At 42.0% G+C, this 72,089-nt stretch overlaps 1 protein-coding gene across 2 annotated transcripts; it reads right to left on the minus strand.

The window, feature by feature from the left end:
* Nucleotides 1–13,204: 13,204 nt before the first annotated feature.
* Nucleotides 13,205–50,784, minus strand: LOC147610827 (uncharacterized). Of its 2 annotated transcripts, none has more exons than XM_086785439.1 (3): nt 49,552–50,784; nt 14,706–14,839; nt 13,205–14,420 (listed from the first exon to the last, which is right to left on the minus strand). In XM_086785439.1, the coding sequence occupies exons 1-3, from the start codon at nt 50,133–50,135 to the stop codon at nt 13,465–13,467; spliced, it is 1,674 nt and encodes a 557-aa protein (XP_086641565.1). In that variant the 5' UTR covers nt 50,136–50,784; the 3' UTR covers nt 13,205–13,464. The 2 variants fall into 2 exon arrangements, with proteins under 2 accessions (XP_086641565.1, XP_086641564.1); XM_086785438.1 differs by having other exon boundaries at nt 13,205–14,468; nt 49,552–50,782.
* Nucleotides 50,785–72,089: the final 21,305 nt, after the last annotated feature.

Here is a 72,089-nt window from a genome sequence, read left to right on the forward strand (position 1 = left end):
TAGAAGATCAAGATTGTTGTGCAGAGTTTCTAGATTGATGTGCACAGTTTGATTGTTGTGAAAAGTTTTTAGATTACTGCAAAGTGTTGTGCTGAGTACAAATTCATTGCAATTTTGAACAGATTTCAATGTAGATTTTAGTAGAGTTCAAGATTAATGAAGTTTTCAACAAATCTTGAAATAAGTGCACAAACTTTAACTTAATTTCATGTTTCTTAAATATTGTGCAACTAAGGCTTTCTCAACAAGAAACAAATTGAGAGGCAATGATGCATTAAGTAAATCTTAACAACTTTTGACAAAGATTGCATAACAATTACAAAGAAATTGTGAAAGCTTCAAAAGTAGTGAAATACAAAGAACAACAAATGAAATGATGCAGTTCTTGACTAAGAAAGTGTGCAGAAACTACTAAATCTTTTCATATTTGTGCAAAAGCAAGGTCTTATCATAGATTAGTGTTAATATTTTAAAGATTAATACTAAACACACTTCTACAATAAAGATTGATCAAGCTATACTAGTTTTTATACAAAAGTGTACAAGCTTTACAATTGCAAGTGCAAAAATTCAGAAAGTTTGTTGGTTAACACTGTGTTTGCAAAGTATGGCCCCAGTCCACTGGTGTGAGCCGATGTGCCCCATACACCACACAGTTCTCCTAACTTACATACACGGTTTCTTGAGTGTGAAGATCTCTTGTAGATTATTACAAATCTTTCAATCTTTTCCTATTCTTGGTTGATTTTTTGTAAACAACCAGTTCTACAGCAAAGATTGATCAAGCTATACTAATATTGATACAAAAGTGTATAAGCTTTATAATTTCAAGTGCAAAAAATTAGAAAGTTTATTAGTTAACACTGTGTTTACAAGTATAGCCCTACTGGGAATTGAACCCAATCCACTGGTGTGAGCCAATGTGCCCCATACACCACATGGTTCTCCTAACTTGCATACAAGGTTTCTTAAGTGTGAAAATCTCTTGTAGATTATTACAAATCTTTCAGTCTTTTACTATTCTTGGTTAACTTTTTGTAAACAACCAGTTCTGTGAGAAGAAAGGTTATCAAGAAACAGAGCAGAGTGAAATCAGCTTGGTAAAGAAGTGTGCAAAGTTTAAAACTTATGCAGAAGTTCAAACTTATGCAGTTCTTAGTGTAGTTTTGGAGCAGCTTCATTGCCTTGGTGTTGGTTCAAAGCTCAGCATTGCAGTACTTGTTTCAAATCTTCATAAAGACCCTTCCCAAAGTGGAGAGACCTTGGCATGAGAATTGCATTCGAGCGTAGCATCAAAGCAAGCATCCAAGGCAGCAGCATCAAAGCAAGCTTTGCAAATAACGAAGTAGAGGGAGCACCTATCCATGCAAGGCTTAGCCAATCGGGGGACCTAAGCAACACACTGCTTTTGCATCGTCAGTGCATTATACAGTCTTCTCTTCATGTACAGCAAGCGTGGGCGTACGCAAACGGCGTAGTGCTATGTCTTCTCTACAATTTCACATTGAGTAATAGAGCTCTCATCTCTTGAACCAGAGTGATAAGCTTCACTGAGCGAAAACTAGCTCTCAGTCTCGCTAGAGGAGAGAGGAAGGAAGAAGCAGTTTGCCACCATCACCTTCTTCAGGCTCAAGCATGGCTTGTAGAGGTGAATGATGAGCAATAGTGTAAACTTTAGGTTTTACCCACTATCCTTTACACATTTGAGTCATTCACACTAGGACCTTGCCCATTCACATTGCACGCAGCCATTCCATCTTGTGGCCATTCAGATTGCATTCCACTTGAACCAGAGTGATAAGCTTCACTGAGCAAAAACTAGCTCTCGGTCTCGCCAGAGGAGAGAGGAAGGAAGAAGCAGTTTGCCATCATCACCTTCTTCAGGCTCAAGCATGGCTTGTAGAGGTGAATGATGAGCAATAGTGTAAACTTTAGGTTTTACCTACTATCCTTTACACATTTGAGTCATTCACACTAGGACCTTGCCCATTCACATTGCACGCAGCCATTCCATCTTGTGGCCATTCAGATTGCATTCCACTTGAGCCATTTACATTGTAGGCAGCCACTCCATTTTGTGGCCATCGTTCTTACAAAGGGGAGTTTGCATGCATTATGATGGTGTTGTATGTTTGTTGATTTGTTTGGGCTTTTTCTCACATAGTGGGTTATACGTCCTATGCACCTTGAGTTTAGAGGCTTGCTCACACGATTGAGGTTCTTATACACATGTGTATACTTTTGGGAGTTTTGGGGGTTCTTTCACATTGCTCACACATTGGGTGATTTAGTGTTGATTTTAGCACCTTGGGGGGTGTTCACGCACATCGGAGCATTGTGGGTCTTGTTCACACGCATTGGGCTTTATTAGTGAGATTTTTCACACGTGAGAGGTGTGTCACATGCATCGGCGCATCATTTGAGCTTATTCACATGCAGTGTGAGTTATTTGTGCTTTACTATTCCTTGAACTCACGTGCCATAGCACACATTGAGCTTATTCACATGCGGTGTGAGTTATTTGTGCTTTACTATTCCTTGAACTCACGTGCCACAGCACACATTAGGCTTATTCATACACTTTGGGTTTTGTACACTTTGTTCACACACTTGGAGTTGTGTTTTAGCACCTTGGGGGGTGTTCACGCACATTGGAGCATTGTGGGTCTTGTTCACACGCATTGGGCTTTATTAGTGAGATTGTTCACATGTGAGAGGTGTGTCCCATGCATCGGCGCATCATTTGAGCTTATTCACATGCGGTGTGAGTTATTTGTGCTTTACTATTCCTTGAACTCACATGCCACAGCACACATTAGGCTTATTCATACACTTTGGGTTTTGTACACTTTGTTCACACACTTGGAGTTGTGTTAAGTGGTGTTCACACGCAGCTTTGGGTGTTTCTTACTATTTTTATCCTTCTTATGACCGACACACCACTTGGAGTTGTGTTGAGTGGTGTTCACATGTAGCTATGGGTGTTTCTTACTATATATTTGAGCTTATTCACATGCGGTGTGAGTTATTTGTGCTTTACTATTCCTTGTTTACATGCCATAGCGCACTTTGGGCTTATTTGCTCACATGCAGTTATGGGTGTTTCTTACTATTCTTATTCTTCTTATGACCGACATACCACACAACATCTTTGTCATCGATATCACTATGGCAGTATCTCAGATCCTAATTTTAGTAGGGTCGCGCATGCATTATCTTCACAGATTTACGCTCGTTATCACGAATTGACACTTTGTGCTAAAGGAGCACACCTCATTTGAGGCATTTGTACATACCTTCAACACATTGAAGCTTAGACCTCTAGATCCCAACTCATCGATTTTTTGTTATTACGAGGTGGCATATTCATGTCATGGTTGGCTGTTTGAGCTTGAGAGTTTGGTGCCTAGCCATTAGAGGCATTCGTTTGATGAGAAAGAGATTCATGCTGCCAAATGTTCTAGATCATCCGTACACAACTTCTTTGCTACATTGTTTGGCTACTTTGACACGGAGGGTTCGGCAGCATTGTTCACATAGGATGATTCTTTCTTTGGCCACTTATATAAGTGTCCCACACTCTTGAGCCGCCATGATTATGTTCCTGAGGATGCGGTTGACACTCACCGATATGCATATATTCTTAGCATATCCTATGACGTCAACCTCAAGAGATTTACATTTGATCTAGATATTTTCTTAGATCCAGTGTTGTTGGAGATTGATTTATCATGGGATTTAGGTCATATAGGGACACCATTGATGGAGATTGTCTATGCCTTTGGGGATGACCTTAGTGGCCTTGGAGATTCCATTGATAGTAGTGAGTTGGTTGATATACCACTTATCTCTCTTGTGTAGACACCTTGTCAATGCTTTAGTGATGGCGATCTATCTTTTGTCTTAGAGGGACACACACATATAGAGTGTCTTGCATATGGAGATATTGTGCATGGGTCGGATCATACTCATACATACATTGATATGGTGGATCATGCCTTTGACTTTTCGAGTGGTGCTACATGGGACGATGGCATGGATTCACATTTGACTCTACATGAGGCTGACCTTGAGCTATGTTCCATGTTCAGGAAGATTGAGGCATGATGCTGTGAGCACTTTGAGTAATGCATTGAAGAAGAAAGTTAAAGGTGTTGACATAGGAAATGTAGGTTATGAGTCATCTTGTTCAAAAAGTCTTGATGATGAGTAGGGAATTCCAATGTTAAAGACTCTAGGTGTGAAGCAAGAGAAGTATGTACCGCCACATGTAAGAGCTCAAGGAGCTCATAGTGATCCATGGCCATTGAGGAGATCACAAAGAGTAAGATATTCAATACAAAGGTTGACATATAGAGGATATGCTATGCATTATACATATATGAAATCTACGGTGAAACATGTGGAGCCTACTTGTTTTGATGAGTCCATTGGAAAAAAAGTTTGGGACAAAGCTATGGATGAAGAGGTGGATGCATTGGCACATAATGATACATGGGATTTGGTCGAGTTACCAAATGGCAAGAATGTTATTGGTTTTAAATGGGTTAACAAGGTCAAGGAAAGACATGAGTCAAGGCTCGCCAAGGTTATGGACAAACTCATGGACTTGATTATGATGAAACATTTAGTCTAGTGGCTAAGATGAGTACCGTGAGGTCTATGATTTCATTGGCTACATCTAAAGGTTTGAAGTTACACCAAATGGATGTGAAATTCATCCTTGGACGGAGAGTTACAAGAAGAGGGGTTTATGGAGTACCATAGGGATATGTATATCCAAACTTTCCCACACATGTATTGAAGAAGGCATTGTATGGTCTGACGCAAGCACCACGATCCTGGAGTAAGAGGATTAGCAGGTATCTCTGGATTTAAGAAATTCATATTCTTCACTATATTTGAAAAAGACAAAGAATGGTTTAGTGGTGATTGTGATTTATGTGGATGACTTCATAGTTGTCAGTGATTGTGGGAATGATATTACTAAAGTGAAAGCACCATTGGGTAGCCAGTTTGACATGAAAGTCTTGAGAGAATTGAGATTCTTTCTTTGCATAGAGGTGATGTAAGGACACCACATGGCATATGTTGGTGCAAAGGAAATATGCTTTCGATATATTGGCAAAGTATGGCATGTATGGATGTAAGGCTATGATTGACAACACCATTGGAGAAAAGCATTAAGCTAAGGGATGATTTTGGTGAAGCGTTAATAGATGTTACCATATACATGAAGATAGTTAGCAGCTTGATTTACTTGACTTTCACATGATACGCATATTAAGTCTTTGGTATCCAATTTCCTTCTTAGATATGTGATTCATAAGGTGCTCATGTTAAATTTTTTAACCCAAGATGCCTCTTAACATAGCATAAGGTCTCAACAAATAACAAAAGACTTTCGTCCTTGGTTCATCTACAAAAATGTTTGTCTCTTGACAGAAAATCTCAAAACTTAATCATATAAGCATCATGTGTCCATACATAAGTCATCATAATATTTCCAATGCTCGCTTGAGAAACATAAAGAATAAATAGTAACATATGCATCTCTATATTATCAACACATTGGTATATAATGCTTAGTCATCATAATATTTCCAATGCTCGCTTGAGAAACATAAAGAATAAATAGTAACATATGCATCTCTATATTATCAACACATTGGTATATAATGCTTATGTACCAAAACACTTTCCATTGTAACCTTCTTGGTGATATAATATTTGCATGGATTTAAGCATGCATGCCTTAATAAAATTCATAGTTCAAAAACTAGTAATACTTACCATGTGTAAAACCCATTTTTTAAAAAACATGTTAGGCCTTAAATATGTTCGTGCACATGTCCCCATGGGGTTAGGATTCCTAGGTATCCCTGGCGCTATGGACATTTTTAGGCATTAAAAACCACGCAATGCCCACACTAAAAACAAGTTCATGTGTCCAAGTCATGCCCATGCAAACATGTTTTAGCTATTGACTATATAATCTCGCATCCTCCAAGCTTGTACTTCAATAAGTCTAGCTAGAGCAAGGGATCAAGTTAGTGACACAGGTATTACTCAACATTCTTTAGCTTCTCCAAGAAACACCTAGTCAAGGTGCCACTAGATAAGGGTGATACAAGAGAGTTTGATAAGGTATTGGCCTAGATAAGAAACACCTAGTCAAGAGAACTGATAGATAAGGGGTGATACAAGAGAGTTTGATAAGGTATTGGCCGTTTGCTTTAGTGATATTGCCATTTAGTGGATCCATGGTGTCACGAGCGAGAAAGCATAATCTCTATAGAAAACCAAGTGGCCCCACCCCTTGGAGGTCAAGACCATCTCTAGATCATGGACATACTCCGATGAGATAGGGAGATGCACTGACCTAGAACGAGACATTATAACTTTCTACTATAATTATGAAAAAGTAGATGATGCATGATTCCCTCTTCTCTTTGGATCCATCACTATTATTGTGCCCTTCAAGCTTGCATTGTATACATATCCTCTCTTTTTTCAAGGTGTTTTTTTTCTAATTTTTATGTTCCAACTTCTAGCCTATTCATCATCCACGTTTACTATTGCTTGATCTCATAGACCCTTTGGGTCGTTTGTGAACATTAACAATCTCTCTCTCTCTCTCTCTCTCTCTCTCTCTCTCTCTCTCTCAAAGCATTGGTGGGAATTATTTGCTGATTTGGTGTCGGTTCCTTTGCTTGGTGTGAAGGCAATCCTAATCTTATTAGACAATGTTAAGCATTAATTTTAAGAGATTAATATGCTTAATCTCAAGTTTAGCTATTCCCTCTCTTACTGTGTGTAAGAGTGTAAGGGAAACCTCATTTTGTGCCCAGAAAAGAAGCCAATCTCTACAATATTAAGCTGCCTTGTGTCCTAGATACTCTTTGTGAGAGATAGGAGCAGGCTTACAGACTCAAATACAAGCTTGAAGATAGGTGCACGCTTATAAACTCAAATATAATCTTGAAGATGAATAAATGACCTCTACCACAGCTCTGTGTTGGTCTTAAAACAGAGCCATATTAGCTGAGAAAAGAGCATCTCTGAGACCAGCTTAAAGAGGGCCATGAAGGTCAAGAACTCTGTGTGAGCTTTGTGCTATAGAAGACGGCACATTGGGTATGAAAGCGCAGCTACTTTAGCTGCAAATTTTCTCTGTGTGAGCCCCTCAAATTGATCTCTTCATAGCTCAAGAACTCTACTCAACCTATAACCTGAGCTTTGTGCTATAGAAGACTGCACATTGGGTATGAAAGTGCAGCTACTTTAGTTGCGAATTTTCTCTGTGTGAGCCCATCAACTTGATTTCTTCATAGCTTAAGAACTCTACTCAACCAGGTGGAAACCCTTCTGAAACCCTTCTGCAACAAACGGTGCCCTCCCTCAGTCCATGCCGTGCGCTACTCAAAGCATAGGGGTTAGCTCAACATTAGTGCAAAATTCAAGAGGAAACCTTTTTTTAAAAAAAATTTAAATAAGGTTTCCTCTTTTAAACCCTAGTGGCTTTTACCCTTTAACAAAACCTTTGTGGTAAAGGGGTTTATTAAAACCTTGGTATATCATCATTCTATGTGGATTTAACGATACACTTTCATTCTTTTTGAAGCTCTTATGGTACAACGCTCTAGATATATAAAGAGCACATTGCATTTCGCATTTCTCACTGAAAAGGGGTGAAAGTTCATGTGTGTAATGTGTGAATCACGATGCCCAGATCTTTACACACTAAAACCAAAGCTCAACATGCATCAGCAAAAACATCTAAGGAAATTGTGAAGTGTGCATCAAAGCTAGCTTACTACCAGCTCTGCAGGTGGTCAGAGTTCATGTGCACACGTCATTTATTTGGTGGAGGAGTACTTGAGTAGAGTGTCCCTATGTGAAAGACAAGCTCTTCTAGTTATAAAGGTCTTTCCTATTCTCATTGGGTTACATTGTGTGTGTGAAAGACAAGCTCCATTGCACAAGTCCACCAGTTATAAAGGAATTTCCTATTCTCATTGGGTTACACTGTGTGTGTGAAAGACAAGCTCCATTGTACAAGTCCTCTAATTATAAAGGACTTTCCTATTCTCATTGGGTTACAATGTGTGTGTGAAGTTGAGTACCATGGCAAATATGGTGGGAAAAATGTTTGATAAGTCAAACAAGTTTGATGGAACCAAGTACCATACTTGGTGCATCAAGATGCAAATGTGTCTCATAGAAAAAGACGTGGGGCACGGTCAATGGCACTAAAAAGAGGCCAAATAGAGATCCCGATCTTATTACCAAATGGACCAATCTAGACTCCAAGGCCTTATCCCTCATCATTTGTAGGCTAGATGATAGCCAAATTCATCAGGTGAGCGCTCAAAGACTTTAGGCTCAAATCCATTTTTGGGCAAACCAATGCTACTGCCAAGTTCTTCTTAATAAGGAAGAAACTTTGCAAGATGGAAAAGGATGACAAATTAGTATTGCTTCTCATGTCAATGATATTAGATGTATGGTTGATCAACTAAGTGGTGCAGGTGTTACCACCATTTATGAAGAGGAGGCAATCTCTGTGTTGCTTTCTAGCATGCCTCCTTGTTAAAGAGAAATGTGTTTCACTGATAGCAAAGCAAACAAATCATACTCTTACCTCAGTAACTTATGCCCTCATTCTAGAGGAGACTCACATGGAGGGTTCCAAGTCTTCGACCTCTTCAACACAAGTTCTAGTTGAGCATGCCTATGTGGCCACAGTCAAAGATAAAGAGAAAAATACCAAGGCTCCTCGTTCTTGCTACTATTGCAAGAAGAAAGGACACATCATCAAGGACTGCTTCAAGAGGAAGAAGGATGAAGAAGAGAAAGAGAAGGGAAATTAAAAGCAGACAAAGAAGCATGAAGCAAACTTTTGTGATACTTTATTCTAGTATTTGCTATGTATGGCATTTTATAGCTCGTGGGGTATTCTCTATCTTAGTGATGTCTTAGTGATTTTTTCTCTGTGGTATACTTGATCCAAGAACACCCTACATGGTATGGATGCTTGATCAAGGGAGAGTGTTAGAATTTAAGTGATCTAGCATCCATCCTTAGTGTAAACCTTAGTGGTACCTTAGAATGCCTTGTTCTAAGGTTAGAAGGCTCATTTACTAGAGTTAGTGGGTGTAGGTCTAGTAGGTACATTCTCTTGATGTAGGCATCACATTTTAGGTGAGTCACAGGTGAGAAATCTAAGGGAGGTGGAGAGATTCAAGGGCTCTAGGCGCCCCCCTCTCCATGGAGTCTATATAAACAAGGTCTCACACACATCCTCTAGAAGAGTGTGTGGAGAGTGTGATGAGCCTACTTTGTGTACTTGCTTAGTGCATAATATACTAAATGGTCCTTTGTGGAAATACTCTCTCTGCATTTGCATTACTATGTGGTTTGCTTAATTACGCTTATGTTTATGTTTATGTGGTGGCTCTTGAGCACACTTCTTTACTGATTGGTCACACCTTAGCTTAATCTAAGTGACTGCATGTGTTGCTTCATTGGTGTGAGTTAGCTTATGTGTTATAATGATCTTCATTGTTTGATTCACTTAACCATTGCCAAGCTTAAGCTCACACCATGTCTTTAAACACATATTTAGCACTATTTGTTGCTACAAAGTACCTCGATTTGGTGAAGTTTACGGGGTTGAAATATGTGAGCTTTGTGCTACTCAAATTGAAGAATTAGTTGCCCTATTTGTTGGGACTAAAGTATTATTACCAGTACTAGCTTGTTGATTGTTGATGCATTCGTGGCTAAATTTTTTGCTGTAGACAAGTATGGGACAACTTGTATAATTGCATATTTGCATCATGATTCTAACTCTACAAATATCACATCTCTAAACTCAATCACTTCTTTGGATATAGGATTGTAGCATTGGTATAGTAGAGAATAGTTTCTTGCTCTTTTCCTCAGGAACATGAATAAAAGCAATGCATCTAAATACTTGAAATGTGAACTAACTTTTTACCTGTGTAAGCCTTCCTTGGAGCAATATGCCCCAATGACTTAGTTGGTGACCTATTCAAGAGATATATCACTGTGTATACATAGCTTCTCCCCAATAGGTAATGATATTTCATTTAGCATGGTTATAGCATGTTCCACAATTATCTTGATTTTTCTCTTGACAATGCCATTTTGTTGAGATGTCATGGTATTCATAGATTCTCCCCAATAGGTAGTGATTTTTCATTTAGCATGCTCCACAATTATCGTGTTTTTCCTCTCAACAATGCATTTTGTTGAAATGTATACCTACATGCATAATGCCTTGCAATACCATGATAACAGCAAAATTCATCAAATTCATTTAATAAGAACTCTCTGCCTCTATCCATCATGAGCGTTTTGATTTTGCATCAAGTTTGGTTTTCAACCAAAGCTTCAAATTGTATTGAAGAGCTTCAGATTTGTGCGTCAAGAAGAGGATACATGTCTTCAGATTTGTGCGTCAAGAAGAGGATACGTCTTCTTTGTATAATCATCAATGAAAGTTAAGAAATATTCAAGTCCTCCCAATGTTTGTTCCCCACACATCTAAATGCAACAAAGGGTTCTTTGTTTTGCTAAAGCTTCTAGGAAATGGCTTCCTTTGTTGCTTCCCAAGATAACATGCTTCACATAGCTTAGATTGATTAGCATGTATGTATGCTTCTTCATGTTTCACCAAGGTTAGCATATGCAAATGTCCAACCCTTCTATGATGCCACATATCAATATTACTAATAGTGAAGCTTTCCTATAAAAATGTAGATTGTTTAAAGTGAGTAACCAATTTAAACTTTTACCCATATTGATTTTACTATAAATACTTTATTCATGTCTTTCACAAAGCATTCTTGGGAATCCAAAAACACTTGCATATTGATCAACGATTTATCCAATAGAAATCAAATTCTTTGTAATGCTAGAAACATGTAAAACATCACCTGTGTTGTTGTAGACCTTGTTGCAGATTGATTGAAACTTTCCTACAATCAATCTTTCCTAATCCCTTCAATTGGACGTGAAGGGTTGTCATCACCCCTTGAATTTGTTCAAAGTTTTTCCATGTTAGAGAACCATCTATAATCAATTAGCCACTCATTTGCTCAAAGTTTCTCCATGTTAGAGAACCATTTATACCATGGCACATCATGTGGTTGCCACTTTGAGAATCAACTAGCCACTCATGTTAGAGAACCATGTATACCATAAAAGAGAAGATGGGACTAACTTTAGTGAATTGCCTTCTCTTTCTCCATCTCTCATAAACCCAATTGATGAAGAAAAACACCTCAAACCAAAGCACCTTACAAAATAAAGGATTGCTACTCAAAGACTTGAAAAGAATGCTAGTTCTTCTCTATGGAAGATCTTGGGAAGATCAGATACCACGAAAAGGAATAGGAATTATGCAGAAGCTAAGGATCACCAAGCTCATATACAAAGAAGATATGAAGCTTGCACAATGAGGAATTAACAAATAACAATTACACGAGCACAAATGAAAATTGCATGGACACGATGTAAATTGTGAAGAGACTGTGTGAGACAAAGCTTGAATGACGACGTATTAATCAAATGAAACAAATAAGTTAATATGGGCCTGCAGTGGCACTTCAAAATAAAACTAACTGCTAAAAATAAACCTCCAACTCCCTTGCTAATCAAAGGGATTTGTTTAAAAAGCTAAAGCTAAGCTCTCTAATTCCCGAATTTACTACATGATAATTGTTGCAATATCTCACAAACCCTAATGTTGCATTTCATGATACTCGTGCTCTATAAACAGCGTGGTGGATTCCACAATGGTTGGTGAAATAAAAGCTGATTTGTGCCTAAATATCCACACCACCTTGGGTCGTGAGTTGTTGAAGCCTACCATTGAGCTTCACTTCTAACTATCCCATGATAAACTGCATGATCGATAGAGATATGATGAAGGGGTAGAGAACACAGGCTGAGACAAGCTGGAGTTTGACCATAGTAAAAATGGTGTGGAAGTTGATCATCATGTGATGCAAGAGCACCTTCTGTATTGACCATAGTAAAAATGGTGTGGAAGTTGATCCTTGTGTGATGCAAGAGCACCTTCTCTGGTAGAAGCGAGCATAAAGTGTACTCAAGTACCCATCTATAGACCTCTCATATTACGACCAAACATAGGGAAAGCAGAAATTTATTATGATCCAAACACACAATTTACAATTGCACCAAACTTTCTAGGACCCCAAACAAATAACAATGATTAATTCCATTTTCAAAACAAACCACAAAATGTTTCCTTTCATGGGAAGACCTTTAATTATTTTCAAGATGGTCCTTTCATATCCACCAAGCATCAGGCTACCGTTCTCATGTGGTGGCCCAAGCTTCAAGATGGGCCATGTCAACAAAGGTGTTGCGAGAGCGGTTATGATCCGCCATTGACAAGATCTACCTTGATAATATGGAGCCTCTGCAGAACCTTCATGACCAAGTAACCTTTCCACCGCACATTAAAATGAGTTGAAGTGGCAAAAGTGAGTGTCTTTTGTTTCTCCACTCCAAATCAATATAACAATGATTAAATTTATTAATCAAAACAAACCACAATGTTTATTCATGGGGAAGCCTTTAATTACTATCACTACGGCCCTTTCATATCCACCCGAGCACGAGGCCATCTTTCTCATATGGTGGCTCTAGGCTTCAATATGGGCCGTGCTAACACAGTATAAGAGAGTAATATTTTTTAGAGGACCTACCTTGGATATAATATGGAGCCTCTCAAGAACCTTCATGAGCAAGTACGGTTTGCACTGTGCATATGAACGAGGAGAGTAAGGTTTGCACCGTACATGAGAAAGAGGAGCTGTAAGCAGCAACAGCAAGTTGTTCTCTTTCTCCACCCCAGAGCTGTATCTTGCTCATGAGATGACCCAAAATAAATGAAAATGGACAGGTTATTTCAGGTGGCCATTGGGAAATAGTAGCAAGGGCTACACACCGCCAAAAGGAGTAAAAGAGCAACCCCCTTGCAGACAGGGAATCTCCCCCATCCAACCCCCGCCCTCCAATGGACGGGGGATCCATTCTTAGTTACTTCAGGTGGCCATTGGGAAATAACAAGGGCTACACACAGCCAAAACAAGTAAAACAAACAGCCCAAGATTGTGAAAGCAACCATAGCAAGACTTAAAGACTAGAGAAGCCCTTGTCCAGGCACTTGAAACTATTGCAGGTATACAGCATTCAAAATTTTACATCAAAGGTAAATGATCCTTTCAAGTACCGACCTAAAACATAAATTGGAGTACATATTTTCGACATTATCCAAAGACCTAGAACTGGATTCTGCAAGCATCATCCAAGCTTTCAAATAAAATTAAATCCATACCATAAGTAGTTTACCACCTCAAGCACCTAGCTTAAGCCTGAACTGTAATCCTTCAACCCGTAAACCAACTACATCTGCTGTGAGCTAAAGATTGATGAATCATAAGACCTTAGAGCTTGCAGGTCCCCAAAGTGGCTGCTTCCCATGTCGAATGACCCTGATGAAACTAAAGGTTGAGTGCTTTGGCCATGGGGGGCAGATGCCACTTGCATCAAATCAATAGTTGGCTTCACATCCTGTGGCATGTCCCCAACCCGGACTTCTCCTTGAAGCATTGAGTAGAAAGGGAGGCATTCATAGTTTCCAACACCATTCAGGCCGTGTGTGAAGGGTCCTTCGAGATGGTCTTTTTCAATTGTATCAGAGCCACCTGTAGGGTAACCAGGTGTTGCTGAAGACATACTATGTAAACTTGAAGCTGCAGAGAGCAGCTTGTCATTCGCCCATTCAAAGTGATGTTGCTGCCCTACTTGCACTAATGGTTGGGCCATTGGGATATGACTGTTATGCAAGCCATGATCTGACATCATATTTGAATGGGTTGTCATTGAATCCAAAGATTCTGCAACTGAGGCCTGTGTGGAGGACCAAAGTTGCATGGTTGACTGAAGAGAGAGAGCACGCCCAGAGTCCGAGACTCTTGTAAAACCCTGACCAACGGGTATAGCCTCAAGTCCTGAGAGCACTCCTGCCCCTGATGAAGATGTCAAAGACAAGCTTTGACCCAGAGGGCCGACAGATCCCTGAAAGTACTGATGTGTCTTTGGACCAGCCACATTAGTGGAAACAGGAATCATGCCTTTTGGACTTTGAGGGAGAAAAAGTGAACCCCTGTCATTTGGGTGCTGAAGGCCGGTAAGAAACAACTGCCGTTCCATTCCTGCGCCTGCTGGCATCGAGCACTCAAATGACGATTGGTCCTCATACTTAAACATCCTTGGAGGCCAGGCTCCTTTCCGCTGACTAGAATTCAAATCATTACATTCATCCCAAAGAGCTGATACACCTGGGATTCTTACATGACCTGGAAAAGAAGTCCTGTCTGTGAATAAATGACTGAACCTCCTGCTGTCTGTTCAGCAAAACAAGCCAGCATCATCTTTCAAGCCACTATAATAGAGAGACACAATGAGAGAAGCTGACTATCTAAAATTCAAAAGCTTTGAAACTCTATGCAGCCTCCAACAAAACATGCTACATACGCATCCTCAAACAAATAAATACTGCATATCTGCAGCTGTTTCAGCTAGCAAGATAACCCCCTTCATTACCACGAGCATACACACTACTAGAGGCTCAGCCAAGTTACCTTGAAATTCAGGCAAAAACCTTGCATGCAGCCCTAGAGTGTCAGGCTGGGGCTTCCGGCGCCGTTCATTGTGGCCAGCAAGACGCCTTCTACAACTCCGTTTACCTTCATCAAACTCAGTTAAGCCATGAAATCTGTCACAACATCCAAACAAAGAAGCATCTTTTTAAAACTTCCGTGTACCCAAACAACCAATATGTATTAAAATTAATCTCAGTATAAGAAAATCAGCAACTCAGCTTGATAATTTTTTACATTCTGCCCCACCCAAAATACATACATGCATGGTATTCACCTAGAGGTCACCTTCAACATACTAGCATGTACAAAAGTCTACATGGGGAAGCAATTACAAGGGTGACCCTTCTGTTTGAGCATATCTTATGCTGATGAGAAGGTAAGCTTGAGAACTCTTAGCAAGACATGAACAGTGTGTATGGAACCTCCATGGGCCATCCATTCCCTAAATGGCATAAGTACCTGAACTGATTGCAAATTCACAAGAAATGATAAGAAAAAATAGGATGGTGATGTAATTTTGTGTGAAGTAAAGGCCTCCACCACCATCTCTCCTGGTCAGTGTTTTGTATGGACACAGAAAGGTGTGGCACAGACGCACATTCCATGACTCCTCGAGAAGGTAGAATAGGTAAGAGCCATACCATTGTAAGCCCTAACCTCTATAGGGACTTGGGAGGGGATCATTGTCACATCTTGCAGGTGGGAATGGAGTAAAGTAGAATATAGGTGCACACCCGTGATTGAAAAATCAGTGCCCAGAAGCAAAGGCCTATGTGAAAGTGCAGGCCAGGAACAAAAGATCTTAGTATGGACAGCAGATTTGGATCAAGAGAACTGAGCCACAGTTTAGGCAATGAACGCGGCTGCAAAGGCCTATTAAGCCTTAGACAAAGGCCCACGCGGCTGCACAGGCCGTCAACTACGAAAGAAGCGCCACCAAAAAAAAATGTCATCGGTAGCCAACGCAAAGGGTTGTTGACAACAACCAAGAAAACATGCACAGCAGTAGACAGTTGGGGCGGTCAGATGACGTGGACAGTGAGTAGCTACAGGGGCCCACTCAGCACAATTAGTTGGCGACCAGTAGAGGTACAAGGGCAGCAAGGATTTTAGCAAAATGGTTGGTTTGTTGAGAAGGCTCTGATACCATTCTGTTGGACCAAGGTACATAGCTATGGAGGCTAGTCATGGCTATGGAGTATTAGACAAAGAGAGTTAAAGAAATACCTAAGCGGACACCCATCGTGGCTTTCAGGGCCAATGATTTCTCTTGTGTGGGAGCAATCTCGCTCCCCTCCCTCTCTGTCTCTCTCTCTCTCTCTCTCTCTCTCTCTCTCTCTCTCTCAAGTTTATCTTTGTGAAGTTTTGTGATTTATTTATTCCACTACTATTCTGTATTGTTTGGCGTGCGACAATATCATCACCTCCCCTCGGGCTACTAAAGGCCAGATACATGGCGTTGCATGTGCCTCTCCTACCTTCCGGAGTACCATTGTTGGCCGGTTCCAATGGCATGAGAGCTCAGGTTTCGTCAATCTTTTTTAGGAAGGCGGATCCTTTGATGTAACCTTTGGCAAACATGTCACAAAACCAAGACAAAGATCACGAGACTTCCGACAAGGAAGAGTATAAGGCATAAAGAGAATTGCTTTTTCTTGTGAAAAGCGGAAAAGTGATCAAAAAGGGCACATGGACTGAAGACACATGAAGGTGCACAGTGATGGTGCAATGACATGTGAAGTCGTGGCAAGATGTTCAAAGTGAAAAGCACGACTGTTTAACCAAAAAGCAAAGTTTGACCAAAGTCAAAAGTAAATTTCAACGCATGAACAGGTTGCCTAGGTCATGGTAACACCATGTCTAAAGTTTAAACCGATTCCGAGCACGAGAACATCAAAAAGCAGCCAGGTTTGACCAAATTTGACCAATTTCAAACCAATTTGTCCAAATCCAATCGACATTTTACCAGAGTTGACCAAGTGGTCACAGTTGATCGAGGTTGACCATGGATGACCAGATTTGACCAGGTTTGCCTCTTGATTGCTTTCCAAGGTTCAAGTGATCCGGGAGAGACACTTCGAACAGAAATTTATGAAGCATTGGTTGGTTGGATGTGTGGAGAGCGCAATTTTACTGCTACACACTCAAGAAAAAAGCAGGGGCTTTTCTTAAGGAATGGCAAAGGCTTTTTCCTGTTAATGGTATATAATTAATGGTTTGACCTTGTGTATTGGAGGCATTCTAATGGTATTGGACATTAGAATCTGTCACCTATGCAAACATCTTATATGTGACGTATTCTGGTGGTATGGGACATGTCGTATGTGTGGTGAAAAGAATTATGGGTTATTTGCTAGTAATATGGATGGGCTCAGTCTGATTACGAAGGGCAGCAGACCAGCATTTTTGAGCATTGGTGTTCAACAAGGATGCCTGGGTGTTGTTGAGATCTCAGAAAGCCAAAGGTAAGAGATCTTCAGAAAAGGATCTAAAGAAAAGAAAAGTAAAAGGTAAGATCTCCAGGTGTTATCTTGTGGATGCACAATGGATGAAGGAGGACAACTTGGCAGATAGTCCCCATGTTTTGGATCTTTACCTCAAGGCTTTTCAATTGAAGCGTACTATTTCAATCACTTTGTCAGGTTCAGCAGTTGTGTCTGGAGCATTGCTTGATGCTCAAGAGAGGGATCACTCTGCTCCTTTGTCGACAAAACAACAGGTTTGATCTATAAGGTTGTGTGGTGGTGTTCTCTATAGCACACCCAAGGTACTAGGCTGACAATACTTTGCCTATGGAACTTCTATGATATCCTTTTGATGGTACCATGTTTTGATGCTTGCATGTTTGGATGATCATGTGTTGATCATGTTCGTTTGAGAAATTTTTAGGAGTTTGACTTTTTCCACAAAAAGCCATTGAGAGGGCTTTTTGTGTAAAAAAGTGCTTTTAAAGTTGCTTTTCGGGTTTTAGCTTTTGGGGAAAAGCAAACTTGCTCTAGTTTGTATAATAGGAACCCATGGGGTCACTTTGTAATCATCCTACTAGAGAGCTAGAGTCTCGAGAAGAGAACCGGCTCTCGTGTAGGCTCTCTCTCAAGTTTATCTTTGTGAAGTTTTGTGATTTATTTATTCCACTGCTACTATGTATTATTTCGCATGCTACAATATCATCACCTCCCCTCGGGCTACTAAAGGCCGGATACAAGGCGCTGCATGTGCCTCTCTTACCTTTGGGAATATTGTTGGCCGGTTACACTTATTGCTACTATAAATAACAGTCCAGTCATAAATAACCAATAACCCTGGATTTATAAAATATGAACCTTAGCCACCTAAATCCGTCTACTTTTCCTAATCACAGGGCTCCCCTAACCATTAGTCCCTAACCCTCCTCCCAAGGACCCCCTAATACACAGGCATAAACAAGATTAGTGCAAAAAAAGAAGGGTACAGGCAAGCTCACCACCCAACCATAGGTTCGCGTCCACAAACCTCCCCAAAGCCAAGGGCTAAGATTTCACTCCCTACACGCCAAGGCAATCAACCCTAGAGTCCCATACCACCAAAGCCTGTCCCAAGGGACCCTCGATAAGACCGTCACGTCCATGGCAAAAGCAAGACTACTCTAGTCCAGGCAGAGACCAACTTTCAAGTGATCCACAAAATAACTCATAAGTCACTTATATACTGACTTCTACTGCTATAAATTAGCATCCAATCATCAATAGTCAATAACCATGGTTTATCAAATAATAATGAACCCTTGCCACCTGTAACTTGCATGCATCCTTCCCCCTAATCTCAGGGCTCCCCTAACCCTACTGGATTACTCCCTAATCCCAAGGGTTAATGCTAGGTACGTAACAAATGTTGCCACCAAGTAATGGCTTCCCCGGTGAGGTGGAGCCACCATATGGACTTTGTCTTGAGGATCTGCAACTTTAGCCAACAAAAAATATGCAACAACTTGATGTATAAATTGCGTGACTACAAAATGATTACACTTACCATCATACTTACTGAAGTTCGATTGAGTTCAAAGACGGTGGCGGATGGGGTGGTGGAGGAACTAGGACCAATGCCAACTTGGGAAGTGTTGCCATCAAATTGGCCTGCAATGTTGCCAGTAAGTGTTGAAGCTAGAGTTGCATGGCTTCCCGATCAAGCTTATGTTGATACTCCAATGCCGCGCGTTCTGCCTAGCGTCGGTCTGTGAGAAAATAGTATTTTTTCCAACCCTAAAAAGAGTATTTTATGATTTATTTGGAGGTTTTTGTCTTGGCTGCTGGCCTACACCTTTTAGGCTCACCAACCAACACCCCCCCCCCCCAGTATATATAGCCTTCCCTATCTTTCATCATTGGTGTACCACTTCATTGTCATATCCGGTACCATATGGCAACTACCCGCGACTGTTGGGGTAAAGGCGTTATGCCCACCCTTATAGTGTGTACAAGCCCATAAGTTATAGTACATAGTACACTTAGTACTTTTAATGTACTAAGTGCACTATGTGTACTAGTGCAATATACATGTGTGATAGGGGAGTCACACACTCATGCTTTTCATGAGTTGACTTATCCCCACAACTCTCTCTCTCTCTCCCTTGCTTCTCTGTGTATGTCTCCCATGAATGATTCTAAACCCTAATTCAGGTTTCTCCCCATCAACTGGTATCAGAGCTTTAGGTGTTGACAAAGGGGGTTTTCTTTCCTTGCTTCCTTGCATGGCAGCCCTTCATAGCTCGGCTCTGCAGTCTATAGAATGCGTGCAGAAGTTGAATGTGAAGTGTGAGGCTGAGATAGTGAGGGTCACACTGGTCGCCTGCTGAAACTCCCCTTGGAGCGAGCTACGTGTAGCATTACACAAGGCAGCATAGCGAGCGAAGGCAGCAGCCGTAGGCTGGGCGTCAACATCAGCCAGGCGAAGCGTGAGCAAAAGCGTCGACTTCAGGCGTGTAGAAGGCGCCAGCGCTAAGTGAAGCGAAGGACGAGCTTTAACACAAGGCGTCGAGCGTGGAGCACTGGCGGGACCAAAGACTAGCGCTGCTGGCGGAGATAGCGCTGGGCGTACATACGCTAGGCGAAAACAGCAGCGTGGAGCACTGGCGGGCGTCCATCGAACACTCGGCGCTGACGAATATGTCAGGCGGGCGGCGCTAGGTGACGAAGGCTCCCCTGCAAATTTATCCTGGTCGAATCGTTCGCTGAGCCTCTTGATGGAGTAGGCGAGGTAGATGGTGCCGAAGGACTTGACATCTGTGATTACACCATTGTGAGCGCAGACGAGGCGGCCCAGCGTGGACATCACATTCACCACGCTCTTCCTATCCACTGAGGGCTTCAGCAGCAGCACGCAGTCAAGAGCTTGTGACTCCACGACTCCTGCAGCACGCTTGAAGAGGCCCCTCCCCACCTGCACAGTTTCCTGCAACAAAATTCAGAAATTTGAAAGGTATTCTGCTTCAATTTTTTTTTGGGATTTGCAATTGAGCAAATACAGTAATCAATTGAGCAGGTACAGGTGCCCAATTGCTCAATTTTTGAGCAAAATTGGCAAAATTGGGTGAAATTGGTCAAATCAGGATCAATTTGCAGGAAATTGGTCAAATCAGGATCAATTTGCAGGAAATTGGATGTCGAAATTTGGGGCTTTTGATGTAATTGTGCAATTAAGCACTCATACATGCTGTATGATGTGAAAAATCGCACATTTGGGCAAAATTGCAGCAAATTGCAGCAAATTGCAGTGCAAATCAAGGGGCTTTTGTGCCGATTTGGTCGATTTGCATGCAGGCGATCGCATTTGATGCTGTGGATAATGTGCTGATGTCTTACAAGCACTCAATGTACCTGTAAATCAAGGGGCTTTCATGTATTTGATGTATATGTGGCCAGGGGGAAACATCGTGAACACTCAGGATGCCTTCATGTGCGCCAATGTACCATGCATGATCAGAAATTGATCTCAAATCAAGGGGCTTTTCAAGTTCGTATGCTTGTTGAGCTTGGCAAAGCAGCAGGCAAGCCATTTATGCCTTGAATCCTCAAAAATCAGCTTGCAGTCAAGGGGCTTTTGTCCAATTTCTGTTCGGGACTGTTTTATGCAGTGTTCGTGACTGTAAAAGTCTGATTTTCACTCATTTGGACAGCCAGGAGAGCATTTATTGCTATTGTACCTGCTGGTACAGATTTGGCACAGCTTTGTGCATGTTTTGGCATGGCTGTACACTGTTTTGAGTGATCAAAAGGTTCAAATTCAGCTGCTGAAATTGCCGGTACAGGTTTGGTACATCATTGGTGAGCGCTTAGTACTGCTGTACAGTACTTTGGAAGGGCAAAAGAGCACATTCAAGGTGCTGTCCAAAATCTGCAGCAACCAGATTTTGGTGTTTTCATCACATAAAGTGGGAAAAAAGTTGCATTATTGCTTCCGCAGTGGGAGATAAAGCTTGGGAGAACATTTGTAAGCACTTTGTGTGCTTTGGGTGCAGTGTTTGCACATCTTGGGTGCAGTGTTTGCACATTTGCAGGGAGTCAGGCATTGACAGGTTGCATTTTGCTATGGCAACCACAGGTGAGAGCTCTTCATTGCTTCACATCAAGAAGCTTGAAGGCTCGCATAATTATGATATTTGGCAAACCCAGTGCTACAATGTGTTGCTTCAGAAAAAGCAACATAAGCCTATCAAAGAAAGGGGTGTGATGCCCGCTTCTCTTACAGCTGAAGAGTGGGAAGATATGGATGAGCTGGCAAGATCTACTATCATGTTGTCTGTGTCAGACTCATTACTTTTCAGCATTCGTGAAGAGAAGACAGCTTGGGGAATGTGGCAGAGATTGCAGGACTTGTATGCCCAACAAAGTGCCTCAAGCAAAGTGTATTGGTTGAAGAAACTCATAGGCCTTCAGATGAAGGAAGGGGCTTCTATGACAGCCCATCTCAATGAGTTTAATGGTATTGTCAGCCAGGTTATAAATCAAAAGTTGGCAATGGACGATGAGTTCAAAGCCACTTTTTTGTTATGCACTTTGCCAGAGAGTTGGGACACATTCAGGACAGCCACTAGCAATTCGAATGCTATGCTGTCATATGCAGATGTTGAGGGTGCTCTTCTTCAAGAAGAGATGAACAGGAAGAACAACTCTGTTGGAAAGTCCAATGCAATGAATGCACGTGGGAGATCCCAGCAAAGGGGTAAAAGCCAAGAAAGGGGAAGGAGCAAGTCTCGCTCCAAAAAGGATTTGGAATGCCATTATTGTGGCAAAAAGGGACACATCAAAAAGCAATGCTACAAATGGAAAAATGATCAAAAGGAAAAGGGAAAAGGCAAAGACAAAGAGAAAGATGAAGCCAAAGATGCAAAGCCAAAGGGCAAAAGTGGAGTCAAGATCGAAGAAATCAATGTGTCACATGCAGGTGGCAGTGAGGATGAGGTCCTCTTTACGTCTTCACTTGATGCCCATTCACTTCTTACAGGTGGTCATGGTATGCACTCATGGATCATTGATTCAGGTGCCTCCTTTCATGTCACAGGTTGCAGAGACTTGTTTGTCAGGTACACTGCTGGCAATGAAGGAGTTGTTTATTTGGGTGATAACCATGCATGCAAAATTCTTGGCAGAGGTGATGTAAGGCTTGTATTTTCAGATGGCTCACAGCTTATGCTCCATGATGTCAGGCATGTGCCTGAGATCAAGAAGAATTTGCTTTCTACTGGACAGCTTGATGATGCTGATTATGTTACCACATTTGGTCGTGGAAAGTGGAAGATTAGTAAGGGCTCACTGGTTGTTGCCAGAGGCTCTAAGGTGGACACTCTTTATTTCATGCATGCAGGTGTTTGTCACCATGCTAATGTAAATGCAACCGAGCTGCCGGAAATTTCTATGTGGCATAGCCGGTTGGGACACATGAGTGTCAAAGGAATGGAGCAATTGTCTCGTTTGGGTTACTTGCCTTCTCTAAAGTTTTCAAGTTTTCAATTTTGTGAGCATTGTATATATGGTAGGCAACTACAGTGCCCCCACAAGAAAGCTCTTGGACAGAAAGATGCTCAGTTAGAGCTTGTGCATACAGATGTATGTGAGATGCCTCAGCTTTCTTTGGGAGGGGCAAAGTACTTTGTGTCTTTTATTGATGATGCCACACGCAAGGTGTGGGTCTATCCTCTTCGTTTGAAGAGTGATACATTCTCAGTGTTTCAGAAGTTTGTTGCTCATGTTGAGAATCAAACTGGCAAAACACTGAAGGCTTTGCGTTCCGACAATGGTGGAGAGTATACGTCCAAACAGTTTCAGGACTTTTGTGATGCTAAAGGCATCAAGAGGGAGCTCTCTACTCCTTATGATCCTCCACAAAACGGGACAGCAGAGAGGATGAACAGGACCATACAGGAGAAGGTCCGTTCTATGTTGTCACATGCTGCATTACCTCATGGTTTTTGAGCTGAAGCTGTTATGACAGCCGTTCACCTTATAAACAGGTCACCTAACACGAGGCTTGGTGGGAAAGTGCCAGAAGAAGTATGGACAGGGAAGCCTCCGTCATACAAGCACTTGAGAGTGTTTGGTTGCGTTGCGTACGTGCACATACGCAGGGAAATGCGCACCAAACTTGATCCTAAGTCTCACAAATGCATATTCCTAGGATATGGTGACAGAGGTGAAATGGGGTATAGACTTTGGGATCCCATAAATAGAAAGATCATACGCAGCAATGATGTCATTTTTGATGAAACATGCATGTATAAGGAGCCTGCAAGGCAACAGGAGCCTGGCAGAGTCATCTTTGATGATGATGGACATCATGGACAACAACAAAGGGCTGTAAATCAGCCATTACAGCAGGAAAACCAGCCCTTAAATGGTGCTGAAAATGGTCCAAATGGACAGCCAGATATGGCAGAAGATATCCCTATGGATATACCACAGTTAGAGGAGATACCGGGCATGATTTTTCAGCCTTATGGCATGGAACAGGAGCCACCAATGGGTGATATGCAGGCTGGACAGCAACCTGCAAATGATGGTCATTGGGTACGGAGGTCCACTAGACCCTCCAGAGCCCCTGACAGGTTTGTTCCAGGGGTTGACTACTTGATGCTCACTGACTGTGGGGAGCCCTCATGTTATAAAGAGGCTTTACAGAGGGCAGACAAGGCTCTATGGGAGCGTGCCATGAAGTCAGAGATGGATTCTCTGCATAAAAATGGAACATGGAAGTTGGTGCCTTTGCCTGCAGGTAAGAAGGTTTTGCCATGCAAGTGGGTATACAGGCTCAAAGTTGCATCAGATGCAAAGCCAAGATACAAAGCCAGGTTAGTGGCTAAGGGCTTTAAGCAGGAATATGGTGTGGACTTTGATGAGATCTTCTCTCCAGTGGTCAAAATGACCACACTTAGAGCTGTGTTGGCTTTGGTTGCGCATGATGATCTGGACTTGATTCAGATGGATGTGAAGACTGCTTTTCTTCACGGTGATCTCCATGAGGAGATATATATGCAGCAGCCAGAGGGTTATGCAGTAAGTGGAAAGGAGAAGCTTGTATGCAAGCTGAAAAAGAGTCTTTATGGGCTCAAACAGGCACCAAGAGAATGGTATCATAAATTTGATACATTCATGAAATCACAGAAATTCAGGAGAAGTGACATAGATCACTGCTTGTACACCAAGAAAGCTTTGGATGGCAGTCTATTGATTCTCATTTTGTATGTTGATGATATGTTGATTGCCGGGAAATCTCGTAAAGAGATGGATGCCTTGAAGCAGAGGCTGCATCAAACCTTTGATATGAAGGATTTGGGTGATGCAAATCACATCTTGGGTATGCGGATACTTCGGGACAGAAATCAGCATGTGTTGTATTTGTCTCAGAAGGAATACATTGGCAAAGTCTTGCAGAGGTTCAATATGGACGGGGGGAAGAAAGCTAGTACTCCTTTGCCTCCATATGTGAAACTCAGTGCTATGGACAGCCCACAGTCGGATAGTGACAGGGCCGATATGGCCAAGATTCCGTATGCTTCAGCTTGTGGCAGTCTCATGTATGCCATGGTTGCTACTAGGCCGGACATTGCATTTGCAGTGGGAGTGGTTTCTAGATACATGGCCAACCCTGGCAAGAAGCATTGGGAAGCAGTGAAAGGTGTCATGAGATACCTGAAGGGCACACAGGATTTGTGCATTTGCTTTGGCAAACAGGATGCATTAGTGCATGGTTACACGGATTCGGATTATGCCGGTCATCCAGATAACCGGAAGTCTACTACCGGTTATGTATTTACATTCACAGGAGGTGCTGTGTCATGGATATCCAGGATGCAGAAGTGCACTGCCTTATCTACTACAGAGGCCGAGTATATTGCAGCCACAGAGGCTTGCAAGGAGGCATTATGGCTATCTCGGTTAGTGGTTGATTTGGGTTATACAGGGGATATTCCATTGTTGCATTGTGACAGTCAGAGTGCCATTCAGTTGGCAAAGAACCCTGTTTTTCATGCAAAGACGAAGCATGTGGATGTGAAGTATCACTTCATCAGAGAGGTGATAGAGAACAAGCAAATTCAGCTTGTTAAGATTCATACGGATGACAACCCGGCTGATCTGTTGACGAAGAGTTTGCCTCCGGAGCGGTTTGCTCATTGCAGACACTTGATGGGCATTGGATGAGGCCATTTTCAGCCTTGATATGGCCTTGTATATTATCATGTACATGCTGATTTTTTCTTTTCCTTTACTTAAGGGCACTTTGCCTTTAAGTGGGAGGTTGTTGGGGTAAAGGCGTTATGCCCACCCTTATAGTGTGTACAAGCCCATAAGTTATAGTACATAGTACACTTAGTACTTTTAATGTACTAAGTGCACTATGTGTACTAGTGCAATATACATGTGTGATAGGGGAGTCACACACTCATGCTTTTGATGAGTTGACTTATCCCCACAACTCTCTCTCTCTCTCCCTTGCTTCTCTGTGTATGTCTCCCATGAATGATTCTAAACCCTAATTCAGGTTTCTCCCCATCAGCGACCATAGTTGTCTTCGTACGACGTACGACAACATATCATATAGAATATTGTACGGTACGATGCCGTACGGACTCGTACGGGTTTTTCCGAGAAAAGAAAAAATCAAAAAAATGGTCTTGTTTTTTTTGGGAGTAATGGTCTTGTTTTTGCTTGTCTATGGCTGTTTGAGCTTTCCTCTGTACTATGATGCTTCCCTCCTTTTTAAAATACTCCATATCTCGAAATTGGAAATACCTAAGTTTATAAGTAATTTTTTAAAACACACGATGAGGTTACAGTAGTTCTTCCTCCGCTCTTGCAAATGACTTCTGCAAGCGCTCCGATAGGCACTCTTTTGATGGAGATGATCCTAGCGAGAGCTCTGATTTTGATAGTGATCACTTCTCCATCTAGATTCTAGCCCCAACCCTCTAGCCCCCCTTTTTTGTGCACCACTTTTTGTACTTACTACTACAGCTACATGCGCCTAGAGCACCTCGCATTGTATGACTTAGGCTTTAGCCTAACATCTATGTATGTTTTCAACTTGGTTTTAATGGAATTTTGGTTTGAGTCATGTGACAACTTGTCTTCTCTTTGAAATTGAAAATACTAAAGTTTGTGAGTATTTTTTTTAAAGACCGTACGATAAGAAATTTTTTTATATCATACCGTATTTTCCCGTACGGTATCGTACCTGACAACTATACCCGCGACAGCAGCCCCCCTCGGCTAGAGGCCACTGTGGGACAGCAGCCCTCTCTACTATCATCTGCGTTTTACATCTGTTGGTAAAGGCCGCTACATCAGGCTGACTTCAGCGTTCACATCAGGCTGACATCAGCGTTTCACAACAGGTTTACATCAGCCTGTCTTCAGCATTTACATCAGGTGTACATCAGCGTTTTACATCAGCACACATCTGCGTTTTACATCAGGTTTACATCAGCCTGTCTTCAGTGCTTACATCTGGGCTGACATCAGCGTTTATCATCAGCCTTACCTCAGGCTTACACCAAGGCTCACATCAGTGCTTACATCAGCATATCATCTGCGTTTTACCACAGCCCATGGGACAGCAGCCCCCTCTGCTGTACATAGAGCATGTCAGCATTTTTGCCTCAGCTCTCACCATCGGGACAGCAGGCCACTCTCTACTACATCATACCATCGGGACGGCAGCCCACTCTCTGCTTAGCTTCACCAGCGACATCACATCAGGTACACAGCACCCATGTCACCAGAGCTTGCACCACTCGGGACAGCAGTCCTCTCTGCTCCTTCTCACATCAGGTACGCAGCACCCGTGTCACCAAAGCTTGCGCCACTCGGGACGGCATCACCCTTCAGGTACGCACCACCCTTGTCAACAGAGCTTGCTGTCAAATCCCCAAGGTTCTCCTCATAGAGCAATCCTAAAACAAGACTCAAAACCTGCAAAACAAAGCCATAAAACGTGAAGGGGGTGCAGGCCCGACTCACCACCCAACCATGACAGCCGTGGGCAAAACCCACAAGACTTGGCTGTCCCCACCGAGCCACGAGCTGAGCTAACTAGCAAGACACACCGACCAATCTCTACTCCATGACGTCCCATACCGCCCGAGATCTACCCTCGCGGGCCTCAAGACTGTTGCTGGCCTCGGCTGCATAAAGCATGTGCACGTCTGCACTAGATCCAGGCTCCTGACCGCAGAGCTCTCGCAAAGACTCGCGAGACTCTCTCCAACCGACTGACCTTGGCCACCCTTTTATAGGCTCTTGGCCGGTCACTGGGCGTCCCCACTTGAGCGCCCGCCCATCAATCCATCCCTAGTCCAGCTCGCCAATCAGCTGCCCAGCTCCAAGCTACCCCAAGCCTCGAAGCTAGGAGATAGCACAAGCGGAAGCATAAACAATAAGTGGTACCAGTCTGTACTTGCACACTTGTTTCAACAACTCTGCTTCACACGTGTGGGTGTACCTGTCTGTACCTTCCTCTCTGCATCCACCTCAGTGTTTGTACCTAACTGTTCAGACCATAAAAGCTGCACTGTACCAGTCCATACAGCCTCTGCACACGTGTCTGAAGCTGTCCGTACAGAACTGTACGGACAGTTCTGCTGTCGCCTGAGGGTACTGGTGCGCCTGCTCCTGCTGTACCCGACTGTACCTGCTGTACAGCTCTGTACCTGCAGTACAGCCACCTGACAGCAGTCGTACGATTGTACCTGCTGTACGGGCTTCTGTCAGAACCCACAGCTCCTGTGCCTGCAGCCGTACAACGCCGCCTGTACCCACAGAAGAATCTGCAGCAGCACTCACAACGCCGCCTGTACCAGTAAAGCTTGCAGCAGAGAAGACAGCGTTACATCAGGTAATGCTCCAGACCCATGCTCTGCTGAACCTGAATGAGCCACAAAAAGAGTCGGCTCTAACTCAAAGGCATCGAGATAAAGCTGCAAAACCTGAGGTGAATCTATTAAGTCACCTTCCTCCATCCACTTCGCATCCATCGGTGAATAGTTCTTGAACTTCACAAGATAGCGACGGGAAACTTTACCTCGTACCTTTCTTTCCTTATGTGCCAGTATCTGCTCTGGAATCAGAACCTCATCAAGTTCCTCAACTTCCGGCTGAGCCTCATCTGATACATCCTCAGGTACATCCCCATGGAAAGGTCTAAGGAGACTCACGTGAAAAGCATTGTGAATCCTCCAATGATCTGGTAGCTTCAAACGATAGGCTACCTAACCAATCTTTTCCAATACTTGAAAAGGCCCATAATATCGCATGCTCAACTTAGGGAATAAGTGCTCTTTACCCTTCATCTTCTTGAGTCTAGCCTTTTCAAAGCGCAAAAGAACCCAATCACCCAATGCAAACTCTAAATCACGTCTGTGACGGTCTGCGGCTTTCTTTTGCTTCTGCTGAGTTTTCTCGAGTGCCAACTTAACTTTCCGATAAGCTTCATCCATACTCTCCACATACTGATCAGCCTCAAAGATCTTATCTTTTGTATGCAAAATGGGTGTTACCTTCTTCCCTCCTTCCACAATCTCAAAAGGCGCCTTGCCTGTCGAGGTATGTACAGTGTTGTTATATGCAAACTCCACCAAAAGAAGATACTTTTCCCATTGTTGCTTGTGCTCTGACACATAACACTTAAGAAGATCCAACACTGTAGAGTTAGCCTCTTCTGAGTGACCATCTGTTTGCGGATGAAATGACGATGAAAACTTGAGAGTTGTACCCATGTTGTCAAACAACCGTCTCCAGAACAAACTCGTCATCCGTGGATCACGGTCACTAATGATAGACGTAGGCAAGCCATGATACTTGAAGATGTTCGCCATGAACAACTTCACCATATGATCCACTTTGATCGTCTTACGCACGGCAATGAAATGAGCCTGCTTACTGAACCTGCATATGATAGTCCAAATGCCATCATTACCCGTTTGTGTCCGTGGAAGATCAAATATAAAATCCATGGCAATGCTCTCCCAAGGTCTATCTGGAATAGGTAAAGGCTGTAATAACCCTGGTGTCTTTTGACGGTCAAACTTTACCTTCTGACATACGATGCATTGCCTCACAAAGGCATCAACATCTCTTCTCAAGGTTGGCTAATAAAAGAAAGTCTCCACTGCTTTTACCGTGGCGTCAATACCCCGATGACCTGCATACGGTGGAGCATGACTTTCAATCATAACCTTGAGTCGCAATGGCCTGGTAACACACAGTCTGCCATGCATCAATAAAAATCCATCTCTGAGAGTATAATGCTCATGTCGCTGACCCTCAGACATCTGATCATACAACTTTTCAAAGTCCTCATCATGGGCATACTGCTCTTTCATTTCATCAAGCTCATGATGATAAGCAAGTGAAACTGCAGAGACCTGTGGCTTGCGTGACAAAGCATCTACCACTACATTCTTTTTCCCTTCCACATGCACAATCTGGAAGTGAAACATAGACAAAAAGTTTGCCCAACGCATATGCTTCTCTGAAAGCTTAGTCCGCGTGAGGAAATAACGCAAGGTCTGATGATCTGTCTGCACAGTGAAATCAGCCCCAAGCAAGTAGTGTTTCCATGTAGAAAGAGCGTGAATTACAGCCAGCATCTCTTTCTCATAAACCTGTAAATGCTTCTCGGCATCTTGCAATATTCTACTCTCATAGGCTATGACATGTCCCTCTTGCATGAGAACTACACCAATGCTACTTCCGCATGCATCACACTGGACAATAAAAGCCTTTCGGAGGTCCGGTAACACTAATACTGGATCCGAAGTAAGCTTTTCTTTGAGCTTTTTAAATGCTGTAATTTCCCGATCAACCCATCTAAACGGAGTTTGTTGGGGTAAAGGCGTTATGCCCACCCTTATAGTGTGTACAAGCCCATAAGTTATAGTACATAGTACACTTAGTACTTTTAATGTACTAAGTGCACTATGTGTACTAGTGCAATATACATGTGTGATAGGGGAGTCACACACTCATGCCTCATGCGTTGACTTATCCCCACAACTCTCTCTCTCTCTCTTGCTTCTCTGTGTATGTCTCCCATGAATGAACTCTAACCCTAATTCTGTTTCTCCCATCAACTGGTATCAGAGCTTTGGTCACCAGGTTCTCCTCCCTCTTCTGCTCTGCTGGCCGCCCCCCCCCTTTTGATTCCTGGTCGCCCTGCTGATTCCTGGTCGCCCTGCTCCTTGCAGCACAAAAGGGGCTGGCCAACCAGCTGCCCACGCAGCCAGCCCACGTGGCTGCCCAACCATTTACTAGGCGAACATACGCTAGGCGATCGAAGGCTGGCGGGCGTTGAGCCATTGGCGAAGGCAGCAGCACAAGGCGAGCGAACTTAAGCGAACGCCAAAGCAGCATAGCGGGGCGTGCATCGAGTACTAGTCTTAGTACTAGGCGAAACAGGCGGCATCGCAACAACTGGAGCCCGTCGACGTGTATGCGGCGCTAGGCGAAACATGACGAAGGCACTTCAGCGTGGAGCGAAGAAGCGCTAGGCGAAACTGAAGCGAAAGCGTCGAGCGTGAGTAGCGAGCCGAAACACAGCCACGAGAGATAGTGATGTTATTTTTCTCTTCTGCAGTCGTCTCTCACCGCCAAGAATCTTGAGAGAGTGGGAGCCAGAGAAACCCACGCCTGTCTTCAATCGACGAGACTGCCCAGAAGTCGCACTATCGCTTAGACTGGCACCAATACAATCTCAGAAGAAAGCACCAGCATTAAGAGTGCCCCCCCCCCCACCTGCACAGAAGCCTGACGAGCAGCAGCATCAACAGCAAAATCGACGCCCTCCTTTCCTGCAACAAAAATCAGAAATTACAAGGTATTTGCCTCAATTTTTTTTTGGGATTTGCAATTGAGCAAGTACAATCAACAATTGAGCAGGTACAGGTGCCCAATTGCTATTTTTTTTAGCAAAATTGGCAAAATTGGGTGACATTGGTCACAATCAGGATAAATTTGCAGGAAATTGGTCAAATCAGGATCAATTTGCAGGAAATTGGATGTCGAAATTTGGGGCTTTTGATGTAATTGTGCAATTAAGCACTCATACATGCTGTATGATGTGAGAAATCGCACATTTGGGCAAAATTGCAGCAAATTGCAGTGCAAATCAAGGGGCTTTTGTGCCGATTTGGTTGATTTGCATGCAGGCAATCGCATTTGATGCTGTGGATAATGTGCTGATGCCTTACAAGCACTCAATGTGCCTGTGAATCAAGGGGCTTTCATGTATTTGATGTATATGTGGCCAGGGGAAAGCATCGTGAACACTCTGGATGCCTTCATGTGCGTCAATGTACCATGTATGATCAGAAATTGATCTTAAATCAAGGGGCTTTTCAAGTTTGTATGCTTGTTGAGCTTGGCAAAGCAGCAGGCAAGACATTTATGCTTTGAATCCTCAGAAATCAGCTTGCAGTCAAGGGGCTTTTGCCTAATTTCTGTTCGGAACTGTTGTATGCAGTGTTCGGGACTGTAAAAGTCTGATTTTCACTCATTCGGACAGCCAGGAGAGCATTTATTGCTACTGTACCTGCAGGTACAGATTTGGTACAGCTTTGTACATGTTTTGGCATGGCTGTACATTGTTTTGAGTGACCAAAAGGTTCAATTTCAGCTGCTGTACTTGCCGGGACAGGTTTGGTACATCATTGGTGAGCACTTGGTACTGCTGTACAGTACTTTGGAAGGGCAAAAGAGCACATTTGAGGTGCTGTCCAAAATCTGCAGCAACCAGATTTTGGTGTTTTCATCACATAAAGTGGGAGAAAAGTTGCATTTGTGCTTCCGCAGTGGGAGATAAAGCTTGGGAGAATAACTGTGAGCACTTTGTGTGCTTTTGGTGCAGTGTTTGCACATTTTCCAGGGAGTCAGGCATTGACAGGTTGCATTTTGCTATGGCAACCACAGGTGAGAGACATCAAGAAGCTTGAAGGCTCGCATAACTATGATATTTGGCAAACCCAGTGCTACAATGTGTTGCTCCAGAAAAAGCAGCACAAGCCTATCAAAGAAAGGGGTGTGATGCCCGCTTCTCTTACTGCTGAAGAGTGGGAAGATATGGATGAGCTGGCAAGATCTACTATCATGTTGTCTGTGTCAGACTCATTACTTTTCAGCATTCGTGAAGAGAAGACAGCTTGGGGAATGTGGCAGAGATTGCAGGACTTGTATGCCCAACAAAGTGCCTCAAGCAAAGTGTATTGGTTGAAGAAACTCATAGGTCTTCAGATGAAGGAAGGGGCGTCTATGACAGCCCATCTAAATGAGTTTAATGGTATTGTCAGCCAGGTCATTAATCAAAAGTTGGCAATGGACGATGAGTTCAAAGCCACCTTTTTGTTATGCACTTTGCCAGAGAGTTGGGACACATTCAGGACAGCCACTAGCAATTCGAATGCTATGCTGTCATATGCAGATGTTGAGGGTGCTCTTCTTCAAGAAGAGATGAACAGGAAAAACAACTCTGTTGGAAAGTCCAATGCAATGAATGCACGTGGGAGATCCCAGCAAAGGGGGAAAAGCCAAGAAAGGGGAAGGAGCAAGTCTCGCTCCAAAAAGGATTTGGAATGCCATTATTGTGGCAAGAAGGGACACATTAAAAAGCAATGCTACAAATGGAAAAATGATCAAAAAGAAAAGGGAAAAGGCAAAGACAAAGAGAAGGATGAAGCCAAAGATGTAAAGCCAAAGGGCAAAAGTGGAGTCAAGATTGAAGAAGTCAATGTGTCACATGCAGGTGGCAGTGAGGATGAGGTCCTCTTTACGTCTTCACTTGATGCCCATTCACTTCTTACAGGTGGTCATGGTATGCACTCATGGATCATTGATTCAGGTGCCTCCTTTCATGTCACAGGTTGCAGAGACTTGTTTGTCAGGTATACTGCTGGCAATGAAGGAGTGGTTTATTTGGGTGATAACCATGCATGCAAGATTCTTGGCAGAGGTGATGTGAGGCTTGTATTTTCAGATGGCTCACAGCTTCCAGGGGTTGACAACTTGATGCTTACAGACTGTGGGGAGCCCTCATGTTATAAGGAGGCTTTACAGAGGGCAGACAAAGCTCTATGGGAGCGTGCCATGAAGTCAGAGATGGATTCTCTGCATAAAAATGAAACATGGAAGTTGGTGCATTTGCCTGTAGGCAAGAAGGTTTTGCCATGCAAGTGGGTTTACAGGCTCAAAGTTGCATCAGCAGATGCAAAGCCAAGATACAAAGCCAGGTTAGTGGCTAAGGGCTTCAAGCAGGAATATGGTGTGGACTTTGATGAGATCTTCTCTCCAGTGGTCAAAATGACCACACTTAGAGCTGTGTTGGCTTTGGTTGCGCATGATGATCTGGACTTGATTCAGATGGATGTGAAGACTGCTTTTCTTCACGGTGATCTCCATGAGGAGATATATATGCAGCAGCCAGAGGGTTATGCAGTAAGTGGAAAGAAGAAGCTTGTATGCAAGCTGAAAAAGAGTCTTTATGGGCTCAAACAGGCACCAAGAGAATGGTATCATAAATTTGATACATTCATGAAATCTCAGAAATTCAGGAGAAGTGACATAGATCACTGCTTGTACACCAAAAAAGCTTTGGATGGCAGTCTATTGATTCTCATTTTGTATGTTGATGATATGTTGATTGCCGGGAAATCTCGTAAAGAGATGGATGCCTTGAAGCAGAGGCTGCATCAAACCTTTGATATGAAGGATTTGCGTGATGCAAATCACATCTTGGGTATGCGGATACTTCGGGACAGAAATCAGCATGTGTTGTATTTGTCTCAGAAGGAATACATTGGCAAAGTCTTGCAGAGGTTCAATATGGACGGGGGGAAGAAGACTAGTACTCCTTTGCCTCCATATGTGAAACTCAGTGCTATGGACAGCCCACAGTCAGATAGAGACAGGGCTGATATGGCCAAAATTCCGTATGCTTCAGCTTGTGGCAGTCTCATGTATGCCATGGTTGCTACTAGGCCGGACATTGCATTTGCAGTGGGAGTGGTTTCTAGATACATGGCCAACCCTGGCAAGAAGCATTGGGAAGCAGTGAAAGGTGTCATGAGATACCTGAAGGGCACACAGGATTTGTGCATTTGTTTTGGCAAACAGGATGCATTAGTGCATGGTTACATGGATTCGGATTATGCCGGTCATCCAGATAACCGGAAGTCTACTACCGGTTATGTGTTTACATTCACAGGAGGTGCTGTGTCATGGATATCCAGGATGCAGAAGTGCACTGCCTTATCTACTACAGAGGCCGAGTATATTGCAGCCACAGAGGCTTGCAAGGAGGCATTATGGCTATCTCGGTTAGTGGTTGATTTGGGATATACAGGGGATATTCCGTTGTTGCATTGTGACAGTCAGAGTGCCATCCAGTTGGCAAAGAACCCTGTCTTTCATGCAAAGACGAAGCATGTGGATGTGAAGTATCACTTCATCATAGAGGTGATAGAGAACAAGCAAATTCAGCTTGTTAAGATTCATACGGATGACAACCCGGCTGATCTGTTGACAAAGAGTTTGCCTCCGAAGCGGTTTGCTCATTGCAGACACTTGATGGGCATTGGATGAGGCTAGTTTCAACCTTGATATGGCCTTGTATATTATCATGTACATGCTGATTTTTTCTTTTCCTTTACTTAAGGGCACTTTGCCTTTAAGTGGGAGGTTGTTGGGGTAAAGGCGTTATGCCCACCCTTATAGTGTGTACAAGCCCATAAGTTATAGTACATAGTACACTTAGTACTTTTAATGTACTAAGTGCACTATGTGTACTAGTGCAATATACATGTGTGATAGGGGAGTCACACACTCATGCCTCATGAGTTGACTTATCCCCACAACTCTCTCTCTCTCTCTTGCTTCTCTGTGTATGTCTCCCATGAATGAACTCTAACCCTAATTCTGTTTCTCCCATCAGAGTTGCCTTCTTTGTCAGGGCATGAAGAGGCGAAGCATTGGGCTGAAGCTGTTATGACAGCCGTTCATCTTATAAACAGGTCACCTAACACGAGGCTTGGTGGGAAAGTGCTAGAGGAAGTATGGACAGGGAAGCCTCCGTCCTACAAGCACTTGAGAGTGTTTGGTTGTGTTGCGTACGTGCACATACGCAGGGAAATACGCACCAAACTTGATCCTAAGTCTCACAAATGCATATTCCTAGGATATGGTGACAGAGGTGAAATGGGGTATAGACTTTGGGATCCAGTGAATAGAAAGATTATACGCAGCAATGATGTCATTTTTTATGAAACATGCATGTATAAGGAGCCTGCAAGGCAACAAGAGCCTGGCAAAGTCATCTTTGATGATGATGGACATCATGGACAACAACCAAGGGCTGTAAATCAGCCATTACAGCAACTTACAGCAACAAAACCAGCCCTTAAATGGTGCTGAAAATGGTCCAAATGGACAGCCAGAGATGGCAGAAGATATCCCTATGGATATCCCACAGGAGATACCGAGCATGATCTTTCAACCTTATGGCATGGAACAAGAGCCACCAATAGGTGATATGCAAGCTGGACAGCAACCTGCAAATGATGGTCATTGGGTACGGAGGTCCACAAGACCCTCCAGACCCCCTGACAAGTTTGTTCCAGGGGTTGACTACTTGATGCTCACTGACTGTGGGGAGCCCTCTTGTTATAAGGAGGCTTTACAGAGGGCAGACAAGGCTCTTTGGGAGCGTGCTATGAAGTCAAAGATGGATTCTCTGCACAAAAATGGAACATGGAAGTTGGTGCATTTGCCTACAGGCAAGAAGGTTTTGCCATGCAAGTGGGTTTACAGGATCAAAGTTGCACCTGATGTAAAGCCAAGATACAAAGCCAGGTTAGTGGCTAAGGGCTTCAATCAGGAATATGGTGTGGACTTTGATGAGATCTTCTCTCCAGTGGTCAAAATGACCACACTTAGAGCTGTATTAGCTTTGGTTGCTCATGATGATCTGGATTTGATTCAGATGGATGTGAAGACTGCTTTTCTACAAGGTGATCTCCATGAGGAGATATATATGCAACAGCCAGAGGATTATGCAGTGAATGGAAAAGAGAAGCTTGTATGCAAGCTGAAAAAGAGTCTTTATGGGCTCAAACAGGCACCAAGGAAATGGTATCATAAATTTGATACATTCATGAAATCCCAGGATGTCAGGAGGAGTGACATAGATCACTGCTTATACACCAAGAAGGCTTTGGATGACAGTCTATTGATCCTCATCTTGTATGTTGATGATATGTTGATTGCCGGGAAATCTCGTAAAGAGATGGATGCCTTGAAGAAGAGGCTGCATCAGACCTTTGATATGAAGGATTTGGGTGATGCAAATCACATTTTGGGTATGCGGATACTTCGGGACAGAAATCAGCATGTGTTGTATTTGTCTCAGAAGGATTACATTGGCAAAGTTTTGCAAAGGTTCAATATGGAAGGGAGTACTCCTGTGCCTCCATATGTGAAACTCAGTGCTATGGACAGCCCACAGTCGGATAGTGACAGGGCTGATATGGCCAAGATTCCGTATGCTTCAGCTTGTGGCAGTCTCATGTATGCCATGGTTGCTACCATGCCAGACATTGCATTTGCAGTGGGAGTGGTTACTAGATACATGGCCAACCCTGGCAAGAAGCATTGGGAAGCAGTGAAAGGTGTCATGAGATACCTGAAGGGCACACAGGATATGTGCATCTGCTTTGGCAAGCAGGATGCATTAGTGCATGGTTACACGGATTCGGATTATGCCGGTCATCCAGATAACCGGAAGTCTACTACCGGTTATGTGTTTACATTCACAGGAGGTACTGTGTCATGGATATCCAGGATGCAGAAGTGCACTGCCTTATCTACTACAAAGGCCGAGTATATTGCAGCCACAGAGGCTTGCAAGGAGGCATTATGGCTATCTCGGTTAGTGGTTGATTTGGGTTATACAGGGGATATTCCATTATTGCATTGTGACAGTCAAAGTGCCATCCAGTTGGCAAAGAACCCTGTCTTTCATGCAAAGACGAATCATGTGGATGTGAAGTATCACTTCATCAGAGAGGTGATAGAGAACAAGCTGATTCAGCTTGTCAAGATTCATACGGATGACAACCCGGCTAATCTGTTGACAAAGAGTTTGCCTCCAGAGCGGTTTGCTCATTGCAGACACTTGATGGGCATTGGATGAGGCCAGTTTCAGCCTTGATATGGCCTTGTATATTATCATGTACATGCTGATTTTTCTTTTCCTTCATTTAAGGGCACTTTGCCTTTAAGTGGGAGGTTGGAGTAAAGGCATTATGCCCACCCTTATAGTGTGTACAAGCCCATAAGTTTTATAGTACATAGTACACTTAGTATTTTTAATGTACTAAGTGCACTATGTGTACTAGAGCAAATATACATGTGTGATAGGGGAGTCGTACACTCATACTGTGAGTTGACTTATCCCCACATGTCTCTCTCTCTCTCTCTCTCTCTCTCTCTCTCTCTCTCTCTCCCTTCTTCTCTGTGTGTGTCTCCCACATGAAACCCTAACTGTTTCAGATGAGCTTCTTCATTAGCTCCCTTCAATGGCCAGCAACTGGATGTTGAACTATGTGCAAGGGAATTGGATGGAGTAGTGAATCATGGGGAACTCCTTATATAGTGCATGAGTGAGCTGGCCGACTGCCTCTAGGGCTAGCCGACTGCTCACAAGACAAATAAATAGAAGAAATACAATAAAATGTCCAGATAAATGGTAAAGTCCTAGAACACTGAGATGCACAATTCTAACACCCTCTCTGCAGCTCATAGTGTGCAAGAGTCGAAAGAAGATAAGTCAATGAAGATGCAACCATGGACCCTCCATCACCGCGAATACTGGAATCACCTCAGAGAGATCACCCACCAACCTGTTTTCTCGAAACAAGATGCCACCACGAACGGCAAGGAACTTTGCTTGGCCACGAATTCTTACACAAGTGTGCAGTGAACTCCACGAATAGATGATGAGCTGCTGGACACACCACGCCCATAATCCCCAACACTAGACGGAACACATCACGTCTCAAAAGCCTCGAACAATGAACTTGGAACAGATCCAATTCATAATCTCTGTTGTACCAAAGATAACCATGTCCTGCCAGATGTCTAATGCTTGGAACTCCGAATCACGGTCCCCACGCACCAGTAGGTGGAGCTATAATCGGCCCCCTCTCCCGCCCACAAGCCTCTTTTGGCTGGAAGCACAAGGGGGGAAACTGCATGTATGCTAGAGAAGCACACCATCTGGGGTCTCCTGAGCCGGGAGCGCCCTAGGAGCCCTAGAAGTGGTACTAGAATCTATATCACTATCCTATGTCAAGTCTTTGCCTTTTCTTTGAGATGAAGCCTTGCCCTTGGTCTTGTCCTTCTTCTTGGACAAACAATCCTTGGACAGATGTCCTCTTTTCCCGCAAGAGAAGCAACGACTCCGACCTTTCTTTTGAATTGAGGAAAGTGAACTGTTGACTGACACCTTCAACTTACCATGTGAGATGAGAATGGACTCCTCCAAAAGTAGGGAGCTAAGATCATCAAAATCCAACTGAGTGGATGTGACCTGGCACCGCAAAGATCAAGAAATAACATCATAGTCTGGAGGAAGCTTGGTGAGGATAAGAGCAGCGAGTTGAGAAGAGGACAAAGCAATACCCATAGCCAGTAACTGGTCATGGATAACCTTGGCCTTCATGAGGAAAGACTGCATGGAATTGCCTTCAAGAAATAACAAACCGTAGAGCTGCCCTTGCAAGGTAACTGCCCTCATCGATGAATCTCGTGCAAAGAGATCCTCCAACTTTGACCACACCTGAGGAGCACTGGTGAGAGTTTGCACTGCAGGCGAGACCTCCTCGGTGATGGTCCGCACAAGCACAGAATGCGCCTTTGAGTCTCGATTCTCCCAGTCTTGTAATTCCACAGCAAATTCATTCTCCTGATCCTGAGTCCACCTCCTAGAGTTTTGAAGATGCTCGGGCTTCCTTTCAGTGCCCTGAACAATGTCCCACAAACCCTTGTGGATGAATCAGACCCGCATCTAAAGCTTCCAATGAGCGTAGTTGGGTCCTTTCAACTTTGTCATCTTTGTTCGTACAGGGGGGGAGCCATATCCACAGTAGCAAAGAACAAATCTCAGCTCTCAAACACTTCTCTCAAGTGCTTTCCAACGAAGTGAGCCACCAGGAACAATCAGCCCCCTCTCAAACCGTAGAGAGAAAGAGGCGGGACAACAGCAAAACAGTCAAGATCCACCGGGAACCACCTACCGGAAGGGCAGGGACTCATGGGGAGGAAGAAGAAAATGTACAGCCACTTGTCTAGCAACTCCAAATACAAGAGAACTCTTCAAATCTGATGCCGGTGCAAAAAACACAGCCACAACTCCATCTTATAACTCTATAGAAGAAAACGCAGCCAAGTGAACTGGCCGGGTTGCTTCTGTAGGAGAAAACGCAGCCACCAAACAGGGTAACCAGCCTTAGATCATTTTCATTCCATCAGTCATTCAATCAGTCATCATGTTAATTGCTTCCACAAAGTTAAACCCAGTTCTCAAAATCTTGCAGGCCATCCTTAGGGATTTTCCCTTAGGCATGCATTAGTAACCCATCCATCTGCATTCTTGCACAGCATATAGGGTTGCACATGGCTTGCATAGCAGACATCTTTGCAGTCAGTCTTGCATTTGCAAGGCATACATGTTTGCCCATGAATTCTCTGGGGAAGAATGACATCCATCATCAAAGGAGTACATAAAGTTTTGGGCTTCGACTGGCAATAGCAGGGGGTGCTCTTCCACAGAAGAAGATGGAAGTTTGCTCCAACATCGCCTCAGGAGGTTCAGAGGTTCAGGAACGACGGAGATGGTGGGTGAAAGGATTCCACAAACAGGTCATGGGTGACTCAGGTATTTCCAAGCAGTTTTAGCAGCATTTGCCATTCAGTTCCCACAGTAGGCAAGTCTTTGGCTCAAAGGATTCAACTCCTACAGCCAACCTCAGTCTCGGCAGAAGAAGTGAGAAGGGGGCAATGGTTTCAATGGAGAAGGATCAGTAGAGGAGTCGAAAGGTTGCTAGGTATACCACCTAGCAACAGTTCAGCAGAGGGGAATGTCACGTGCACACCCATCAGGTGTACAAGTGGCATGGCATCATCAAGCATTAATCATGACATCTAAGTATTATTCAAGCATATATATCAGCATAAGCATGTATATGGGAGTGTTTTAGAACCAACATCAGTACCTTAGTCTTCGTGAGCATATAAGGCATTTAGTTGCATCAGGTCGGGGCTGTTAGCACCAGCCGACAGCATATGATGACCAGCCGACAACACATTATGGGCAGCTGACTGGAACACACTGGCCGACCAGCAGCCATGTTCACATATATATGGAAGCGCATCCATTCAGTCCATCATATCTCAGTTCAGCAGCGCATTGATCATTCTCTCCTCAGCGTTTCCTTCTTAGGCAACAAGGAGAGCATCAGTTCGTCAATAGTTCATCAACGTTTTTCAGCATATAGACAGCATCAGGTCCAAGCTTCTCTTCAGCGTTTCCTTCCTAGGAGAAAAGGGAAAGTCAGTGGGACAACAGTTCATCCAGCATATAGTCATCAAATCAGCATATTCAGCACCATAAGCAGCATATTCAGCACATAGTTCATCATTCCTACCTCCTACATAGAGGGAAGCCGGCATCGCAGGGTGGACCTCAGCATTGGAGCAAGGAACAGTCCTCATCATCAGCATTCAGCCCATCCCTCTCATCCCCAAAAGGATCTTCATCTAGGACAGCATCATAGATCTCTTAAGCATCATTAAGCGAAGTTTAGTTAGCCTAAGGTTGTGATTACTACGATCAATCTCCCACAATGCACACTAAGAAAAAAACAATTTCCACTGGTGGATTGCCTGGTATCATAATCACCAGCCCAATCTGAATCACTGTATGCATAAAGTTACAAGCTGCCCCCCCTAGGATAGAACAAACCAAGATCCAGGGTACCTTGAAGATAACAAAAAATGCGTTTGATTGCTTGCCAATGCTTTGTGCCTAGGATGTGCATGAATTTGCTCAACAAAGACACCCCAAAAGATATGTCAGGCCTCATGTTACACAAGTAAATGAGGCATCCCACTGCCTGGCTGTAAATATCGGCCTCAAAAGGCTCTCCAATATCATGCATAGTAAGCCGTACACCTGGTTCTACTGGAGTAGAAATGGGCTTACATTCATCCATGTGAAACCTTTTTAGCAAACTTTTTATGTACTTAGTTTGTTGCATAACAATGCCATCATCTATAAGCATAAATTGTATGCCGAGATAGTAGTGTAAAGGCCCCAGATCTGACATATCAAATTCAGCTTTGAAATCTGAAATTTGTGCTTTGCTAGTCTCTGTAATGTGCATGTCATCTACATACAAGATGACTATGAGAATATCAGCACCAGTTTTCTTCACATACAATGTGCTTTCAACTGGACTATTCACATAACCTTGGCTGGTTAGATGAGCATGTATTTTATCATACCAAGCTCTTGGAGCTTGCTTTAACCCATACAATGCTTTGTGTAACCTGCATACTTTATGTTCCTCACCAGGAACTACAAAACCAATGGCCTGATTTACATATACTTCCTCCTGTAAATCCCCATTTAAGAATGCAGTTTTAATGTCCAATTGATGCACTTTCCATCCTTTATGTGCAGCCAATGCAATCACTGATCTTATTGTAATCATTCTCGAAGTAGGAGCAAAAGTCTCCTCATAATCTATTCCCTCTTTTTGAGAGTAGCCTTTAGCCACAAGTCTTGCTTTGTACTTGTCAATAGTACCATCAAACTTCCTTTTGACTTTGTACACCCACTTTGTTCCAATGACATGCTTGCCTTTTGGCAATTCCATAAGATCCCAAGTATTGTTCTTCATGATAGAAGAGATTTCATCTTGCATAGCTTGCACCCAGTGCTCATTCTCATGTGCTTCTTCATAAGAAGAAGGCTCTTCTGAATCAAAGAGACCACCCATGGCTAATGCAGACTCCCCATGATGCATATTCAATGCATGCCTGGAACTAGCCCTTGTTCTACCTGTGAGTGAAGCTGCAAGTTTGCTTTCTTACAAAGTTTTCAGCAACCATCTTGGCACCGACTTGGCTGTGTCTATGGCTGTTTGCTCTTCCCTAACCAGATCTTCTACTTCTTCCATAGAAGTGTTAGCACATTCATCCCCAGTTTCTGCCCATGCTTGGTGTCCTTTTGGTCCCTTTAGCATGGCCCTTGATTGTGGGCTGGCCACCCCTTATTTTATATATTTTTTGGGGATTTTTCCCAGCCTGTATGGTTTTTTCCCAATCGGCCAGCTACAGATGTCTAGTCGGCCAGCTTATGTAGTTCCAGTCGACCAACTCTCCCCACCTATAAATAGGTGGGCTGGCCTCTCACCTTTTCATCTTGCCTTGTCTATCTTTTGCTCCCTCACTTATGAGACTACTTCTGTCTCTTGCTTGGGACTGTATTGCTTCAGTATATTCAGCATAGTTGCTCCATATCTCTCTCTCTCTTGCACTCTCTATTCAACACACTCTAGTGCCCTTTTGCTTCCGCTCTGTGCACTCTTTCATGGTATCATCGCTCCCGGTTCAGCGATTCCATCTGCTGCCCCAGATTTAGCCCTCTTTACAGCCCCTTAACCTCTGCGTTTTTCTCAGATTTGCAGCCTTCTACTTGCTGCGTTTTCTAGACAACTTCTGCTAATTGTTTTCCTTCAGTTTGGCTTCATTGCTTGCAGCCAGAAGGTAACTTTCTCATCACATTTCACTTCTACTTGGAGTTTGGATCTCTATCAGATGCAATGCAAGACATATCATTGTCTGATGCACTTGGTGTGTCACTAGTGCATGTGACCAAAAACGTGTACTCTTCCTGAATTACATTAGCCGATTGCTGTGCTTTGTCATCAGAAGAGTCTGCTACTTCATTGCTTGCATCTTTCTTTTTCTCTTTTGCAATCCGCTTTCTACATTCATTGATGTCGTGGCCACGCTTATGGCAGTAGTGACATTTGCCCTTCTTTTTAGGCTTGTTTGCATCCCCTTTGTTAGACTTTTCACCACCAGAAGAGGGCTGTCCATGACCAGCCTTACTAGACTGTTGTCCCCCATGCCTAAAGCTCTTTGCTTTACCCTTATCCTTGGCAATAAATGCCTTGTCTCCACCATGGTTGCTAGATAGGTTTGCTCTTGTTTGCTCTTCCTACAGCAAGAGTAAACCCACCAGCTCTTCAAAGGTGACGGGATCACCACCTTCTCTCATAGAGAGGTTGAGAGAGGTGTGAAAGCCCAAGTAGGAAGGTGGTAAAGAATGAAGAGTGTTGGTGACCAGCTGTCTGTCTGGGATAACCTCATCAATGTTGAGCAATTGTTCCTGCAAATCTTTCACTTTGGTGAGATGATCGGCCATGGAGTCACCCTCATCCATAGAAAGAAGATCCTACATGTGAGAGCGCAGAGAGAAAGAGTAGTTACTCTCCTCCACACGATCTCTGAAAGCATAGAGAGAGAGAGAGGCCTCTTCAAGTAGGCAACTCTTGCCTCGTTGCGTACCTGATACATTGCTTCCAATGTGTCCCATGCAAGCTTCGATGTCTTGCAAGACCAAATGTGTGGAATAATAGTCCTTTTCACTGAAAGGGCTATCAAGGACATGGCTTGTGCATCCCTAGAGTCCCATCTCTTCTGCTCTTGTGTGGGAGCAGGTTATACATCAGGAGCTCTCTGAGCACCTCCCCTTTGAGGCATTGCTGGCTATATGGTAAGTGAGCGTGTGTCATCACCACACACGATGCCCCAAAGCCCTTTGGCTACCAGCAAATTACGGATCATGAAACTCCAAAGGGAGTAGTTTGATCCATCCAACTTGTCCTCATGGGTGAGCACATCAAATACATCCGTAGCATTTTGAGCCATGTCGACATAATACAACTGCAAGCAAACCAAGCACCAATGTGCACTGCCAGGCAACCAAATGTCCTGTACAAAATTTTTGCCTGCAACCTGAAGCAAGTATAAACCTACACCAAATTGTCCAATTACACACAATGTGTATACATATGCGACAAATCACCGCTGTAATCCCCAATTACATGCTCCAATCTTAAAAGGCCCCAATTTTTATGCACTGCAATTGCTTCAATGTGCAGTCAATTGCCCAGTTTTCACAATAGCCCCAAATTTCTACAACCAAGGGAGGCTTAATTTGCTTATTTTGAGCTTAATCCAACCAAAACAACATGGGCAATTCTGCAACAAATAATTTCAATGCAATTATGCCTCCTGCAATTTTCCATGCGAAGGGAAATTTTGCCAATCCCCCAAATTCATTGATCCTGCAGTAGAATGTCCACGAAAATGTTCCCCCTTTTTTCTTTTTCTCTCTTCAAAATTTGAATAAAAAATACCTGCAAGTGATATGTTGTGCTGTCAGGCGAGCAGGTACAGGCGAAGACAAGCAGCTGTAGGGAAGCAGGTACAGGCGAGAACGAGCAGCTGTAGGCAAGCAGGTACAGGCGAGGATGGGTCGGCTGGAGCTCGATGTGGGCGCGGGTGGACGGAACCGCTAAACATGGGCACAGTGGATGGAACTGCTCGACGCGGGCGCAGTGGGTGGAACTGCTGGACGCGGGCGGTGGCACCAATGGGCGAGGAGGTGGAGCTCATAGCACTAGCTTCGCCACCAGCAGAGGCGCAAATGGGCGGCGGCGTTTCTGCACCGCTGAGGTGGCTGAACGACAGATGGCGCCTGGTCACCTGAGCCTGCTCGACGGAATTGCAACGACCAACGGAAGCTAGTTGATGGAAATTCGTAGAGGCAGGTAGACCAGCTCTAATACCAATTGTTGGTGTTGGACTCACACACTCACACACACAAAATCCTGCATATTAGGGTTAGGTGCAGGAAGAAGAAGCTCACACAGAAATGAGAGAGAGAGAGAGAGAGAGAGCCAAAAGTGTGGTAGCCACAAAATGCAAGTCAACCCTTACATGTGTCACATCCATATAATATAGAAGTACAAAATATTATATGAATAAAGTGTCCTTTCACACTTGATATCCAAGGGGAAAAACCACAAGGGAAAAAGTGCCCTTGGTTAAGCCCTATTCACACATAGCACTACCATAAGTGAGCATATGCCTACATAACCTCCCTCCTCCTTGAGCTTCAAAGCCTTGAGGAGACAATTTTTCTTCGCTGAAGTCGAGTTAGAATTCTTGGAAGGTTGGTCCAAAGACATTCCTTCTGTCGTGCTAGTCATTGACGCAGAGAACTTCCTTTTGTACTCGTTCCCCTGCTCGGTTACGGGCTTGGTTTTGGAAGAGACCATCGTATCATCATAAATAAGGTAATTCTACAGCAAATAATTTCAATGCAATTCTGCCTCCTACAATTTTCCATGCGAGGGGAAATTTTGCCAATCCCCCAAATTCCACTGATCCTGCAGTAGAATGTCCACGAAAATGTTCCCCCTTTTTTCTTTTTTCTCTTCAAAATGTTTTCGGTTACGAGTGAATGGCCTCGTTCAAAGTTTTGCACTTGTTATTTTTTATCTGTAAACGGTACAAGTTGTGTAACCCTGCTACGAAGAAACCCAAGGAGGAGTAGAATCCATCTTCATAGCTTTCATCTACAAGTCTCTAAATTTCTGGAGGTAGACCTCATAAGTGAGGTTCTGCGAGGTCATGGTAAAACTAGCAAACTGAGCAACTATGTCGTAGTCATCCTCCTTCTTAAGGAACTCTTTCTTGAAGACTTCTTCAAATTGCGCCCAAGTTTTTGGTCTAGGTTTGAGTTCTTTTCACCAAAGCAAAGCCCTGCCTTCTTGAGGAACTCTTTCTTGAAGACTTCTTCAAATTGCGCCCAAGTTTTTGGTCTAGGTTTGAGTTCTTTTCACCAGAGCAAAGCCCTGCCTTCTTGAGGAACTCTTTCTTGAAGACTTCTTCAAATTGCGCCTGCGCCCAAGTTTTTGGTCTAGGTTTGAGTTCTTTTCACCAGAGCAAAGTCCTGCCTGAGAGGAAACATGCTGCCAGCTGAATCTTTTTGTCATCGCCATATGGATGAAACTGGAAGTGGACCTGCCACTTATGTAGCCACGTGTCCACAATCTCCTTGGTACTTTGCGTTTGCTCACCCCCAAACTGCTCCAGAGTGATATTGGGCTTTTAAACTTCTATTTTGGAGAAATTTATTTTAATAAGAAGGGATATTTTTCCATCCAAAGATATCTAAAAACCTCGGAGTGCCTCTGCATCCACCAATGCGAGCCTTCAACACCAACCACCACTAGGAGTGCTTTACCTCACATTGACGCGAGCCTTCATCACCGACCGTGCTTCGGCTCCAACATCATCTCGATTCTCTGCTTCTGCACTGGTCTCTCTACTCATAGTCACCTCACACTTGAGGGCTCTTGTACATATTTGCACTCACCCTTATATATATATTCACTCACATATTTCATCTTCCATCCTTTTGCCCTCACACGGTCATCAACATCCCTACACTTGGCTTCCTATATTTGTCGTTCCTCAACAAGTTCCCTTCTTCATTACTACTCCATGAGAAGAAGCATGTGTTGAAAATTTTGGGGACCCTGCTCTTTAGGCTACTCTCTTTTTTTGCTTCCTTTGCTTGCTGCAGTTGTAGCTTGAGTAGCATATTCTATTCCATCAACTCTTGAAGGAAAATATTAGTGCTTTGCCAAAGCATTTCTTCTTTTGTTGTGCCTTTGTGGACACTTTCTTCTGCAATGGTGTCTTCAAAGACACTTTCTTCTGCGGTGATGCCTTCTTAGAAGCTTCTCCTGACATGGTGAATGGCTCGGTGGTTTTTCCCGACCTCAATTTTACCATTCAAGGAATGCTCATTGTAGGTAGTCAAGCTAGGTCACAACTAGAAGCTCTGATACCAATGTAGCAAGCAAATAGAGGTGGAGAGAGAGAATGCGGAGACCACCAAATTGGGACCCAATCTACCCATTTAACGGTCCCCTACCACAAGCACGAGTATTTGCTTCATTTTGGAGAACTGCAGAAAACTTACTGAAGATGATTGACGGACAATTGCCAAATGCAAGGACGATGTAGATCAAATGTCTACTAAACCAATTGAACGGATTGAAGACAATTGTGAAGCCACTTCGGAGAGCCTCATGCACACCTAGATCTGCCGAGAAAGAAGATGCAATACTGAAGGCTGAATGCTGAAGATAGCCCCGGGCTGCCTTGGGACGGTAGCACAAAGAGTGCTTGGCTGAGATGATGTATGCACAAGTTACAACACCAAGGTCTCAAGCACACATGCTTTTGCACTTTTCTACTACTGAATTCTATGAAGAATGAGATGATTTTAAGCAAGGGCTGAGGGGATGCTTATATATGTCTAATTGCTGCTGGCCAGTCCCCTCATACTGAGGTCAGCAAGGACAAATTCTACGACTACTGAATATAAGCATTAGATGCTCTTATATCACATAATCTCTTCACACGTGTGGAGTGTCTGTTAAGACTGCTGGCCGCCTAGACATTTGTCTTCCTAGGGCTGGCCGACTAGGCACTAAGGCCATGGTTGGCCCCTTTGCTGGACCATGGGCTGCCCATGTACACAGCCTCAAGGCTGGCCATAAGACAGGCCTATGCCTTATGTTCAATATGCTTCTAATTGCTTGTTATATGTGCAAAGCCTCAAGCCTCAAGGCTGGCCATAAGACAAGCCTATGCCTTATATATATACCTAGATGAATCCAGGAACATGCCCAAATTCACCTTTTAGGAACGTGCATGTTATATACTCATGGTAGTCGACCCACAAGACTATAGAACGATCAACTCCATTATGCATAGTATGGACTAGATACTACGACATCCCCACTAACGTCATCAGTGCCCAATAGTGGGTGTAGAACTCTGTATCAAGATATGCTCTCACACACGCACTCCACACACACACAATTAAAAGCATATATTCACACAAAGCCCTTCGTACTGAGTTTCTGTCAAACCTCCTAAGATGTAGGCCAAACTCAGCCATAATGAAGCCTAGCACTAAGGGAAGTAGCAAATAGAAAGAATTAGTACAGCAAATAAGTAGTTGATAGGGCAAACGCACCGCTAAAGATAGAAAGAATTAGCACTATGCCTTATGTTCGATATGCTTCTAACTGCTTGTATGTTCCTAAGCTAGGATGACCTACATGCTCTGATCTCCAAGTGGGTTAAGTGAACCTAAAGCTTGGAAGGACCTACGTAGCTCGGGCCTAACATGTCCCTAAACTAGGGCTCACAATAGGGTCACGGCATATGACAAATATTCCTAAAAAAGGTACTACTTCTGTAAAAGTATAGCACTGATGATGAGCTAGTGTGTCACACTACACCTCAGTGCCTGGGTGCATGTAACACATGGGGACTATTTAGAGTGGATCAAGGTGGCCAACCGGACCAACTTCAGTAACAAAGACTCGTGTCCACACAAGACTCTCCACTAGGCCGCCCATGTCCACCGGAACTGGTCTTTACACATAATACAAGCTTGCATCCACATATCCACACCTTGTCAAAGTATACAGAACCAAACCCCACCTAAATGAAGCACACACACAAGACCTTGGGCAATCTCCAAACCGTTTGGAGGAGCTCACAACATGGAGATGCCCGGTCACATCCAAGCACACTTTTTTCTAACACAAAGCAAGTACTTGGAGGTCTACCTCTACATCTCACACATTTCAATACCACAATAAACTGTACAAGCCACCAATTGGCATATTACAGCAAGAAGCTTCACGGTTCAAAGTCATGCTGCTGTACACAAGTAATTGCCATGCTACATGCTCTTCCAAAATTGTTTGTTTAAGAGGTAACTTTCGAAGCCATAAGTTCCAACTAGGCCCCTGCTTTCTCTTCATCACCCACCAATACCAAAAGCAATGCTCTTATCCAGCGCTTTGCAACACACCATTCTCTTCATGGTGAGACGTTAGTAAATGGGCACCATTCCCTTCATGGTAAGAGGTTTGTAATAGCAAATAAGGGTGGTATGGTATTGCCCAGATTAGGGCGTTAATGATAGATCTATATACAGCACAAGCAGGTTCTAGAAACAGAACTCTTTCCTAGCTTCTAAGGTTAATGTCAAGCTCGCCAAGGATAAATTTAAAAAGGTTCAATATGGAACAGACCATAAGCATAAGAACTTTTAAAGGAAAAGAAAAAACTAGTGCAAGTACCTGCTACATTGCTGACAGAAACGCTGCTCCTGGCCTGCTACAATTACCCGTGCTGCTTTGGAGTGGATGGCACATACTTTGTGGCGGCGATGGTAATCTTTGGCGGAGGTAAGGTCGGTTTTGCATCCCTCAACTTGACATTTTGGTGTTTGGCCTGCAACACGGGGCTTTTTGGGCTGGGCCTGGCTGGGCGCTTGCCCTCCACTGCCGCCACCTCCTCCCGGCACCTCAAAATATGTTCGTTTTCCAAGCTCCAGGCCGATCATGGTATCATTGGCGCAACCAGAACCTCCTGCCGGACCGTTGTACAATGCAGGCACTGTTTCCTTGCCCTCTTTTCCAGCGACAGCAATAATTCCATCTGCAAAAGCCCCAGGAGACCATCGCATTCCACCAGGGGCCGCGGCATTGAGAGGCGTCGCTGCCACAGCGTGGCTTCCCTTATCAGTGCCAGAATTGACCACCTCCTTCGAATCAAGGCCGAACAGTGGCGCACCCTCCACAGTGCTGCTTCTTTCCTCCATACCATACTCAGCATTGCTCAGAAAGCCGAAATTGCTCTGCCCGATAGGGTTGTTCGCCATCTCAGCGACCTAGTCTGAGCTCAGTGCTTCGCCATTGCGCGAGATTTCAAAGCATCTTAAAGCTCTGCACTGCGACATTCTCTTCCTCCGCTGCGTGTGGAAGGCAAGGGCATTTTCCGGGAAACTTTCGACTCCATGGTCATGGCTACTGCAAGACACCAAGGGATCGCAGTAAGGAAGGCAAATTTAGGGTTTGTAAGTGACAAAGAGGGGGAAGGGAAAGAATTTGTGTGTTGTTTGGGGGGGGGAGGGGGACGGGGATTTGGCAGGGCTTAAAGCACGCATGCAGGGGAGAAAACTAGGGTTTAGAGGGGAAGAGAAGCCAGGGTTTGAGAAGGGGGAAGGAAACTAGGGTTTCGCAGGAAGCTTGAGGCGGAAACGGGAGAACAAGGAAGGCCACTGAAGCCAGAGGAGAGCCATAACTTTGGGGGTGTGAAAGGGGACAGAAACGTGCAAAGGCAGGAGCTAATGCAGTGTCTGTGTAGAGTAGCGACAGCAAAAGGCGAAAGCTCAAAAGGCTGCCATAGCTGCGGGCCGCGAGTACCCGCGCCTATGGTGAGTCATTGGTGACAGATGCTCGGATGGCATCTATGCGAGCTCAGAAAGCTGCGAGGTACTGTTGAAGTGATGATGATGGCGATGGAGGAGATGGGGGAGGATGGAGCCTTTAAATTTGGTGATGGGAGGCAGGACTTAAATTTGAAGCCCTCTAGTCGACACTTTAGAAAATTGCAAAGCGCAAGGTTGATAAGCATAGGGTTTAGAATTTTAGGGGTATGTAATATATGTGTGCTTTTCACCCAATAGTGTGTGATAGTTTAGCAAATCATATTGTACTTTACATGTTAACACAAACAACTGACAAATGTCACTTGTCAAAGTTAGGTACTAAACAAAATGTAGAGTCTAGATCTAACCCTATTGAAGGTATGTAGAGTCTAGATCTAACCTTATTGAAGGTGAAACACTCACTCTCTCTCTCTCTCTCTCTCTCTCTCTCTCACACACATAAACACTCACAAGCGTTAACTTCTAAGTGCACACAAGTCCACTATGTATTTTGGATAGGATTGAAACACTTTGACCAAGGAAATGTGGCAAAGTATGAAAAAAACAAAATTTGCAAATTCGAAGTTCATAATTAAAACAAAGAGGGCATTCCATGTTTGCTTCCTTTGCCCTTAATAATGCAACAAGATGCGCCTTCTACAAAGCAAAATGCCAAGATACATTGGGAACAAAAGCTCACTAGTGACATCAAGTAGCAAGAATTCGTCTCTCTAAAGTCCTCTCTCTCTCTCTCTCTCTCTCTCTCTCTCTCTCTCTCTCTCTCTCTCTCTCTCTCTCTCTCGCTCGTATAATCTTGTAACATATCCAGCATCCATTGCCATGCTCTCTATGTCTCTCTATGTGTCTAGGTAGTGTCCATTGTCCATTGCCTTTTACGATACTACCTAATGCAGAAGAAAAACGATGTTGTGATGAGACAAGACAACATACTGCAAGCCAATTTTTTCTAATTTTGAAAGCGTCTACACTTTGGAAAGCAGAAGCATATGTACAATGTATATCATGTATGAGAGAGAGAGAGAGAGAGAGGGGACGCTGGGGGTGGGGCTGTGTGCTAGGTGGGTTGTTGAACTTCAATTCACATTTCATCAAAATTTGCAATCAGTTATGAAGAGCTCCAAGGTGTGACCCCTAGTCAAAGGGAGGGATTGAGTTCAAAAACAAAAACAAATTCTTAGAAAATGTCATATTTTTATAGTCAATCCTATCTCAATATTCAATCATAACACTAATCTACTCTTAGAGAAATAGGGTGTGTCAATTTGTTAGTTTATGCCTTGCAAAGGGTCTCAAGCCACATTGCACAACAAAGTACAAGTGTCAAGAGAATGCAACTTCTCTCTTCATTGTAGGCTAAAAGATCCTTCAAAGCTTTCATATCCTCCTTTCCTCTCATTGGTGTTGTGTGGCACTAAGACATTCCAACCTTTTTTGTGGGGCCTCCTCTACTCGTGGCTTAACCTTGTCTCAACACAATTCAAATTTTATTGCTCACTACCCTAACCTAATCATTAGATTCTTGGGCTTATGTCAAGTGGCATCATACCCCACTTAAAGAACAAAAGAAAATAAGTTATAAGATATGGCTGGAGTATGCCCTTTTCTATTGAAATATATTTTACGGAATTCGAAAGTGAAATGTCTTTCTTCTTTATACTATAAAAATTACTCCATAGATGGAGTGTCTTCTTTCAACTTCCCTGGACATTCTCTCATGCTTGGACATTCTTTCATGCTTGCTTGGACATTCTCACACTTGCTTGTAGTAAACTATTGTAGATTCGGATTGGCATTCACGCATTTTATTTGTGGCCTTAAATAAATACATCATATGTTAAGTTTAATCTGAGGTTTATTTTTATAGATCGGCTTATGCATTCAACCAAGTATAAAGTAAACAATACTTCATGATGCAAGTTAATTAAATCACTTACCAACTCATCCTCAAATTCATATTTGCAAGCTACCTCTTTTAAGAACATTGGAACATATATAAATTTGGAGGAGAAAGATGAATGTGTTTACTAAATATGGATGTAATTATTATTTTACTTAGAAGAGGTTGTCCTTTGTCTTTTTGCATGGCCATAATTTTGTCTAAACTATAATTAGTTCTTTTCCATGCTACAAAAGAGCACTTCTTCTCTATGTTCATTTATGAAAGTTTGTAATAAAGTTCTTTTTCCATTTACAATTGATTATCTCGTTTATTGGTAAATTCACATAGCATAACTTCAATAAAAACCAAGTCCGCTTTGCTATACAAATCGAGAGTGTAATGTTCACCCTTTCACCTTCACAAGTTATGCGCATAGCTATGAGGGGTGATCTCTACTTTAGATATCCTTTCTCGAAGGAGCGACATGTTTGGCTTTTTTATCATTAACATTTTTATGGAAAGCAACACATGGAGAGAGAGGATGAAGCTAATAAACCAAGGTAGATTATGGGGATCAATAAATGAAAAAGATGTTGCCCTTGTAGAAGTTGCATCATGTAAGGAGGCATCACAGTGAGACAAAAGTCAAGAAAGTGTTAGTGTTTTGAAAGCTAATGAGGGTGGCAAATATACATGCATGTGATAATGCCATCTTTAGGACGTTTGTTCAAGTGTCGTGAACAATCTTATGTTTGATAATCTTGGACCAACATCTCAATTGTTGTCTCCTTGATGTAAACATGGTGCTTCGACATGAGACAATGTCATATTCATTGTTTGTTGTGATTATTGCTCAAAGTCATTACTCATGATCAATGCTCAATATTGTTGCCCATAATTATTGCTCAAATATCAAAAGGGAAGAGCCCACTATAACACTCAAGCTTATTTTTACTGATAGAAAGGGGAAAAAAAAGCTGGGCCCTAAGCAGTGATACGTGAGAGTCATAGTGCATCACTTATACTAGTGATTTATGCAGCACTTATATCACTGTTAGGAAAAATATTATTTTTTTAGGAGGGTAGATAGAAAAAATAACCCCGATTCATCCCATTATGAAGATTTAGTGTAAAAACATTAGAGGAAAAATAAATTGACAAGAGGGGGAAAATGCACAAATTGCTAATGGACACAATGCCAATGTTTTATTGTCAAAAATACCTAAAAGGCAAGTTTAACCATTGGAATATACTTTATGGTTCTCTAGAGTTGTTTGCCATTGAGTATACTCAACTATCCATTGTTCACTATATATATAATAAATTAAAAAGAAAGAAAGTTAAAAGTGTGATCCTAATAGTAATCTTAAGTGATTAGCACTTTATAAAGAACAAGAAGAATTATTTGTTGTAGTAAAATCAACAAGGTAATTCTATTCTAAGTAGTAGGTCCTTGCTATATATACATATTGATAAGGTGATTTTATTCTAAGTAGTAGGTCCTTGCTATATATACATATTGATAAGGTGAGTTTATTCTAAGTAGTAGGTCCTTGTAGTAGAAGATGTAAGCATGGAAGAATGCCATCTTCCTTGTCTTATTTTCCCAGACATGCGAAGAAAAATACCAAGAAGTCATGAAGATTCAAGGTGAATGGTTAGGTGGTCAAAGGTCCAATGTAGATGTCTGGATTTAACCCTGCTTGTAGATGTCTGGATTTAACCCTGCTTGTAGCCAAGAGCATGCATTGAGAAAAAAGTGAAGGTGAATCAATGTAGATGAGCTCTAGATCATGGTGGAAAACCATCTCAGAAATAAAAGAATTATAAAAAGAAGTCATTAAAAAGTTATATCTTCTTCTTCATAATCAGATCTTCTTTTTATTCCTTAGATGCATGATGCGAAGAGGAAAAAGAGAAGAAAGAAGAAGTCATACCTCTTCTTCACATACACGTGAAGAAGAAGATTTTAATTCTTCTTGTTTATGACATGAAAAAAAGAAGATAAGGAAAAAGAAGAGGTTGCCTTTTGACTTCTTCCTCTTCTTCTTGCTTATGACACGAAGAAAAAGAAGTTAAGGCAAAAGAAGAGGCTACCTTTTGTCACATGTTTCTTCGTTATACTCCTCTTGTTCATATCCATGAGAAGAAGAAGAGGAGGAGGAAGAAGAAAATGTATGTAAATGTATGCATGCTTCTTCTTTCTCTTCTACTTCATGATGTGAAGGGGAATAAAAGGAAGAAAAATCGTCTTCTCTTTCTATTCTTCTCGAGCATGTGAAGAAAAGGAAGAAGAAGAAGAGGGGAAAAGAGGCATGTTTCTTCGTCATCCTTATTCTCTTTAACACATGCACAATTCTTATGACATGAAGAATAGAAATAATAGTAGTAGTATGGAGTCTTCTTCACCTAATTAGAAAAAAGAGAAGAGGCTTCTTCTTCAAGATTCATCTTCTTCTTCATGCAAATACTCTTATGAAGTGGAATCTTTGTGTTTGAGATTGTGTTGAACTTGCTTTTTCTTTTCTTATTCTAAAAGATCTTATTGAAATCTTGTAACAATGGGCATGAACATTGCCTCCAAGATTGGCCTTAACTTAAGATCTTAAGCACGTGTTAGTGGACTCTTATGGGGAATTATAGCAAGAATGATAAAAGACAACAAATGGAATGACTATGATCAGGCCATCCCATTGTGTATTAGGTTAGCAGGGTACTTTCTTGTTTACATATAATTCACCCATTAGATGGTTTGTGTCGCATTCTTTTTTTGTACTTTTCATTATTTTTCATGTTACATAAGCAACCTCAAATTTATTAATACATTTTCTGTTTGGCACTTGTTATTTTATTAAGTTTGCAAATGGCATCAACAAGATTGCATTAGTTTGTGTTAAGTTTTTATATATAAATTTCTATAGTTTTTTGTATTACAGCTAGTTGGTCCATGATAGAGAGAGAAAATGGGTTAAGCCAAATACTTGGCAAAACACTTTCATGGGGGGGGGGGGAGAGAGAGAGAGAGAGAGAGAGAGAGAGAGAGAGAGAGAGAGATGTTAGAAAATATGATGATGTCGCGGTGAGCATGATCCTTGGAAATTTGTGTATGGTTAGATATCATATGATGTCATGGATGAGATCTACACGCGTGTTGACTAGAATGTGAGTTGGATGTGAGCATTGGTGTTCATGTAATCCAAGCGGTAGTAGTTGAGCCAAGAGATCTATTGGCATTGGGATGAATGAGGTTTATTTGAGCATGTGTTTTATCGAGAGAGAGAGAGAGAGAGAGAGAGAGAGAGAGAGAGAGAGAGAGAGAGAGAGAGAGAGAGAGGAGGTAGAAGAAAAAGAAAAAGAAAAAGAAAATTTATTGTTGCTCATGCACTTACAAAATGGTTACATCAATTGTACTCTCTTAGTGGGTGGTGGTGGCATTGGTGGTACAGATATTTCTTGAGGCTACAAGAACTAGTTATCCATGTAGAAGGGTTGAGGGGCTATCGCTTGCGTAAACCTCAACAATGCTTAAATCCAAAGAAGGTGAAGAGTTGCTAAGGCCAAGGATTATAGTGCACGCGGTCAACTATGGATGGCATTATATATTAGTGCTTGTACAGGGATAGTGCTACTAAGCCACTTTATGGCTAGTTGGTTAAGCATAATCCATGCTTCCTATAAGGCTTTAAAACATCTAAGTAATCATGCTCTTGGGGTGTTGCTTGTATTAAGGTTTGGGGGTGCCTCTGGGGTGTTACTTTTATGAAGGTTCTGAGACTTTGTTAAAGGTGTTCTTTAAAGCATGGGGGGAAAGCTTCTTTTTTTTTTATCTCCTCTTTGTGACCCACCATAGAACATCCAACTTTGGTTCATAATGGCTTTATGTATTTTTAGTCTCTTTGGATGCAAGTGAGATATAAGTTGTTTTTGAGAATATATTTGTAAAAGAGATGATGAGAAATGCTCTGTGCTCACACCTACTCAAGATCTCAATGCACAAGACATGGTTGCTTTTTTCTTTATTTTATGCAACAACAAATTTATGAGTTGAAAATTGGTTATTCTCTAGATTACTAACTACTCAACCTTTATTCCAACAACCATATGTTTTTTGCGCTATTGCAAAGACCTTTGGAAATTATTTAAGCATGGTTGGATCAATGGGGAATGCACTTCTCACTCACCACAACTATCCTTTTGACAAAAAGTGATGATGATTCAAAGGTAAAGCTTACTGATGGTACAAGGAATGAAGAAGATGCATCTTTAACAAGCTAACTAGCTCATGTTAAAGTGAAATTGTGGACACTTTTGCACAAGAATTAGAGGAACATGGTCACATGCAAAGTTTTCTAATATTTTTATGAAAGGAAACCCTTAGATTTGTATGTGTGCAAGAGCTATGTGAATCGTAAGCTCAATTCCAAGATATGCCTAATATGTATTGATTATGAGAGTTTAACAACAATGGGGGTGGATGGATCTTTAAAAAGTGTGTTTATTGATGAAACTCAACACCTTAGTATCTTAACCATGGAAAACCTTCCAAAACATCATGAGAAAGTAAATTATTTGGGAGATACTAATGCAATTTGTTGATATATTTCCACCTAAGTCACCTTATGACTTTCCTCCATTGAGATGACTTAGACAATTTAGCTTGATCTAGGTGCAAAATTGTTATTTCTTCTAGATTGAGTGAAAGGAGAACAATGCAATTGGAAGATAATTTGAAGAATATAAATAGATGGGTCATAAATGATTTTAGTGGGCAAGAAGGATAAGAGTACGTGTTTATGCATAGACTAACAAAGGCCTTAACAAAGTTATGATTAAGAATAAGTATCCTTACTAAATTTGGATGATTTCATAGATTAGTTTTAAGGAGAAAAGCATTTTTCCAAGATTGATCTAAGGATGATTTCATAGATTAGTTCCAAGGAGAAGCATTTTTTCAATACTAATCTAAGATGGGATGCCATAAATCCATCTTCCCAAGGTGATGTTTGGGACAAAATATGGTATATAAGAGTCTTCAATTTTGCCTTTAAAACTCACACTTGGGCTAGCCACACTCAAATATGATGAAATATCATCCATATCTAGGGAAGTTTATTAAAGATGACAACGTGGTCCACAACAAGTCCTTCTTATCAAATGATACAAAGCACTTTGTTATTGCTTTGGGTAGTCTTTTAAATAAGTGCTTTATATAAAGTCAAAGAAGTGTGATTCCTTCAAGCATGATTTGATTCATGTTAATTACACATACAGGGTATATGGATACACTTGGATAAGGTATGAGTGGTGATAGAATCATTTTAGATGTTAGGGGATAAGGAATGGGGAACTTTTTTGGTTGGAAGATACTAGACACTTCATAATTTAGAGTGAGTTCTCAATTATAAAGAGCACAAATTATGGAATATGAATATGGAATGCTTATTAAGTTGATAGATTGATTTGCAAAAAGAAACAGTATGGATTAACCCTCCCTTCCCATTCCAATAAAGTGTTCTAGTTTGTAAGAGACGAGGTACTCATGAAATCTATGAGCTTAACAGAATCCTAGAAAGCTCTACCTAATACCTCCCTCCTAGAAAACTACTCTTTGATTATGTATAGACCCTTGTAGGCAATCAAGGATGTACTGAGTGTAATTTTCTTGTAGTTGTACCTCCCTTGTTTTGCAACTGCAAAAAGTTAGAACCTAAGCTCCGTGTGGCCATTACAATAAGCTGATGGAAGTATAATGGCAAAATATTAAGATAGCTAATGGAGTATCTCATGATGGATCCCATATTCTGTAACATTGATTCAAATTAGGCCATATGATGGGGAGGGTTTCCATCAAGTTTCACTATCTTATAATAATTAACCCTAGTAACAATAGTATCTACAACAATAGGTGAATCGCCTTTAACAATATAGGGAGTGTTTTCACTACGTTTTACTATCTTATGATAATAAATTATCCTAGTAACAATAGTATCTACAACAATAGGTGAATCACCATCAATATTATAGGGATTGAGAAAAAATAAACAAAAGACTTTGCATCCTTACAAAGTGCAACAATCACATTCACAACAACAGGTCAACTGTGGATTTTGAATCACATTGTAATAGGCAGTGCAAAAAGAGAAACCAAGAAGAAGAAAAAATGGAAGAAGTTATCAAGGGGGTAAAGCAAGCTTAGTTTGAATAGAAGAAATAAAAAGAATTACATTACCAATTTAAAAAACAAAAACTTAAGAAATCAATTAAGCCTCCTCATCTTCTTCATTGTCCTCTTCATGTGTCACATGAAAATAAAACCTAAAACACAAAAATGAGAAAAATAGGTTCTTGCTCATCCACCAAAGAGAAGGTAGAGAATGAATAATCTAATGGAAAAAGTTTCAATGGGAAGACCACTTAAGAACCAAGGATGCTGACTCAACCCTGGACTAGGAAGACCACTTAAGAACCAAGGATGCTGACTCAACCCTGGACTAGGAAGACCACTTAAGAACCAAGGATGCTGACTCAATGGGAAGATCACTTAAGAACCAAGGGTGCTGACTCAACCCTAGACTAGGAAGACCACTCAACCAAGGGTGCTAACTTAATGGGAAGAACACTTAAGAACCAAGGTTGCTGACTCAACCCTAGACTGAGTGACCTATTTAAAACTCAAGAAACAACCTAATCCTAAACAAATTTTCAATTTCTTGGTTCCATTGTGCCAATCAAGATGTGATCTCTTAGATTTGTTTTAAAGAAGATCCTACATTACCTCGTCATATAGGATCTATCTATCAAGTTGATGCCCATGGGCTAGATCAAGATGTGATCACTTAGACTTGTTTTAAAGAAGATCCCATACCACCTCATCTTATAAGATCTATCTATCAAGTTCTTAGTGCCATTGGGCTAGATCTTGAGAGGGTTGGTTGGGACCCAATACGATGATGTAATCTCCTTTTCCCATGTTCTCCTATTAGTATGTGACCTCTTATACTTCTTTTAAAAGTAGATCCCATACTAATTCATGGTATAAGATCTATCTATCACGTATATTATATAACTTAATTGATGAATACAAACATTGAAATTAAGAGTTTCATGTAGTCACGAATTTGACTCCTTACAATGGTTTCACATCTGGAGTTATCACTTAAAGAAGCTGTTAACTTAGAAGCCTCAAAGTTGAGCTAAAACATGTGGGATTAATGTAGTTTTTTTGTCTTTATCTTATCATGTAATTTATTGCATGCGAAAAAAACATAATGTAGATTTTCAGCCTTTGTTTTATCATGTAATTTTAACGCATGTGACAAAAACATAGGGCCATGCTAGGATACATGCCACTTGGTTTTTTAAAGAATATATATACTCAAAATAATAAGCCATGTGTAGGTAGATGTAGGTATTTGATATGTATTCCACTTATAGCCTTAGCTTTAAATTTGCAAAACAAAGGTGAACCATTGACCAATTATGTAACTATAATTTGTCGCAAAATACAGTAAAAGAAACATGATAACTAAGACCTTACTATGACAAGCAAAGTGAAAGCATCTTTGTAAAGAGGAAAAACAATGGTTCAAGAAAGAAGTGGTAATAAGAGTTGTAATGCAACTTGGAAACTTAAGGATCAATATGTCACCACGTGGGGTTCACCGCAACAAAAGTGCTCTTGTACAAAAGGTTTTGCCATAAAGCTTTCTCATCACTTTATTGTTGGATAAATAAACCTTTGCACATAGATTAATGGCTATGTATTCCCTACACCATAAAATTGTAGGAGTGTAGCACATAGATTGATGGTTCTTTATTCTCTACACCATAAAACTGTTAGAAGTGTAGCACATGAGCATGTGCAAGAATGGTCAACCCTGCACCAAATTGATGGCCATGGTATGATGCTCACAGGTGTATGTATAAAAACAAACAAACAGACTACTTGAAGGTTTATCTCACATTGACACAAGTTAATGAAAGTGTATAAATGATGCTTATTAATGAAAAAATGGGTATATTGATTATACAAAATAATTGATCACATAACTTTTAATCTCATAGAAAGATATTGAAAAATTTAATTTTGGTTAATATTCAAGGATACTTTTTAAATCACATATGTATAAATAACATACACATTATATAGTATACATATAATATAATATCTATATATTATAGAAGAAAGAATGATACTAATTGAGATTAACATAAAATTTTCAAAATAATTGATACCATAGTATTATGTGGTTTAAGTTTAAATAAAATAGTATTTCTCTCGAAGTGTCTTTTTATTGTACTATATAGAGAAGTTAGAGAGAGAAATAGAGAGAGAGGTGTAGAATTATACTATGCATTTGAATGCATGTTTCACACATGCATGCGCACACACACGCACGCATGCACGCACACACACACATGCATGCACATAAACACACATGCATACATGCACATACACGTGCACATATAGCACACATAGCAATACATACGAACTATTGATGTAATGCACATATGCACAAACATGTACACACACACACCCCCCCCCACACACACAAAACACACATGCATGCATGCACATACACAGGCACACATAGCACACATATCAATACATAAAAATATTCATGTAATGTATGTATGCACACACACACACACACACACACAACCACACATCACACATAGCATTACATATAAACTATTGATGTAATGCATGTATGCACATGTGCGTCAAAGCTCTAGGTTGAAAGAGCACATTACATAACCTGTAATTCATGTAATGTAGTCATTACACATATCTATGTAGTAGAATTAAGTTGCATTGCACAATCATACATACAAACTATTGATGTAATGCATGTATGCACATGTGTGTCAAAGCTTGTAGAGGTGAAAAGAGCACATCACATTACTTAAAATTCATGTAATATAGTCATTACACATATCTATGTAGTATAATCTAGTTGCATTACACACTCACAAATTCTTTAAAAAATAGTAACTCGTTAAAATAATTCAACAGGCTCAAGACCTTGCTCAAGGAAAGGTAATCTCTAGTCTTTATTTTCTCAATTTGTGATACCATCATCACATATATTCCTCACATCCCTAAGCAAAGTTGCATTTAAGCCTTTATTTTGGGTTTAAAATAAACATGAAGAGTACCATTAGTGCATGCATTGGGATATAGTTTGCATAATATATGTTTGTTGAGTTTTAAGTTTACATGTGTTAGGTTCACATGAAAATGATATTGCTTTCTTTTTCTGTGTGGTGGTGTGTGCACAAGCACATGAGTGTGTGTGTGTGTGCACAAGCACATGAGTGTGTGTGTGTGTGTGTGAGAGAGAGAGAGAGAGAGAGAGAGAGAGAGAGAGAGAGAGAGAGAGAGAGAGAGAGAGAGAGAGAGAGAGAGAGAGAGAGAGAGAGAGAGATCTTACTTCAACACAAGTAGGAAGCACAAGTACATGTGATAAACCCTTGTTTATGGTAACCTAAAAACATAAACATTAATCAAATCAATAAATTAGAAAAGTATGTTATTTGTAACCTTTGCACTTATCACATTTAGAAGTTTGGGGTTGTTTAAGGAACGAGTGAGCAATGGCTAGATGTAGTTAATTTCCAAGGAAATTTTTGTTTTACCCAACCATTTCAATTTGAGTCCAACAACCAAATACCAATGCTCTAACAAAGAATACAACTAGCTATAGCCACTTTACCAAACAAAATGATTTTATGCTCTTTGAAATAGCTACAATAACACCTTGCTTTTGAATAACTACAATAACTTGAAATGATTTTATGCTTTTGAAATAACTATAGTAACACCTTGCTTTTTAACTATAGTAACACCTTGCTTTTTAATGTTACAAATAGGTGTGATTGGCCATTTTACTTGAAACTATTTTATGCTTTTGAAATAACTACAGTAATACCTTGCTTCTTTTCAATGTTATAAATAGGTTTGATTGGCCACATTGCTTGAAACACATGGTACATGACATAAGACACTGTACAAATAAATACGCATACATGTAGCAAACTCCCATCCCCTTTAAAGAACATAATATAAAGTGATATTATACAGATTTCAATGCAAAACATTGGAGGTGCCTCAAGCTGATTAGATGAATGCACCACCATCACATCCCACCCCCTCCATGGCATGTTTCTGGTTGGTTGAGATAAGGACATTATGTAAAAAAACTCACCAACTGACATGGTAAATTTTAAAATTACATCAAAATTTCAATGAAAACATTGGAGGTGCTAATTGGATGAATGCACCACCATCGCATCCCACCCATTCCGTGGCCTCTTTCTCGTTGGTTGAGATAAGGACATTATGTAAAAAAAACTCGCCCGAAATGATTAATTTTAAAATTACAAAAAAAATTCAATGCAAAACATTGGAGGTGCCTCAAGTTGATTGGATGAATGCACCACCATCGCATCCCACCCCCTCCATGGCCTCTTTCTCGCTGGTTGAGATAAGGACATTATGTAAAAAAACTCATAACTGAAATGGTTAATTTGAATACAACATCAAAATTACAATGAAAATTTGTTTTTTTGTCCATGTCGGCGGAGCCAAGTTTGACTCTTGTTAGGGTGCACCTTAAATCTTTTTTGGTTATGGGTGTTACACTATTGGGGGTGTCCTATTAATTTAAAGGAAGCACAACCTTTTGGTAGTACCACACATATCTATAAATATACATGATTAAAAATTTAGTATTGTACATGTTTGGATTGAGTTGAACTATGTGAAATGCAAAGATACCTAGATGTGCTTATTAACATTTTATTTTTATACATGTTTGGATTGAGTTGAAGCAAAGATACCTAGGTGTGCTTATTAACATTATAGTTTTGTACATGTGTGGATTGAGTTGAACTGTGCATGCTCGTTTGAAATGCCATGATACCAAGTTCCTAATATTTTTTTTCTTTTCATAGCGTACGTGTGAAACACACACCCCCATTTACGATCATCTAAGAAATTATGAATAAAGAGCTTACAGGGTGGGAAAAATCATACTCTTGCAACTCTATCTTTGCCAATTGTTGGGAATGTAAATATTCACCCATTCCATGCCCATGTTTGAGGCACTTTAAGGTCATGGGAGATGAAAGGATTAGATGCTCCTTTGTGAACCATTTTTTGTTTGAAAAGTTGATTGAAAAGGGAAGTTCAACCACTTTTTGATGGAGTGGGACTCCCTTCAAAATGACAAGTTGCCCACAAAATACACGCTCTTTACTATTTAGTGTATTTTTGAGGCCTTAAAAATCATGGGTGTATTTGATGGGTGTAATAGGCAACCTTGATCTTCTAAATGATGGTAATCACCTTAGCTTTACCTATTTTTAAGCCCCTTGAAGTGTACTTCTTGACGGCCACTTGAACATTTTGCAAGTATTTAATGGCTGAAATGCTTAAAAACAAGTATGACGACCATCAAAAATCACGCCTGGTGGGAGTGTTTATAGATGGAGGGGGTGTGTTTTCTTGGATATACAAGGTTTTGATCCAGGTCAATAGGTTATTGCATGGCTAATAACCACTTGGTACAAATGTACAACTATTTTTTGATATCATTTACTATTACTATTGCATGGCTCATAACCACTTGGCACAAAAGTACAACTATTTTTTTGATATCATTTATTACTACTATTAAATGTTAGCATAAATGCTCTTAGGGATAACTAGTGCATTTATAGGTACACTCATCGCAAGCTTTAGGAAAAGCCAAGTTGGACATGGTAGGGATTCAAGAAGGTGAAAGTCCAAGCACTTCCTAATTGTCTTATGTACATGTTTTTTTTTTTTGGGCGATGGTTCTGAATGGGAAATTTGAGAGATTGGTACTGAATGAGAAATTTCAGCCCTCGTCGGGCTTAATCCTGCCAACGGTGTGGTGAGCAGGGCTCGTACCCGAGACCTCCACGTTCCCAACGTGCTTTACTAACTAGCCCACCACACACCATGTACATGTTACACATTTTATTTTTAAGAGTTGGACTACGTTGAAATGATTATTGATAAATTTAGTGGAGTTCAATGGTAAATGTAAAAATAAAGATAAGTGAAAAAATAAAATTATAAATAAAGACAAGTGTGCATGGAGTCCCGTGCGCGTCTCTCTCTCTCTCTCAGCGAAAAACATACACACGTAAATTAGATATTAGCATCCAGCCCGATATATATATATATATATACATTCAAATGCGGATAAATCAAAGCCGCTGCAGTCGAAAAATCCTCGAGCATTCCTAGTATCCCATAATTCGAACCACAAAAAAAAAAAAACACTTTCTCTTAGAAAAACTTATTTTTTAAAAGAAAACATACACACTTCCTCTTAATTTTTCATAAAGCCATAACTTTTAAGACCCCGCCCTTCTTTTTTTCACCTTCACATTACTAGTGTATTTTTCACCTCCTATACACTTACATTACTAGTGTATTTTTATCATCACGTTCAATTCCTTTTTTTTTTTTGGAACATAAAGTAAATATATTAAAACTAAGCCATCACACAACAACAAAATTTAGAGATATCTTCCTACATTTCCCCCATTTCACTGTTCAGTAACCTACAAAGGTGGGATGAAAGGTCGAACACTGCACATGATCCATATTAAATATAAAGTGTGAGGGCTCCTAAAAGATGTGCCAAGAAATGTCTCTTTACATTTTCCCATGAGTCACACACCTCGTATACGATGACGGATGATAACTTAGTTAAATACCTTGGTCTACCATTGGCCAAACTAGTAGTTCCCTTGGTTTTTTTATTGATTCACTTTTAATTGTTGGGCATGCATGCTTGCTCGAACCTTTTTTTTTTTTGAAGTTGAAGGGCTTTCTTAGTAATAATATAAAGCTTGTCTTTTCTTGATGAGGACTTGTACTCTATAGGGTGTTGGTTTTGATGTGATCTTTGTTGTGTGGAGACATGGCACACTTACAAACTGATGTTCTAGCCAATGAAATTATATTTCTAATGATCCCTATGCCATGAGCATCCCATTATCAATATATGTACACTATTCCTTGTTGTTTGTGAATTGTGGGGTTTGGTGAGGTGAGCCATTTTTTGACACTTTTAACTCAAGTTACAACAAACATTATTTCTTGGTGATGATTGAGCTATGTATATAAGTCAAAGAATGCACTTAATAATGTTCCAAGCTACAAATCTTGTGCTTCTGGGCATGTGACAAAAACTTGGTTTGCTAGAGTGCACCTTGGTTTCACACTTTCTTTATGATAAACTTGGTTTGCGAGAGTGCACCTTGGTTTCACACTTTCTTTATGATAAAGAGTAAGAAGTTATTTCATATATGTGAAACACATTCTCATGATGCCCATCAAAAACATATGACAAACAAACCTCCAACTATTGAGTTAAGACATCTAGTATGTGTTACCAAACAATAATTCTAGAGACTTAATGAAGCATGCTAAGGTTATTGTACAGTTGAAAGTTATCCTAGTGTGGTGATACTTGTAGTGTATATTACAAGCGTGCTAAGGAGGTGCATTGCTCATGGGTCCTCCCATTTATGGCCACCTTCTTCTCACATTTCATAAATTTGACTTGCGTACAGATCTACTCTAGCTTTTCCTTTTACACGTCATTGTGCCTTTTTTGTCCTCCCACTTATTTGCTTCCTTACGTCAAGTGTGTGCCATGTCCTTATTTATTATTCACCGTCCATTACAATATATTTAACCATTGTACTATAAGTGTGCATATGCTTACTAGGTTGGTATAGTGGCGATAAATTATGATTGTAAAATCCTCCATGGGCGATGTAAAAGCTTGTTCGAATTCATCATGAGTGGAGGTGGGGTGAGAGCTATTAAATCAAATTAAAAGCCATTTAAATAAACACATAAGAATGAAACAAGCTAAAAAATACAATAAAGTAAACTCATATTGCTTGATTAATCTCTTAATAAAAAAAGATTACATATTTATAGCCTTAAAAAAGGCATCTCCTAAAATTTCTACCTATAATAAAAAAAGATTACATATTTATAGCCTTAAAAAAGGCATCTCCTAAAATTTCTACCTATAATAAAGTTCTAAAATCTCTAAAATTTGTCTTAGTTCTCCTACTCATACAAACCACTCATCCAACTCCTACCAACTATTTAGTCCAATTACTTTTAACTCTAAGGTTTCACACAGTCTTTCTACCTTTGAACACCCACCTAAAGTTCTAACATAATTAAATCAACTCTAACCCACACAAATGTGAGCTCACATATTTTAACACCGTTCCCCTTGATCGAAGCACCCATAAGAGCATGGTACCTTGTGCTTGATCATTCATCACCTTAACAAATAAACTTGATACAAGGAGGCACTCAAGCTTTCTTCCTCAAATTACAATCACGGAGACTCTCATGCTATATCCATGTAGACTCTTATTCTTCATCACATAAAGAAGTACCTCAAGTCCTGCCAAGTGAACTCTCATGATCCACTCTAGTATAAAACCAAGTGCCTTAGGACACCATAAAAACTTCATGCTACATGATTTCAACCTTAGCACAAAATACAAGTTCCTTAAGATATACCATGTAGACTTCATGCTGTGATCCCTATTAAGATATCAAAGTTCAACTTGAATTAGCATGTTGGTCTTCTCCAAAACAAGACTTTTGCAAGTTCACATGGACTATAATAACTTAAAATTTTCTAGTTAGCATGCACAAAAGGCTTGTAACCAATTCAACGTGTAAGCGAATGCATGGGTCTTCTTTTTAGTAAAATTCAGAATAGAGTTGTCCTATAGACAATGGAAGCCTCTTTGTTTATTTTCCCATGATACAGAGTTTTGATAATGCTTCATTTATTGTTTGTGTTACTCGTCAATCCGTTCTTTCAATTCATTCATCTATTATTTGTGTTACTCCTTAATTCATTCTTTCAATTCATTCATCTATTATTTGTGTTACTCCTTAATTCATTCTTTCAATTCATTCATCTATTATTTGTGTTATTCCTTAATTCATTCTTTCAATTCAAGCTTAGACAATTTCTTCCTCTTGCTTATATAAAGGCACTTCATGCAAATTAGTTCTTTATGTTGTTAGATTTGAATAAGCTCACCTCCATTAAAATCTTCATTGAAGTCAGTTCTTTATGTTGTTAGATTTGAATAAGCTTACCATGAGCTCACCTGCATTGAAATCTTCACATGGCATCAGAGCATAGGTTTTAGACAACCCGACCTGGGTTCTAGTATGCCATTATTTGCTTGAGTGGTCACAATCTCTCTCTCTCTCTCTCTCTCTCTCTCTCTCTCTCTCTCTCTCTCTCTCTCTCTCTCTCTCTCTCTCTCTCTCTCTCGCAAGTTGAAGGCTTCCGAGAAAAGCAAAAGCAAGCGAAGAAATCTCTACTGAATACAGTGCAGCATCCGAAGAGGCAACGAGAGCAGAAAAAGCTTGCAGTAGCCATGGCCGCCGCTGGAGAAGCTTCTGTGGTGGTGAGGGCATCATTAGCTTGGGTCGCAAGCCATGCTTCGCATGTTTCCATCAATTAATCACGCATGGCACATAAACCCTAACCCTTTTTTCTCCTTGCTTTTGATCACCGGGCAGGCTCTTCTACCATTCACGTCTGCTGTGCAGATTCAGACCTTGCAAGAATGTGTTATTTTCTCTCATTTATCCACTCTAGACCTTGAAAAAACCTCTCTCTCTCTCTCTCTCTCTCTCTCTCTCTCTCTCCCCCCCCCCCCGCTCACCCACGGCCTCTTCATCCTCATGTCTACCCCCCCAACCATCCCATCAACAATGGCAAGGAAAAAGAAAGAAAAGGAGAAAGAAAACACAGAAAACGTCAGCAAACCAGATACCAGCCAAGTAAAGCAGGGACACACACGTGGAGGATGACACTATTAGATACCACACACGCTCCCGAAAGGGGGTGTTGGATACACCACGGAGCTCCACAAGCAAGCTCCAAATAGTTCTGCAGACAGGCCCCCCGACATAGACGGTATCCGCACTGTCGGTACTGATGGTTTCTCCATCGATACCGATCTTGATGCCCTCCACAGGATTGCCATTGATCTTATCTTCCCCCTCCCCCTACACATTTATCTCTTCCCCCACTCTTCTTCTTGCCTCGTCACCCCTCTCTTCCCCCACAACCTCCCCTACTCCTCTTCTTACCTCAACAGTACCCACCCTTGCCTCATATTTTTCACCCATTCCCTCCCCCTTTCCATACCCGACTCCTTACTCTACACATGCCTCTCTCCTCCCCACCCATTCCTTCACTCCCTCACAGACCGTCTCCCCCCCTTTCTTCCTCTCTCAGTCGACCCCGACCCTCTACCCCCCTCACAGCCCACCCATATGCTCACGTCCTCACACCAGCAAGCTCATCCTCATCACTGACCCCACCTCACAATTCTACTCCCTCCCCCACCTATCTACAAATAACAAACTTCACGAGATTCAACTTGCAGCTCAGAGCCCTCTTGGACCGATCCTAGGTTCAGGAGACGATTATAGCCTCTCTTGGGGCTCAGTTAGCCTCTTCCAGACTAGAGTCCTCACAGAGATACATGTAGATTAGGGTACTGACAGAGGAGGCGACGCACAGGGATCTCCAGATTAGAGCCCTTACAGACACGATTGGGACCCTCCGCACCAACATGCAGGTCCTATAGGCGTCACACAGGACTCTATCAGAGCCGAGCTTCATGGCCAGATAGATCAGATGCAGGCTGTAAAGACCACGATCCAGCACCTAGATTCTACCCCGGTAGTAGAGTTGCTGCGGTACAGGAGCAGATCACCACCCTCCAGTCGGAGGTCCAGCGGACCACACAGTGGGTGGACATGGCTAGACATTCACCCCCCACTCTCAGCACCCCACTATCTTAGCCATAGTGGCAGAGACGTAGCAGAGGGCCGTTAAGGCCCTCAACATCAGGATCCGTGGCATTCAGCCACTCCCTGTAGTGACACCAGTGGCCCAGACAGTGACATTTGTATCCCAGACTCTAGGGGTACAGGACCATGGGGTGCTTGACGCATACAGAGCTGGCAGGGAATCCACTAGGCACCAGTCCCTAGTCATCCGATTCAGGGATGCACAGGTACGACTGACGCCTCTACGGATGAGGGCTAGACTTAGGGATCACCCACAGGTTTTCATGGACGAGGACCTAACGCCGTTACAGGTCACTGAGCGCAAGGCGCTCTTGACACAGAGAGATGCACTCCGCAAGGAGGGCAAGTGCGCGGTGGTACGAGATGGATGTCTTATATTAGGACCCCCTCAGGAGGCCACTCACGGCCCCCACCCCCTCTCCGACTGCATGATGGGACGGGGCCCATGAGACACACAGACGATAGGATACACTGTGGGTTGCAGTCTGGAACTGTAATGGTTCCTTGACTTCCTCTCCGGGGAACTTCCAAGAGGTCATCTCATGCAGAGATATAGTGTTCTTAACAGAGACACACTAGAGTCAAGAGCGAGAACTACTGCTTGTGACATGCTACATTTGGGAGTCCGCCTTCAGGGACCAGACACGCTTGACAAGCGGTGTCAAGGGATCAGGTGGGGTAGTGGTTCTATTCAGAGAGCATCTCAGACGACATATCTCGGTTGAGAGATACGATGCAGATACTTATGGCATCCAGGATCTCTGTCTGTCCTCGCGTTGAAGTCTCCAACTAGGAGGACTTCCCCGCGGTTGGAAAACTCTAACACATCTGCCGATAGGTCCTCGAATGGGGAGACTCCGGGTCCCGTGGGGTAGCTCTAGCATATGCTGAATCACTAAGTGGGAAGTAGCACACTAAGACAAACAGATCTCTCAGAGGGGCTCTCCTGATGTGAACCAACGCGAGGACACAGGACAGATAGGCATAGATCCTGGACTTCATTGAGGACCCCATCATTGTACATACATGCAAGCACATAGGACCTAGACCGACATTCTGACGATGCTCACGCGGAGGTTACCAGGTACGAATGATGTTTACTGGATCTTCTTTCTGCTCATAGTCTGGTTATCTATAACGGTTTGCACAGATGGCCTCTTTCGCATAGAGCCACATGCTTCCCCTTTGGGGGCACAGGTTGCAGCGTCATTGACTACGTCATGGGTCCTCCAGCTCTCATCCCCGACATTCATAGCCTTAGAGTTTCACACCCACTCCCACATCTGTAGACCACTCACACATCACGTTCACCCTCACACGTATGACAACGAGCCTCCACCTAGACATCCAGATCCACAGCCATACCTCGAGATTCACTTTGACCATTCTCTGGACGATCTTTACAGCCTCCATTTATCTCAGCTCATCACCACCGACCACCTTGATTCCCTACACTCCACACACAGGAGAGATGGGATTTCGTCCACGAGTCCATGCTCACACAACAGCCCACAATTCCTTCCTAGTAGTCACCACCCACTCTTCCTGTCCCCCGCCTATAGGCAAGGTCCCATGCAACGGTTGGTATGATGACAAATGTAGGGCCATCCGTCGGCATCCATGTTTCGAGGAGAAGACCTTTGCACCTTGCCTAGCACACAGACCAGGCGGGACTACAAGCAATTGACGAGACGCAAGAAATGTCAGTTCCTAATCCGGAATGAGGAGGAGCTAAGGAGTTTACTCTTTAGCCGTGACTCCAAGGACTTCTAGAAAAGGTTCCTTCGCCTCAAGTCCCACTCTCCGCTCACATAGATCCTCGGGTTTGGTATACCTACACCTTTGCACTCTATGACGTCCTCGACCAGCCCACCATGGACCCACCCCAGGACTCTAGACCCATATCTTTTGACCCACCCCAAGACTCCAGACCCATATCTTTTGACCTATTTTTCGTCGCCAACATTAGGTACGTTGTCTCTCGGTTAAAGAATGGGAGAGCTAAGGACCATGATGGGTTACAAGTGGAGTTTGTAACCCATGGGATTGATGCGCTCGCAAGGTACTTCAATCAGGACTATGGTGGCTAATGTTGTTTTAGGGATGCCATAGAGTTTGTCAAAAGGTGCAAAGAATGTCAACGATTTGCTATTCCGCAACAAAGGGATAGGATGCCACTTACCCCTATTATTGTAAGACAACCATTTGAGAAATGGAGAATTGATTTTGTTATATCTATTAGTCCAACTGCGCATCCATCACAAAGCCCGATATATCACGAAATGGATAGAAGCCAGAGCCTCTAAGCGAGCTAATGCACAAACAACAAAGTTCCTATATGAGCAAATTATTTTGGGATTCGACTGCCCATTAGAGTTAGTAGGTGATCGCGGTTCACATTTCATTAATGAGGTGATTGATTGCTAGATTCCTTGTAGTCCACCAGAAGTCGTCATCTTATTATCCACAAACTAATGGTCAAGCAGAGAGTATAAAAAAGATTTTATGTACTATCGCGTGAGACAAAAACATTGGAAACAAATCGAACGGATTGGGAACATAATCTAACAACAGCCTT

The sequence above is a fragment of the Cibotium barometz genome, chromosome 48, assembly GCF_041138505.1.
Source record: "Cibotium barometz isolate CiBa-2024 chromosome 48, ASM4113850v1, whole genome shotgun sequence".
Classification (NCBI taxonomy): Eukaryota; Viridiplantae; Streptophyta; class Polypodiopsida; order Cyatheales; family Cibotiaceae; genus Cibotium; species Cibotium barometz.

Bases quoted from the DNA above. Each gene is read 5' to 3' on its own strand.
- LOC147610827 (XM_086785438.1), bottom strand. From the start codon at position 50,135: ATGGCGAACAACCCTATCGGGCAGAGCAATTTCGGCTTTCTGAGCAAT. The intron at 14,840-49,551 runs GTACTTGCACTA...ATGTTGTGACAG, and splicing joins TTCTGTCAGCAATGTAGCAG to ATTTCATGGCTTAACTGAGT. The intron at 14,469-14,705 runs GTAACTTGGCTG...TTTGCTGAACAG, and splicing joins GTTTTTGCCTGAATTTCAAG to ACAGCAGGAGGTTCAGTCAT.